The sequence below is a fragment of the Helianthus annuus genome, chromosome 1 (assembly GCF_002127325.2).
Source record: "Helianthus annuus cultivar XRQ/B chromosome 1, HanXRQr2.0-SUNRISE, whole genome shotgun sequence".
Classification (NCBI taxonomy): Eukaryota; Viridiplantae; Streptophyta; class Magnoliopsida; order Asterales; family Asteraceae; genus Helianthus; species Helianthus annuus.
In genome coordinates, this window is record NC_035433.2 from 34,193,338 (window position 1) to 34,265,426 (window position 72,089).

Here is a 72,089-nt window from a genome sequence, read left to right on the forward strand (position 1 = left end):
AGCTAGTGGTTAAGGACCAGGCCACCCAACATACCTTAGAAGAACATGCTACATTCCTTAAGAATAACCATTCTAATTTCTTAGACTTTCAAAGGCAAGTCGTGGACATTGCACGCCAATTGCAAGAATGACCTCCTGGATAATTTTCGGGAAACACAAAGCCCAACCCGTCTGGCACTTTAAAGGCAATTTCGACCCGTAGTGGTAGGACCTTAGGAGAGGTAGTGAGACCTGAGAGTATAGAGGTAGAGGATGACGAGACCGTAGATGAAGAGATTGAGATGGAGGCTCCCAGTAAAGTGCAACCTAGGTTAATTCCAGCAAGTACCGCACACATCGGGGGGCCTCAAGGTGAGAGTAGTATAGAGAAACGACCCAGAAAAATCGTTCCATCACCCACTATTGATCTTTCCCGTGCTCCATACCCGTCCCGTCTTAAAAAACCAAACTTACTCCAAAGTGTACGGGAAATTCATAGAGATCTTTAAGCAACTTAGGATCAACCTTCCGTTCATAGTAGCCCTTCAATCTATGCCTAAGTACGCAAAATTCTTAAAGGACCTTCTAAAACGTAAGGATAGGTTAGGAGAGGTCTCTAACATCCCCCTTAGTGGAGGGTGTTCCACCGTAGACTTGAACAAGGTCCCGGAAAAATTGATGGATCCGGGCCTTTTCACCATCCCATGCTTGTTTGGGAGTGAAACCGAGTGTAGGGCCTTAGCCAATTTAGGAGTAAGTATAAACCTCATGCCATATTCCATGTACGAGAGGTTAGACCTAGGAGAGTTATCCCCTACACGCATGTCTTTGTCCTTAGCCGATAGATCAGTGAAGTATCCACGTGGTATAATTGAAAACCTTCTAGTTAAAGTGGACAAATTCGTCTTTCCCGTAGACTTTGTCGTTCTTGATATGGAAGCTGATGAGAAAGTTCCTATCATTCTAGGATGCCCATTCTTATGTACCGCCAAGGCTATCATTAATGTCTTCGATGGAAAAATTACACTCCAAGTCGGTGAGGAGAGAGTCACTTTCGAGATAGTACGTTCCATGGAACATCCTAGCGGTTCCGACGATCTTAGTAGTCCTTGTCATTCGGTCTATTTCATAGAGTCTTTCCTATCATTTGTCGACCATTGCTTTGACTATATTAGTGGAGCCGATCTAGTGGAGGGTAAGGTAGAGGAGATAGTTGAGAAAGTAGAGGAAATGGTGAGTGAGAGCGAGGAAGGAGAAGAGACCGATTGGGTCCCCGAAGTGTTAGGGTTGAGTGAAGTGAAGAGTGAGATCGAGAGTACACCCGTAGAGAAACCCGCCCCATTAGAGCTTAAGGTCCTCCCATCCCATTTAGAGTATGCTTTCCTTGGTGAGGGATCCGATTTTCCCGTCATTATTTCGTCTAAGTTAGAAGAGGGGGAGAAGGGTAGGTTATTAGGGGTGTTGAGAGAGAATAGGGAGGCCATTGCATGGCGACTTTCGGATATCAAGGGCATAAGCCCCGCCTATGGTGCCCACCGGATACTCATGGAAGATGATTATAAGCCGGTGGTGCAACCTCAATGGCACCTTAATCTGAACATGCACGCGGTTGTTAAGAAGGAAGTGCTTAAGTTGTTAGATGCCGGGGTGATATACCCTATTTCCGACTCACCATGGGTTAGTCCGACCCAAGTTGTCCCAAAGAAGGGTGATATACCCTATGATCGACCAAACAGGTCGGGTTTGAAAGACTAAACGGTAGTTTAGACCGCTTGACTTACGACCCTAAACAAGCACTAAACTAAAAGTGACGAGTTAAACATGTTAAAACATGTTTAACTAAGTTAGAAAACTGATTTGATATCAAAACAAAGTGTTTTGATACCCGAAAATAGTTTCGTCGCAAAATGCACATAATCGTGCATTTTGACCGAAACTTTGACTCGTCACTTCAACTAGTCAATGTGGTAATCGGTAGGTATAGTCACAAGGGACTATAACCATCGTGATTACGCTCACGTTGCAAAGTTCAAACGAACTTTGTCTTGACCAATTTATGGTCAAAGCTGAAAGTCAAACATTGTTTGACTTTCTTGCTTGAAATAAATAACAAAGCATGAAAGAACACGTACAAGTGTCCTAATCTTGAAAAGATGACTAAGAAAACTCAGATTTGAAGCCTCCAACCAAGTGTGGTAGCCTCAATAGAGTTGAGATGGAAGAAAATGAAGATGAGCAAGTTGAAGTGTTGAAAGGCCATGCTATTTATAGGAATTCAAGCACCATTGGATCAATGCCAAGTGTTTTTTAGTTGATCAAAGCATGATCATGACCATACACTTGTTAGGCACTGATTGGGGGACTTGGAGAGCACACAAACCAGCCCACAAGATGCAAAAACTAGGATCAAAACAGGTTGTAACAGCTGGGTTTGGAAGAAACTGGATTCTGATGTGCTAGAGGGTCCTTACGGACCGTATGTGGTCCACCCATATGGACCGTATGGGTCTTGCAGGTCAGCAACTTTTGAAAAATGGCAGTTTTAGTCCCTGAGTTTGTTTCGACGCGTTTTGGCACTTCTAACACCCGTTAAGCCCATTTTTAAGCTCCATGATGAAGTTAAAGTATATTTAACTTGAACTATGCTAAAAAATGTCATGGATATCGGTTCGTTGGCTGTACGGTTGTGTTTTTCGGTTAATTATGACGAAATCGTAACGGATGCGAAAACGACCCAAATTGGTAAACGAAAGGTATTTTTGCATTCCAATCACTAAAATACAATATTTTAATGATTACAAAAATTTTTGGATGTCTGGATATGGTCAGAATGTAAGATATGCACGCATATGCATACTTTCGCAGTTTTGACGCTTTTAGTCCCTGTGATCAAATAAGCGTATTTTCGCATACCGGGCCTCTCAAAACTTATCTCTAAGCTAAGTAAAGGGTATTTAGGGTATGTTTAGCTTATGATCTTGTTCCGCAATGTACGTTGCTATACGAGTAGGCAGACTTTTGCAGTTTGTCGCAAATAGTCCCTGTGGTCGAATAAACTTGTTTTTGCCATACCAAACCCTTCAAAACTTATTTCTAAGTTATGTAAAGGTTATTTAAGGTATGTTGAGATTATGTTTCTGTTCTGGAGTGTATGTCGTGTTACACTGATTATGCTTACGTATCAGTTTGCGTATACTTTCCAGAAAACGTTTAAGAGTTTGAAATCAAACAAAAATCAAAATGTGCAAAATGTCAAACATAAATAAACAAATATTGTGATCAAAACACATTGTTTTATTGATAGTTGAATTGTTCAGAGTTATACAATGATTACACAAGCACATATGTCACAGCAAGTTTCTAAACGTACCTAACCAAAAATAATTTTCAAACAAGAACACCCAATCTTCAACAATGCAAGTTTCTAGATAAACCCAATCTAAATTGGGTACGTGACAAAATATTTAAACAAGAACACCCAATCTTCAACAATGCAAGTTAAATTACTTGGTAAAGAATTCAAATCTCTGTGAACCCCTTTGGATACTGTGATGTGATCTGGGTCTCTTCAATCATCGAATCTGCAGAAGTTTCACCCACCAAATTAGGTGGAGTCAAAGGCTTCTCATCATCTTGAGAGACATCAGGTTGGGCCAATTTCAAACCCCTATACTCTAATTTCTTAAAATTAGCAAGATTAGCCCTATAACTATTAAAAGGTGGGATTTTTTTCTTGTTTTGAATGAAAACAGGGAGACGCAATTGAGAAAGAGAGTAACTAAACAAACTCGGATTGGTATATCCTTTAAAGCCATTTCTTTTTATTGTTAGCAACCGAAGTCTCATTTTAATAGAGGTTGGTGGTGAAACTTGAGGTCGGTTTCAACGACATTATCGCCCACTATTTTGTGTATCACGCTATTTAAGATTTATGAAAATATAATGTATCCATATCTGGTACAATAACCCCAAGGCGGATCAAAAAGACAAAAGTGACTCGGCAACATCATAAGCCTTTGTCAATGGAATCACAACTTTCAATGTAACAGACCGAACCAACCTAGACCTACCTTTGAGGATCAACACCTATGAGTCAATCTTTGAAATTACATCAGCAAAAGTTGGTAAGTACAATTAATAGACACGTTTATAAAACATGTTTTAAACAATCATGAGATGAGTATCTTGATATACCAGGCAACACACATTTCTAAAACATGTTTAAAACAGTCTTAAGATGTAGTATCTCAACAACTTCATAGCATACACAACTGCACCCATTTCTAAATCACGGGTTATGTAATTCTTATTGTGCACCTTCAACTGAAATGATGCATATGCAATTACTTTTCCCTTTACTTTAATATGTGAATCATCATAATAAAAGGCAGAGTCTTCTATTCCATCAAATAGAGCAAAAATGGGAGGATTATTGAACTTTTGCTCCAGTTACTCAAAGGATTCACTCTGCTTATGTCACACCCCACCCCGTAGTGGATTAGGTAACCAAGGCATGATTGATTGTTCACAAATTATGATAAGATTGTTTTGGTAAAAAAATATGTAAAATAAATTCAGTAACCAAAATGTAAAAGTGAGGATTGGTGCTTGTGAAATTCTTATATTTTGTATTCAGGATCCAAAGTTTGTTGTTAGGATCCTCAGTTCTGAAAATAAATTTAAGTTGGGAAAACCTTGAATTTATCGAAAATAGTTATAAAACTGAAGAATAATAATCAACACAAATGATATGTTACAGGGGAAAAATCCCTCGATCCTCTTGGGGAAGATGATCTCCGGTACAAAAAAACCCCGGGAGTTGGAAACTACACAGCTTCACTAAGATTAATATGAAAATGAGTACAAAGGTTGTTACTTGATCGATCCGATCTAGGTGTTACAATTGATAATTTTGAATGTGTAAGTGTATTCGATGTTTGAAGCGACTGTGTGTGTTGTGTCTTAGCTGAGCTGATCAAGCTGTAACACCCTAGTTTCAATTTAACAGTTTTACATGTAAATACCAACAATTGGATGGGTAGTTAAGACTACACATACAATAAAAATATGGATTTATTAAAACTTTTCGCAAATCAAAAGTTATTCAACATAACGTGATCATATTCGTCGTTTAAAAATTTATGACGATGCAATGTGCGGAAGCATGTATCTTTATCATGTTCGGTTCTTCGTTGAGCTTGATCGTCTTCCGGCATCCAAGAAAGTACCTACATTTCATAAACATGAAATTCTTTAGTCGAACAGGGTTTAAAACATATCTAAATGAGTCAGGAAAACAAAATTAATTAAAATACATTTTTGTACAGGGTCCACCGTAAATTACGATGGATACCGTAATTTATGGTAGCCCCTGTTTTACTATGTTTCCACCGTAAATCAGTAGAGAACTGGCGTAACATTTTCAGGCTCCACCGTAACTTACAGTACCCACCGTAAGTTACGGTGGCCTCTGTGACAGATTCTTCCATTTTACCGTTTTTAACACGAAAACTTTCGTATCTTTCAAACCGCTTGTCCGTTTGACCTTCCGTTTCTTCCTACGTGTTTGTAATATGATCCTCCATCATATGGAGTTAAAATCCAACATCCTACATAATAAATTTTGAGACTTCTAAGCCTTCGACTCGCTACCTTTTACCAAATTTTAACCCGTTTATGCATTTTATCAAACAAACGTATTTGTTTGATTCCTATATCACATACGCTTCATCAAATTAATGTTATCTACCATTTTAGGTTCTAATCACAAGTTTATTACAAAATTTAAACCCATTTTCGCTCGTATGCTTATTTTGACCCGTTAAGGGTATTTAAGCACTTTCGAGCCTAAAATCACTTTCGATTGTTTCTAGCCTTCCAATCACCACATTTCTTATCCTATAATCTCCCACCACAACTGTATTTATGGTGGGTTTAATGTGGTGATCCATATATTCCAAATTTTACCCTTCAAATCATTATTTTACGGCAAAGACTCTTTATAGAGTCATTGAACCAATATTTTACATCTTTCGCTTTTCATACGTATTCAAAGTATTTATTTCATCCTATCACTTATTTCCAAACAACCTTTATGGTGCGTTTGCTCAATTTCGCTTACAAGGGCGTTTTAGTCAATTTTAGTCCTTCTTTTACGACGAAGGACTTTTAGTACATGTTTGACCCAAAAATCCGACTTTTTAACTATAGTCTTGTTTAGAAACCATTATGTTTCTAAAAAGTTATAATCATAACTAAATTTATTCGGTTAACCTAAAAGATAACCAAATATCTATGTTTTAACCTTGTCTAACTCTTATAGAACTCTAAATTCTACATGATGAGTTGTATCATTATGCATACCTGGCTCGGATCAATATATTGACCTGTTTCAATACCTTTCCTTAGTGACTGCTAAGTGATAGCGATGTAAGCATCCATGTGCTATTTATTTCCTAAAATCATACAACTTGACAACCCATTAGTCGGTATTGTCAAAGGGTGATAATTTCACCATTTGACCCGTTTGGTCTAAATGACCAATTACCATTGTCAAATTGTCAAATTACTATTTTGCCTTAATGGTTATTATAATTTAACTTGTATGATAACCATTAAAAGTACATATTTCATTCGTCATAATATGATCGAATTACCGATTTAACTCATTTTTAGCCATCACTATGTTTTCTTATCTTATTTGATTATCTTGTTCCGTACGACTACACGCCGGAACACTATATCTCAATTAGGTATTTGTCTTTTACGTAATTAATACGACAAAAGAATATTCTAAAATATATGACTAGTGTAAGATATACTTACCTTACATCCAAATTATGCTTTTCCGTCATTCTTGCTTCGTTTGACCCGCTTCGTTCCCAAGCTTTCACCTAGCTTGTTAATCGTCAAACTATCATTGTAAATTGTAAGATGGTTAGATTAGTCATAATTATTCACGACTATTCCATCTCACTTATTTCATATGTCGAAACTACTATTCGACTTCATGATTAGTTAACTTAGCTTATTAAAGTTAACTACATTAAATCACAAGGTTTACAACATTAAGTCTAAATCAACATAATAATTTGAACCCTTATCACTTCATATTACGCGTAATCGCCATATCATTCAAATACGCGTTTTCGCTCTAATTTCAACACTTTAGTTTTCATTTAGGCATTTTAACAAACACCTAGTGTGCATAATTTTACATATTTACTAACTAGTTCATAACTAGTTATCTTTACCAAGATTTACATCAACACATCCAAACCTCTAAGTCTAGTGTTCATGAACTACATCAAGAACTTATATCATAACCTCAATATTCATCACTCTTACATTCTAATCTGAGTGTTCATCATATTAACATAAAACCCACTTAGCACACAATAGGTAATTACCAAATCCCTAGTTTTGACAACAATTCATCAAATTTTCTACTAGGGTTTGTTTCTAAACCAAGATATAATCACAATAACACTCATAGATACAACATTCATTCCAGAATTTCGATTATGATTGTTCATCATAACCTCAAAGTATCACCAAATAGCAAAATTTAACATACCTTGTGATCCCCATGACTAGGTGATCGTTTTTATGTGTTCATGTGGTGATTTGAGTCTTGATTCGAGCTTCAATTTGGTCATTTAGTGTGAACTAGGGTTTTGCTCCTTGGAGCACCCTCCTAGTCGATCAGAACACGCACACAATGTGTGTGTGTGTATTTTTTTTTGTTTTAATAAAACAAGTTTCCCACTTGTCCATTTTAGTCCCTCATGTTTTATTTTGATCAAATGAAGCTATATCTCATCATTAGTTACTTAATCACATGCTACTAACTAGGTTAGTTACTCCTAGTTACTTTAACGGGTTCGGGAAGTTATAACCCGTTATGTTTTAAGTCCCGCTAAATTGGCCTTTTTATATACCTTGTTTTCTCAAAGTATTTACTCCCCTTTTTAAATAAATATTAGGTTTATTTATTTGAGTCCTAATATTTACCGGGTTAATTTTTACCACTAACAGTATTTTACCCGTCTTTTAGTATTGACGGGGTTTGATTACCAAACCCGTTTTCGGGGTGTTACACAAGCCCATTAATAATACAACAAAAAACAAATCCTAAGTATAACTCTGAGATTTCCGGGATCCTGAAAGAATTGGTCTTCGACTGTTGCTGGCTTCTAACGTTATTCTCTAGTGTCTTTTTCAGCTAACTTCGTGATAATTCAGGTTCAAGTTTCTTTGTGTCACACCCCGACTAGAAGCGGTAAAAAGGGATGCAATAGACATTTCTGGTTTGAGCTCATCGTTATAAAGATACTCTATTAAACACTATTGTACATTGTCATTTTACATATCACTATTAGACATCATTGTTACACACTTTAACTAGGTACAACATTAGTTTCCTATGAATAGTTTTATTTAGCTAGGTAGCATGCCTCTATCCACGTAGTATCATACATTATCTTCACAAGAAACTAACACAAAGGGGTCGTCACACAGTGTCCTGGTTACCTGAAAAGTTGTTTTTAAAAGAAAAGGTCAACATAAAGTTGGCGAGTTCCACAAATTTCTTTGTTTTCAAAATATATTTGAAAATGTTTTGTTGCACATGTGATGAAATTGCTCTGAGTTACAAGTTAAGCCGAGACCAGTATCCAATCACTGTGGCCAACACCAACCACAAGTAATAATAAGTACCCCAAGTAGCTATGCCTAACACTTCATAGCTAGTTATGAATATGTGCGACCGCGTGTTCGCGCAGTAGGCATACAACCATGTATTTAGTGTGGTCTAGGCTTGTCGGACCAAATAGTACTATCCACAGTATTCACCGGCATTATACAACTCGCTTATGGGGATTTAAGCATGTTAGGGGTCTACTCAGATAAATAGCATCAAATAGTTTGCATGTGCACACGTATATCAATCAATTGTACCCTATATGAAAACAGTAAAACATGTATTAAAAAGAGAGGGATAGTAGAACTCACAGTTGCACAACAATTAATCCTACAATAATAGGCTAATCCACACCTAATATCAATATTATACGATTAATGTCTGTAGACTAGGTTGGACTATGTTTAAATGTCTAAGAACAGACTAGGGTCATTAGAATATGGAGTTGGACATGGTCGGCGTTTTGAAATTAGGTTTGGACGTCGAACACCATTTACCTTGCCGGACAAAGTTGTTTGTTCGAGGTATTCGCGAAATTATATGTTTATACAAAGTGTACCATTTTATAGTATATGAAAAACCGATTAGTTTTATATTAAGGGAGTTCAGGTGCTTGGAAGGTTTAGATCGCCCAAATAAGCGTTTTCGTATTTACAGTCGGGTAATTACCAGATATGCGTGTAATATACCTGTTTTAACCAATTCAGTCTGGAAGGGTCAGAATCTATTCCTGACCTTCCAATTATTGCCAAATAATACCTGAGTGGTATAAAAACTTTGGTGGGTTCGTTACGCGTTTAAATTTGTCGGTTATTATTTAGAAATAATAATTAAAACGCAAAATTTTATAAACATAAACCCGTATTTTATAAAACTCCAATAATTTTTGTAGAAATTATTCTGATGTAAATTTTCTAGAAACACTACTTATAACAGATTAGATGGCCATGAGATTGGCCTTGTATGAATCAAAATGGAAATAGTTATGATATATTAAATTATAAAAGAAAAGAAAGAAAAAAAAAACTTACGAAACTTAATGTTCTTGAGCTTGTTGGTCCAAAGATCTTCCTTAAATGAGCTTAGGAGTGTTTTATAATGGTGGGTTATTGAGATATGCGGTTAATGGATATTAATTTAGTGAGATTATAATTTATTGAAATTATAATTATTTACTAGACTATTCATATGAAATATAAACTCTTAAGTAGAGTTTTTATATCAATTTATTAGTTTTTATTAGAGTTTATGTCTCTAATAAATCTCTAATTAAAGACTAGACTCTTCATATGTAACATAAACTCTTAAGTAGAGTTTTTATGTCAATTTATTAGTTTTTTATTAAAGTTTATGTCTCTAATAAATCTCTAATTATGTAAGACTTTTCTCTACCCCATGTCTTTTGTATTAAAAGTAGGCAATGTGCCTAACTTGATGTTTTTTTTATATACATAAAACTACGAGAGTAAGAATACAAGAAGTAGACATAAAGTTATGCATGAAGAGTTCTTGAAGTAGAAGTACTTGATGACCCATATGTTAGGAACATATAGAGATAAGTTTCTCTACATGATTCAACTACAATTCTATTCTTAATTTCTAAAAGGTCTAACACTATGTTTTTATCTGGTGTAACCTCGGGCGCGTTGTCACACCCTGCCTTTGCGGAAGCGTGGGTTTATTTGGTGTGACTTCTTAATACCATAGCTTAATCACAACAAAGCTATATGAAAATAAAACCATGATGATCATCCATTGATTCAAGTTTTAAAAATAAAATACGACATCATTGTTTTAAGGGTTGACACATGCAGCGAAATTACAACACAACATAATAAAAACATTGTTCATACGACACAACCATAAGACATGAAATAAACATAGTTTAAGACTTGTGACTCGTCCAGGCAAAAGTCACAATCCCTGAACTTGGATGACATCACTTCTCCTACGCAGCTTGATGACATAGCATACCTTGCCAGATCCCTAATTCCCTGAAATACATGTAATTTGAAAAATCAACAAAAAGTTGAGCGAGTTCATGTAAAAGTGAGTATGAGTAAACCTTTAAGTATGTGTAAAAAGTCCCTGGTATGTAGCAATAAGGAAAAAGAGATCACCAATGGGTTGCAAAGCCACTGGTATGTGTGAGAAAGTGCAGGGAAACTCAAACCTAGCAAATTTGTACCGAGCTTCCGGCTGTAAGACACAGTCACCTCTATGGGCCTCCCCGGCCTCACGGGTGTGGGCTCGCTACACCCAAATAGATCTATCACTCTTGTGTCCCTCGGTCCTAACAAAGAGGATTAATTGCCTCGAGCGTTGTACCCACCCCTCACATGATCTAGTAGTAATAACCCTCCCTACGCTAACCATACGATGTAATAAATGTTTGTAATAGTTGTCGCATGTATTTCACCCCCGAAGTATAAAACTGAAAACAGTAAAGAGAAAAGGGGGACATGAACTCACTGAAGTGCGTCTCGAAATAGTTGGTCCCAAATCAACCTGCTGCGTGACGACCTACACGTACTAACTTCTATTAGACGGACGGCTGTGCCTTGGCATAAGGTTTGACGTTTTTGGGAATAGTTAGACAACTATTTCGTATTTACACTTCTTAATTATTTTATAAATATATTCCTTCCCAAGGATGGGGGTATTAATACATGTGTGTTTTATAATTCCGAAAATATATTTTTAAGTCTCACTTGAAAAATATATTTTAATTACTTTGTTTAAAATGTTTTAATTTCCAAAATATATATATTTTTCCCAAAAATATTATATTTTATTTCATAAGTCTTTCCAAAATAATATTTCACCAAAATATCTTAATAAGAGTATTTTTCCGAAAAGTACATAAATTACATTTTTAAAGTTCGCGTTTTATTACGATACTTATATAACTTAAATATTTATTTTTGTGAGAGCGTTGATATTATTTTGGAAGTCGTATCTTCATGATATTTCATGTAATATTATTTTTAACCCTAAAAATAATATATATCTAGTTCACAAAATAATCACATAGTCACACAAGCGTCTTATTATAAAATATATATATTCTAAATATATATTTGACAAACTTTATTTACGAAAATCCACCTCCGGTACTTGGTTATTTTTGTAATAAAAATCATGGCGAAGTTTATATTTGAAAAACAAGTTAAAATTATATTTGTAACCATTTGTTACAAAAATATTTCTAAGTGTTATATTTTTAGAAAAATTTCGCCAGAGTTTCCTCTGTAAATGGAGGTGTCCATGCTTTTAGCATATCCTTTTCTTTTTGTAAAATCAGTCAACCAATTTACCAATCAACAATATACAATATTTATTCATCAAACTAGACAAAATATGAATAAATCATAAACTCATGAACTTGAAGGTTTTGTAAAAATATGTAGTAAATCACCAACACATTTAGTAGGTTTTGTTATTTCTAAAAATAAGTTTAGTTTCTTGTAAACTTCATTTTTAAAGAATTTGAAGTTTAACAACTTCTAGTCAAGGTTTACAAAAATATTTCTTTATGAAATTTTATTGTTACACAAGTGTTTACACACTTGTTTAGTTACTATAAAGGTGTTTCTTTCATAAAATATCCGGGTTTTAACAAAACTAGCATTTTCCGATTGGTTCTTCCGAAAAACCACTTGTAGATCTTTAGATCCATAAGTTTACAACTTCATTTTACAAGAAAAATTATGTTTATTCAAGTTTCAAGTTCATGGTGGATGGTTTCATCATCTTTTCACATCTTTAACACTAACATACTACTAGTTCATGTTCTTGAACATGATCTAGTATGTCTAGATGATGATCCATCCCACTTTTAGTAACAAACAACATCAAATATTCACAACTATACAAGATCTACAAGATTTACACACATAACTTCTCTTTATCCAATTTATTCATCTTATGTTCAAGACTTTAATGGAAGTTCTTTAGTGTTTCTTAATTTTTAACCATTAAATCAACTATTAACCACCATAAACAAGATCAAGATGATGATTAGAAGCACTTACTACTAGCACAAGGCTAGGGAAGAAACAAGGTGTAAATGTGGTGGATAAAAGAAATCTAGAACGGTTCTTGCACTTTCGAGATCACCGGGCTTGTTAGTGAAGCTCCTTGCACCTTCGGATGTATGAGAAATAAGTGAACAAGGTTTGGAAGTGGTGGTGGTGTGGTGGAGAGGGGGCGGCCGTGAATGGTGGTTATGGGGAGAGAAGATGTTGTTTGGTGTTGTGTTTGAATGAGAGAGATGGGTTCCCCACAAGTTAATTTATAAACCTTGATCCTTATTACCCTCCATGTATTATGTTACTAATTATCCAACACAAATTAATATAATAATCAAAAGAAAGGGGAGTGTGGGTCACCATATGGTGACCGTCGACTAGAGGGGGGGGTAAGGGTTGGGGTGTAATGTTATAGTTAAGTTCTAGTTGTAATCAAATGGTTCTAGTTAGGATATTAAGTGTGTTAATTAATATAAAGGGTGTTCGGGGACCCTAACTAGCTCGGATAAGTCAAAACAATGTCTTTGGCAATATTTTTATGTTCCGGGTAAAGTCCGGTTGTTCGGTTGGATATTGATCCGTTAAAGTGCTAAGTAATGCTAAAGTGTCATTTATATTATTTTTCGTGACACAATAAATTACCAACACTTTGGAAAGTGTCTAGAATTATTTTACCAAGTTTTTGCACTTTACTAGTTATGTTAAATGCTGAATTTTTGTATAAAGTGCAGAATTTTGTAATTAAAGTATGTTTTAGGCACTTCCGGTCACTATAACTATCACCTAGTGACCCAGTTTTATAATCCTAACCTCCCTACACTCCCTACTAGTGTAGTAACCTATTCCCGGTTCATACTGGCCTCAGAGACAATGTCTGTCTAGTGCTGGCAATGTCAGCATGTTTACTGGGTTATCCTCTCACTGTGCTAACTGTGCTTTTGTGCATCAAGTTTGTCACTAATGTTTTGTGTGTAATAAATGAAGTGACAGTAATAAAGTATGATGCATGAATATGTATGTATCAGAAAACAGAAAGCAGTTTATTCGTAATTGCAATCAAGCACAGTAATTAAGCACTAATTAAATATTAATTAATTTGTACGGATACCTGGATTTGTGAGGGTTGTCACACGCGTGGCCTTCTCCGGCAGTACAAACTGCTTCGGCTGTTGTACCGTGGGAGACAGACGCGTCGTCTTTAGTAGAGGCGCGAAATCTGTTTTAAGGGAAACGTGTTGAACACGTGCCTCAGCCACAACGGTCAACATTTGTTTGTTCTTTTTGTAGGAAATTATTGTACAAGAAGACGTGGTTCAAGACCTCGTTGAAGCCTACACAACGGACTGAAAAAACAACAAACCATACAAGTAGACACCGTTAAAGATCAAGTTAAAGACTTTATCTTTTGAAGATATTGGTTTGAATCGATTGTTTTATTAAATATGTTGTAGTTCATATTTATTTTCGTTTGAATTTGTATACGGTTCATGTACTACAATTTCCCAAAATTATGTAAAGAGAGTATCTTTACAATTTTTTATATTTATTTATATAATTTTTATTATAAAATTGTGACCCATGTCCTACAATTTTTTCCTCCTTTGGCTAGTCAAAGGCTTATAATTCAACATACTACATAAGTTTAGTTAGATATTTAGGCACGGGTTCATTATCGGGTCTTAAGCGCCCCTCAGGTGCGGTAAAAATTCACGAAACAGAACGTTTTTATAGGCATTTTTGCGTAGAAAAATAAAACGAACCCAACCTACACAAAAAGTCAAACGACTGGACGTTACTACTCAAAACACTTTATATTTGTATTGTATAAGTCTTTTCTTTTTGGGGTTTAACTGATGATACAACGCATGTTCGAATTGTACAGTGTGCGTTAAAATTAAAGGATTCCAAACGAACAACTTCGGTATCGGTATTGAAATTATCGGAGCTGGTATCGGTATTTGTTTTTATGATTTTTTTATCGATGTAAAAATGTGTCGATATCTTTGTGGGTATATAAAGACTTTCTTATTTGTTTTCTTTTTCGATCGCTATAAGAAATGTTGGTAACGTAACGAACAGAATCAATAACAATCGAATTCTCACCGCGGGAAAACTTCACTGGTTATTATTATAATAAAACATAGGTGTCATAGTGATCATCTTTGCTATAGATAACTAATCTTTTTATATTCTTTTATCATTACTTAGTTATATTATTAGTATTGTTTCTCAGAACATCTACCTATTTATAAAGAAAAGAAAGGCTCACCTACCATTAGTGTTAATCAAACTCTTTTAAAGATTCTATAGGGAGAAACTAAGGTTTTCAATGGCGACGTCGAAGCTGCAGGCTCTCTGGAATCACCCTGCTGGCCCCAAAACCAGTGAGTCTTTTCTTTTAAAACTTTTTTATTTCGATTTTAATCATGATAATTACGTGAAATTAGGTTCTTTAGCTTTTATTCGTTGATAATTTTTTTGGCATTTTATTCTGGACTGATTATCTGATTTATATATCCATCGATTGAACAAATATTAAGTTGATCTGTATCTATTGATTTTGTTATTGAGAATATGATTTTGTAATAGATGTGCCACAGTTTGACTTCTAAAGTCAAAGGTAATACTTGTCAATTGCGAAATAGATAGGGATTTTGGTACCATTTTCCCCCAATTAGTTAAACCCAATTTGTATTTTGATAATTTTGTTCTGGGTATTAATCCTTTTGTGGAAATATTCAGAGCCAACAAAGATTTTTTTAGAGTCGACTGGTACCATTTTGATTGTCAAAGTCAGGGGATAAATATTCAGAATAAGGTTTATATTGACCAGTGCAAAAAGCCATGGGGATCTTTGAGGATATAACTTTTGTGTATGCAGGTGAGGACTAGAATTAGTTATGCTAAAATTTTATTAAAAAATATTGAAGTTTGATGGTATGTATTCTTAGAGAAGGAAATGACATTTGCTGATATGTATTTACTTTTTCTACCAAAATAACATTCTTAAAGGTTGGTTATACGGCTAGAGAATTCAAGTTTAGGTTTTTGCAAGCGGTCGATTTCGTGAAGATATTGTTTGGATGTTGTAGTTGTTTACAAAGGTGCAATACTTATGTGAGTGATGCTGTTAGGATCATAGGTGTCAAAAGCAAAAGGCGCACGCCTAGGCGCTTTGGCGCAATGAGGAAAGCCTATAGCGCCTGGTGGTAGCTTAGGCGCAAATATGGGTTTTTTTTTTTGTAAAAACGGTGCTCAGGCGCGCGCCCGGAACAAGGCGCAACGAGTAAAAAACGCGGGCTTTTTCTATCAGGCACACTTTTCTGTTTTAATGTTATTTTTTAAAGTTTTTTTACAACTCTAAACCATTCCTTTTTAAAGTTAAAATGTTTTAGTAACCGCAAATGTTTGTATAAGTCCTAGTAACTTTTGGTATAACTTTTGGCATCACTACGTGTGTATAAGTCCTAAACTTTTGCTACTAACTATTAGCTACATGATCTAAATGGCATATATATTAGTTTTTTTTTTTTTTATATGTGGAATCTTATTTATTTTTAAAGCATAACATATTTTTTATATTTTTTTCTCTATGTGCGCTTTTCTTAAAAAAAACCCACGCTTTTTTTGCGCCTTGCGCCTAGGCTCCGGGCGAGGCCAATGCACCTCGCCTGCGCCTTGCGTCTTTGACAACATAGGTTAGGATAGATAATTATCCCCACTGGCCACCACAACAATAGATGCCAATGAATTCAGCTTCCGCTAGTTACTGCCTTTAACCCCTTGAAGGTTACCTGCCTGGCGCAAGATACGTGTGTTTACTCGGTCTCGTTGGTTAGCAGGGTATGGGTGGGGTCGTGAGTGTGCTAGTGATGGGTTCTCAAAGTTTTTTTTTTTTTTTTTTTTTTTTTTTTTGAACTGAAAAAAAAAAGTAGTTTCCGGAATGGAGAAAAATGAAATTATATTTGTGTGGTTCAACTTATGCGTACGTCCATGGTGTTGCTATGATATATTGATCATTATATTCCAGGAATTATTTTGATCTACGAACGCTTGAAAAAAATATTTCTTAAACTTTCACATCTTTGAAAATCTCTTATCTTAAATGTCTTTGTTTCTCTGATCATTCTATTCTATATATATTAATTGACTAATAATGTGTTGTTGTAGTTCATTTCTGGGCTCCAACTTTTAAGTGGGGAATCAGCATAGCTAACATTGCAGATTTTGCCAAGCCACCTGAGAAACTTTCATACCCTCAACAATTTGGTATTTTTTTTTTTTTACTTCTTGACATTGTTTTTAAATTAAAATTTCATATTTGACTTTCAAATGTAAAGCCAATCACTTTTTATTCTCATTTTTTACTAGAACTTTTTGAATTTGGTTATTTTAAATTATCAGGACATTAACATATTGAACATAATAAAAATGAAGATCTATGTGAATTTTGGGATTTGGAGAGAAATATATTTAAATTTTAGAAAAAAAAGTCATTAATCACACGGTTGATGTTTACCTCTTTATCATTTCTTTCCAGCTGTCACAGCCACCGGAATAATCTGGTCTCGTTACAGCATGGTGATTACCCCGGTAAGTCAAATTCGTGTACTCTATCGGTCTACCTCTACCAACAATTTCAAGTTTTTGATTTGGCACACAAGTTAATAGTTTTTTTCTTGATTTTGACTTGTTGGTCATCTTTGATACTTTTTATTACAGAAAAATTGGAACCTTTTTAGTGTAAATCTCGCGATGGCTGGAACAGGATTGTATCAACTCTCGCGCAAAATTCGGTAAGTCAAAACTATGGGATTGCTGTTGACTTTATTTGGTTTGAGAAAAGAAGAAAAAAAACTATGGGATTACCATTGACTTTTGTGAGAAAAATAAGAAAAAGATTATAGATTAATGAACATGTTTAAGAATCTTCATAAGGTTTGACCCAGCAAGCAAGGAAAATGTTGACTTTTCGTTGAATTACTACTTTGATACAGTTTATGGGAATCTTATGGACCAAAATTAACGGTTTCGATAAAATATCCTAATATTAGTTTCTTGCGAAATCCTAAGATCAAATTTGTTGCAATTCAAAGTTGACTTTGTACTAATAAGAGACATGTTTTTGACTTTTGTGGTCAAGTTCAAAATTGACATGGAACATGTGACAAATGTAAGTTGGTAGTTACTATGGATAACGATCGTGTTTGCATTGAATGGCAGGCACGACTATTTTAACGAAGAGGAAACAGCTGCTCTAAAGGAATGACGATAAAAACAATTTGGTCATTTTAAGTTTGTTTTCTGAAGAATGTTGGAACTTGATGCTTGTTTGAAAATAATGTCATATGTTGTTTTATTCTATGCATTTACTGTTTTCATTTCAATGAGCTTCTATATTGATAAACTCAAAAAGAAATTAAAAAATATATAAAATGAATAAATGACATGATTCACAAATGAAAATCTCAATACTTGTTTGACCTCAAAGTCAAAAGTATACCTTACAACTTACATCACCGGTACAAGGTACAAACTGAAACAATATTTCCCAATCTTTCATTTGGTACCAGAAACATTTCAATTAGCCGCCGTTTCGCACTTTCTTTCCCATCTAAAAAAGAAAAATTTAATTAAAAAAAGAGCATTTATCGTTCTTGATCTTCCGTTTCTTCTCCATCTTCATCTCCGTCACGAGCATTCAGATCCAATTTGCTTTCATTGAGATCTTGTCTTCCAGCGTTAGCGTCTTCAGAAATCTGAACACAGATCAAGTTGACCCGTATAAAAAAAAAAATCAATGATTTTGGCACCCGTGTGTGAGTCAATGCAGCGCTTTCTTGGCTGACGGCTCTTTTACAAACAACAAAAAGAAGAAACCATGCGAACCAAGTTACCTCATTCTCTTCCATGGGAACATCATTAATGTCTGGTGGGGATTCTTTCTTTTGTTCTTCGAGTAAGGCTATCTGATGTAATCCATTCACAATAAAGGAGCCAGTTTCAGTTAAGGCTATCTTCGAGCAAGCCCTTTTTGACATGTAGAGAGTAGCAACCACGTAACATGAAGCGTGGCTAAGGAAATCAAAGCCAACAACAACATAGAGTACTAATAGTAATAGACTAATAGTCATAGCTACCAATAACATACATTTGTCACTTGTCACAAAACTATAGCGGTAACAAATAAAGTAACACCAATGGTGGCACGATGATACTCCAATGGTCCGTCAGTGATCCAAATTTTCCGTTCAAAAAAAAAAAAAAAAAAAAAAAACCAAATAAAGTAACACCAAAAGTATCTATAGGCACCCCTAGAAGGCAAACTAAGGCAAACTAAAATGTACCAAAGAAGCTAAATGCAGGCTAAAAAAATGCACATATGAAGAAAATACACATGCAAATCATGATAACTAAATATTGACAAATGTCTTTATGCCGCCTCCTTGCAAAGTATGTATATTCGAATCTAAATCAGGCAGCTATGCATATTTTTTCTACCAAAAAAAATGTTATAAGTTCCAAGCTTCAGATTGGGTCAAAAACAACATAATCCCCTAAAACTTAAATCTACTAACAGTCTCTTCTCATATCAAATGCCCCAATATCTCATTCAAATTTTCAAACCACACAAACATTGTCATGTTATATTCCATCAATAACATTCCACCCTTGGTTTAAAAAAAAAGCACACCTAGGCGCAAGAATAATCACTTCAGCCTACATAAAATGCAGGTGAGGCGCGTTTTTTTGGCATAAAACAACCTTGAGGAGCGCGCCTCATGTACATGACACATTTTTCTAGCACAATAGGCTTTTTAGGTTGTACATGTAGAAATAAAACCCATTTGAGTTGAGAAAACTTAAGAAAACCTTATGTAACAAACTTTTTTTTCTAAAAAAATTAGGGAATGTAAGTTACATTTGAGTTAAGAAAACTTAAGAAAACCTTATGTAACAAACTTTTTTTTCTAAAAAACTTAGGGAATGTAAGTTATATTTGAGTTAAGAAAACCTTATGTAACAAACTTTTTTTTTCTAAAAAAATTAGGGAATGTAAGTTACATGTTATTGAACGTTTTAAGCCAAAAAAAAACCAAAAAGCGCCAAGTGAGTTTTTTTTTTATAAAAAAAACTTGAAAATTCAGTTTTTTAGCACATATATGTAAAAACACTGAATTTTCAAAAAAAAAATATAAAAAAAACCATTCGACGCTTTTTGGTTTTTTTTTTTTTTGGCTCAAAACGTTCCATAACATGTAACTTACGTTCCCTAGTTTTTTAAAAAAAATTGTTACATATGGTTTTCTTGAGACTCAAGTGGGTTTTCTCTGTATAAATTAGAACATATATAAAGCTGGGTAAATAATGCTGGAAACCTATGAAATATACAAAAAAAAAAGAGTAAATTGTCAAAATCGTCCCTAAAGTTTGAACATGTTTGCCAGTTTCATCCGAAACAATTTTTTTTGTACTATATTGCCCTTCACATTTGAGATTTTTTGTCATTTTCATCCAAAGGTCTAATTTGGGTTATTTTTTTTTATCAAATATTTGGATGGAAGTGGCAAAAAATCTCAAACCTCAGGGAGAATTTTGACAAAAAAGTTCGACGTTTGAATGAAAATGACAAAAATCCCAGAATTAAAGAGCAATATGGTACAAAAAATTTGTTTTGAATGAAAATGACAAACATGACCAAACCTCAGGGAAACGATTTTGGCAATTTACTCTAAAAAAATTATATTACAAGTTGAAAATTGTGCCTCGCGTGGAAAGAGCGATAGAATTAGTACTGGAATATACTTAATCTTACGGCGAGGCGGCTCATCATCTCCACCGTCATCCTTGTCGTCACCATTGCTATTGTTATCTCCGGCGCTTTGACTTTGAGTTTGACTAATCGGAGTCCACTTATGCAGCATAGCATGAGAGCCGTTATCACTACTACTACTAGCGTTACTATTAATACTAACTTGATTATGATGGTTATTATTGGGTGTGGGGGCGGTGTTTGGGGAGGTTACGTGGACCCACTTCTTCTTCCATTTCTTACTGGGCCTGTGAACACGGTGGCGGGTCCGTACCGAGTTGAGGATCGGCCGAGTCGACCACCGACTCCCTCCATGTGTTGTAAACTGAGTTGGATCGGTGCGGACTCGGGGGTGATCGGATCGGAGGAAGAAGGTCCGACAATTGGTGTTTTGTGTTGGGTTAAAGATTGGAGAGATTAGGGTGGAGGGTATAGTCAAGGGTGCTACTTTCTACACCCTCTCTATTTACTTTTTTCACCCTCCTCCTCTCACATACTTACAGGTGGGGCCTGCGTGGGACCGACAGTTTTCCTCTCACAAGGGGGGGTGTAATCAGGAAGGAGGGGGTGTGTATAGAATGAGCCATAGTCAATCACCCTAGGTGTTTGAATGAAATTCTACCCAATAATATTATGTCATGTCAACTCCCCATTCCACTCCCCATTTTGCACTCAATCAATCAGAGGGTATAGTCAATCACCCTAGGGTGTTTGAGTAGGTTAAAAAATAAAAAATTATGATTGGTTAAAAGGGGTTGGGACCCACCATTTTCTCAATCACTCTCTCTCTCTCCCCATTTTCGGTAAACACTCACCGAAATACCCAACCTCTCTCCTCCTCACCGAATACCCACAAACACCCGGTATAGTCACCGCTCGGTGATATCCCTTCCCCGCACATGTCCCCGAGTCCTATACCCTCCACCCTTAGGTATATGTGCATGTATGCTGTTTTGGTGGAGTCGTCGACACTGGGCCCCACTAAGCTATAGTAAAAACCATATTATATAGATTATTTTGTTTTTAAAAGTAATAAAATCAATAAATACAGGTATAGTGCTAGACCGGTATCGAACCGAAAGTAACGATTCTGAAAACGCTAAAAGGTGGGTACCAAATTGGTACCGAAAACGATTTGATATAGTAAATTTGGTACCAATACGATACCGGTTTGATTACAGGATTTGATATGAGTTGCTCATCAGTATTCTAAATATCCAAGTTAATTTTACATGCTACAATTCATTCATTACAGAAAAGACAAAAAAGAAAGCAAAATAAGTTGTTGTGTATATAAAATTTCATTCAAATGAAATACAATTTACTTATTGTGTGTATGAAAAGTAATCTAAACGGTGCAATTACTTGCATTGCTGCGTTGCTACAGGATTTGATGAGCTCGGTACCAACCGGTACCGAAAATACCGTTACCGAAATCCCCAAAAGTGGGTACCGGTACTGAATATACCTGGTACGGTACGGTTCGGTACCGGTCGGTACTGGTGCGCCACCGGTATTTGAAGATAAAAACCGGTGAATACCGGTGCTGAACCGGTACAAAAATACACCGGTTTGGTAAATTTGGTACCAGTACCGATACCCGATACCATATGCTAATCTCTTAGTGATATTACTATTCATTCCATTCTAATTTTAATATATAGGTAATAATAATAATAATTTTTACGTTATCATGGTTTATATACACATTTACTAAAGGTTAAACTACACTTTTAATTATTTACATTTATATCGAACTGTAATGGAAGTTCTTTAACTTCAATAATTATAGTCACAATCAATTCTTTGTTAAAACTATTATACCCTATGTCCTTTAGCACTAAATCGGTTAAAATTCTAAGTTAAGTCTATTCATATAAGGGCAGTTTAGTCTTTTTACAATCTAATTAAAATATTTTATAAATAAAACTTATAAAATATATACATAATCATAAATCTCATCTCTTTCTCTCCCTCTCCCTCTCCCTATCAAAACTTAGTCCCTCTCCCTCTTTACAATTTGGTGTCATTGATGCCTTTACACTGCCACCCCTAACCACCGCCACCTATCACTCCACCCTTTCGCCACAACACAAATATTTCTTGTTGGATTCAGATTTGAACGACGACAGATCTGGATTGGTTCGGCAGATCTGAAACATGCAACACCATCGCCTCTAGGGTTCATGGCGGAACCCTAGCTTCCGTCGATCCAGCTTCCATCGTCTTCGTCTGAACCGCCGCAAGATATCAATCTGATCCACTCGGTGTTCTAAACTCATCAGCACCTCAACTTGCTTCCTCTTTGTTGATTTTTTAGCAACGTCGGTAACCATTAGATTACCCATTTTCACAAATGTTTATTCATACCCAACATTCTCTATAATTAAAGAATAATACACCAAAGGAACAAGTGAGTTAAGCTTAGCTTTTATCACATACTACAAAACTCCACTGCCCTTCACCACATAATTCTTTGAGTATTAGTTTGTACTAGTCAATAATCACACAATCACCTTGTAATCTTTTCAAAGTGATATAAACTTGAAAAATTTTGTATTTTTATTTCTTGAAAGTTTGATTTCTAATTCAGCACATTATTTTTATACTTGTTGAAATAACTTGCCAAGTTTAGTTAAAGCACCAACAATTGGTATCAGAGCAGATTGGATAGCTTATTTCAAAACGATCAACTGCTCAAATATATTTATCTGATACTCTGTTCTTTAATTGTTTTTTAACTAAAAATGGCAAACCTTCAAACATGGAACAATGCATTCAACATCAGGTCTATGTCAAAGCCTCCGACATTAGTCAAAGAGGAGTACCCCTAATGGAAATCGGGATGATTAATTTCCTTAATGGACATGATCGAGCTCTGTTTCAATCCATTGAGATAGGCCCACATATTCCTCGTGTTGAAACTGTAGTTGTACCAGAAACTTATCAAACTCCAGCAATGCATGCCTCATGGGCTCCAAAACAAGAAAATCTTTGGAGCATCGAGGACAAGATATTGGTGGAAGTTAATGAAAGGGCTAAATCACTCCTAATAATGGCATTTCCGAATGACATATTTTCTCAAGTAAATGCATGTGCATCTGCAAAAGAAATATAGGAGGACCTATAGCTCTTATTTCCAATAAACAAAGAGTTAAAACATCAGATCCTCAGTCCTCATTCACCAAAACATTAGAACTAGAGAATTCTGATACTTCATTAGATTTCTCTGCATCGTTTGAAGCTATAGCATTGCTCACAAAAACCTTTGAGCAAAGGCTAAGAGGAGGAAGCTCTAAACATCAGAAGAATGACAAAGGAATGATGGAAGGAAGATCAAAAGAGAAAAGAAAATCAGAAGTAATGTGTTATAAATACAAACAAAAAGGACACTACGCATCAGAGTACAAAAACAAGAAACTGAAGGATGTTTCATACTATGAAAAGAAAATTGAAGAAGCCAAGAAACAACAACAAGTAAGTCTGATTGCTGGAAACCCATAAAAACGAGTTCTCTGGAAGATGAGATCCCAGAGGGTAAACCTGTGATAACACAAATGTACCTAGAAACCACTATTGCTACTTCCTCACAACGTGTGGAAAGATCTCAACCCTAAAACCAAACTCCTCATGATTCCTCATTAGAGGAACATGTTGTAATCACAGGGACATCACAATATGATGCCATACCTTCATTTGAAAGTATGCTTAAAAGCCATTCTCCCGGGGCAATGTCTCTTTCCACACCAATCCCTTCATCTCCTATTCCACCAACCTTTGTATCACTGTTTCAAGCTATTGACATTCAGACTCATAGCAGTCCCTCTCACCAACACATTACTGAGAGTTTAACTTCAACAATGGTTGTGTCTGAACCTGTTCAAATAGCTATCCCACAAACAGTTGAGGATGCTACACCTCTTGAATTTCACGAAATTCTTGATTGTATTTCAAGTGGAGCAGCTACTACAAATGTTGAATCAACTGATTTACATTTGGACAGTAGTTTCATCTCTAAGACTCCCTTGAAGGCAACCACTGCTGTGGATACTAAGGTAACCACTGCTGCAGAGGGAAGTCCCTAGAACCAAGAAAAAAGGGCATCTGCTTCTGATGATTTGGAGTCTACTCCTATCACCAAGGCAGATACAACCACCTCTGGTGGAAATTCAGATGATCCTATTAAGTTAGGTGATGAATTAAGATACAGAGAATTGACGGCTAGAATGTCTTCCTTTGAAAACACTGTTTGGGAAATGAAAGAAATGATGAAACAAGTGTTGGAGGCTTCTAAAAGTCAGCCTAGCCATCAGCAAATCTCCCAAGAGTTAGGGAATTCAGTGCAACCAATACTTGCACCTCAAAGGGAATTAGCTGAACTTCAACACAACTCACACATGGAACTTATCAGAGTTATGGTTGATGCTAGGTACAAAGATACTCAGGCAGACATAAGGGGTATCAAAGAATCCCTTGCTAAACTTATTGGCACTTCCCCTGCACCTGTTTTTAAAAAGGACGATCAAGATGATGCCAAAAAGGGGAGAAAGATTCAATGAGAAAGCTGGATGTTGATCCTAAAGAAAATCCAAAAGGTCAGCCAAAACAAAAGCCAGAGTCTGCCAAAGATACTTCTGCAAAATCCTCTGAAAAATCCAATGTTGGAAAGAAAAAGGGAGTTGATGAGACCCTTAAACATCCAAACAGATGAAGAGATTATAGCAAAGAAGAAGAGAAAAGATACAGAAGAGCAAAACAGATGTTTGGAAGAAGGAACAGAAGGATAAGATGAAAAGAGAAAACCAAACATAAAATATTGGCACTTCTAATAGAAGAAAATCTTTCAGAAGCAACAGACCTCCAATTGCCACATTCCCCAAAACCACTGCTGTTTTTAAAAAGCCTCAAACCACTGCTTCAACCAAAACTAAACCATCACCTCAAAAACCACCTCAAAAGAAACAGAAAACAGCTTCAAAACCACCATCTTCACCCCACAAACAACAGAATGTTGATGAGACCTATAGAAGGCTAGAAGAGCTCGGAAAGAAAGACCCAAATGTTCCTCAGAAGCCAGTATATATGAAACCACTACCGGTAGGCCTCAACAGACCCACGCCCCTAAAAAGCTGTTCTCATCATCTGCTTTATCCATTAGTGCATTAAATCAATTAAAAAGTCAAAAGCAGATGGATGAGGAAGATGAAAAGAGGTATGCTGAACATAGAAAAGAGGCCATCAGAAACAAACTTCAATTTGGAGTGGATGATGCTGCTAACCAACTTGCTGCTAAAATTGCTGAAACAATCAAGCTGTCACACCCTGGCTTTTGCGGAAGCATGGGTTTATTTGGTGTGACTTCTTAATACCATAGCATAATCACAACAATGCTATATGAAAGAAAAACCATGATAGTCATCCATTCATCAAGTTTTAAAAGTTACTACAACAACATTGTTTTTAAAAGTCGACACATAAAAAGAAATACAACCATGACATAATGAAAACATATTCATACGACATAACAAAAGACTTGACTAAAAATTACGGTTTAAGACTTGTAACACGTCCAGGCAAGGGTCACACTTCCTAAACCTGGATGACCTCAGTATTCCCTACGCAGCTTGACGTGACTGCATACCTTGCCAGATCCACTAATTTCCTGAAATACATGTAGTTTGAAAAATCAACAAAAAGTTGAGCAAGTTCATGTAAAAGTGAGTATGTATAAACCTTTAAAGTATGTATAAAAGTCCCTGGTATGTAGCAATAAGGAAAAAGAGATCACCAATGGGTTGCAAAGCCACTGCTATGTGTGACAAAGTGCAGGGAAACTCAAACCTAGCAAATTTGTTACCGGGCTTCGGCTGGAAGACACAGTCACCTCTATGGGCCGCCTCGGCCTCACGGGTGTGGGCTCGCTACACCCAAATAGATCTATCACTCTTGTGTCCCTCGGTCCTAACAACGAGGATTAATGGCCTCAAGTGTTGTACCCACCCCTCACATGATCTAGTAGTATAAACCCTCCCTACGCTAACCATACCATGTAAATAAATGTTTGTAATAATTGTCGCATGTATTTCACACCCGAAGTATAAAACTGAAAACAGTAAAGAGAAAAGGGGGACATGAACTCACAGAAGTGCGTATCCTGAAACGTCAATCTCAAACTCGACCCGCTGCGTGACGACCTACACGTACTAATGCCTATTAGACGGATGGCCGTGCCTTGGCTTAGGGTTTAACGTTCTTGGAAAAATAGTTAGGCAACTATTTCGTATTCACACTTCTTAATTATTTAATAAGTGTATTTCCTTCCCAAGGATGGGGGTATTTATACATGTACGCTTTATAATTCCGAAAAATATATTTTTAAGTCCCACTTAGAAAATATATTTTAATCACTTGTCTAAAACATTTTAATTCCAAATTATATATATTTTTCCCAAAAATATTATATTTTACCTCATACATTTTCCAAAATAATACTTTATCAAAATATACGTATGGGAGTATTTTCCGAAGTATACATAAGTTACGTTTTAGCATGTCGTAAAGCAACAATACTTGTGTAACTTAAATATTTATTTTGTGAGAGCGTTGGTATTATTTTGGAGTCGTAATTTCCTGGTATTTTCAAGTTATATTATTTTTACCTTAAAAATAATATATCTAGTGCACAGAATAACAAACAATCACACAAGCGTTTTATTATAAAATATATATTCTAAATATACATTTATCACATTTTATTTACGAAAATCCACCTCCGGTACTTGGTAATTTTTGAAATAAAAATGATGGCGAAGTTTATTTTGAAAACCAAGTTAAAAATATATTTGTAAACACTTGTTGGAAAAATATTTCTAAGTGCTAAAATTCTAGAAAAATTTCGCCAGAGTTTCCTTTGTAAATGGAGGCGTCCATGCTTACTAGCATATCATTTTCTTTTGTAAAATCATTCAATCAATCATCATCCAACAACATACAATTTCTAATCATCAACCTTGACAAAATAAGCATAAATCATAAACTTATGAACTTGATATATTTATAAAAGCAAGTAGTAACTTACTAGCATGATTAGTGAGTCTTGTTACCTTTAAAAATGTGATTAGTTTCTTAAAAACTTTGTTTTTAAAGGATTTGAACATTTACAACTTCTAGTCATGATTTTCAAAAATACTTTTTTTTGGGTAAAGGGTGACCCCAGGTGAATTTTATAAATAACCAAATAAGCACAAAGGAATGCCAGAAAGGGCAAACCAACTAGACTTGACATACCAAGCCTAGGTCCACATGAACCACAACCAAACAAAACAGCTCAAAACCAAACAAAAACAGCCAAAACAAACACAACCCGACAAAAAACAGAACAAAAACAATTAACTATCGACTAGCCCGGGTCTTTGTCTTCATCACTTGGAAGCAGCTTCCACTTCTTTAGAAGGCTCTTTGTGAAATTCTCTTGTTACACAAGTGTTTATACACTTGTTTACTTTCTAAAAATGTGTTTAGTTTATACAAGATCCAAGTTTTAACAAAACTCATATTTTCACTTGGTTCTTTCGAAAAACCACTCATAGATCTTTAGATCTACAAGTTTACAACCCACTTTGATCTTCATTCTTCAAGAAAACATGTATGTAATCAAGTTCATAGCTTATGTGTGGATGATTTCATCATCCACAACATTTTTAACCTTCACATCTTGCTAGTTCATGTCTTTAAACATGATCTAGCAAGTCTATGTGATGAACCATATCATTCTATCTAACAAATAACATTCAACAAGCATAACAACATAAGATCAACATGATTTCATCACTACTTTAACCATTTTTCATCTCTAGTTAGTTTATACTTCAAGACTTTGATAATGTTCTTTAGGGTTCTTAACATTTCATCATCCTTTTCACTATTAACCACCAAAAATATGTACAAGATGAAGATCTAAGGCACTTACAACTAGCACAAGGCTATGGGAGTTTCAAAGCGTAAAAGTGTTGGATAAAAGAAAACGAGAGCGGTCCTTGAGCTTCCGAACACACCAGGCTTAGTTGTAGGGCCTCTTGCACCTTTGGGTATGTATGGATTGCTTGATGGAAGCTTGAAGGTGGTGGTATGGTGGTGTGGTGGTGGCGGCCGAACTCAAAGGAAGAAGAAGAGAGAGTGTTTTGCTAATGTTGTTGATTTGTGAATGAGAAACCATAACCTTTGTGCCTTTTTATAATCCATCCTATCTCTTTAACCATTGTATTTTATGTCTCATTAACCACTAACATATAAATAATATATTGAAAAGAAAACAAAGGGTGGGTCACCCTATGGTGACCGTCGCCCAAGGGGGGGGGGTATTGGGTTGGTTTCTAATGTTATGGTTACAATCTAGTTAGATTTAAATTGTTAAGTTAGTGCATGAAGGTGTGTTATATAACATAAGGTGTGTTAGGGTGTTCGGGGACCCTAACTAGCTCAGAAAAGTAAAAACAGTGTGTTTAGCAATAATTTTATGTTCCGGGTAAAGTCCGGTTGTTCGGTTGGGTGTTGTCCGTTAAAGTGCTAACTTAATCCTTAAAGTGTCTTTTATATTACTTTTAGTTACACATTTAATTCCCAACACTTTGGAAAGTATCTAGGACTATTTTGCCAAGTTTTTACACTTTACTAGCATTGTTAAATGCTGAATTTTGGTTATTTAGTGCAGAATTCTGCATTTAAAGTGTGTTTTAAGCACTTCTCGGCACTATAACTATCATCTAGTGACGCAGTTTTATGGTCCTCACTTCCCTACACTCCCTACTAGTGTAGTATTCTATCTCTGGCTCATACTGGCCTCAAAAACATTGTCTGTCTAGGTGCTGGCATTGTCAGCATGTTTCTGGGTTATCCGTTTAGTGTGCTAACTGTGCTTCGTGCATCAAGTTTGTTACTAATGTTTGTGTAAAATAAATGAAGTGACAGTATAAAGTATGATGCATATGTATGTATGTAACAGAAATCAGAAAGCAGTTTAATCGCAGTTGTAATCAAGCACAGTCCTTAAGCACAAAGTAAATATTAATTAATTGTACGGATACCTGGAATTGTGAGGGTTGTCACATTCTCCCCCCGTTAAGAAAATTTCGTCCCGAAATTTTAGGTTCTGCTTCTAGTTGCAGGGGTCTTGGGAAATAAATGGGGGTATTTCTCCTTCATACCATCCTCACGTTCCCACGTGAATTCTGGGCCGTGTCGTGCATGCCATCGAACTTTGACGAGCTTGACACTACTCCTGCGTGTCTTGTTAATCTTCCAATCAGTAACCTCAACTGGCTCTTCAACAAAGTGGAGTGTGTCGTCGATATGAACTTCGTCGGCAGGAATGACAACTGTCTCTTGAGTTTGATTCTTTTTCAAGTTTGATACATGGAATGTATCATGAACGCCATTAAGTTCAGCAGGTAGGTCCAATTTGTATGCTACAAGCCCAAAACTTTGCAGGATTCTGAATGGGCCAATATAACGCAGATTCAGCTTTCCACGCTTTCCAAAGCGTGCCACACCCTTCCAGGGTGAAACCTTCAATAATACCATATCTCCCACCTCGAATTCCAGAGGTTTCCTTCTTCGGTCCGCATAACATTTTTGACGATCGCGAGCCGCCTTGATGCGATCTCGGATCTGTGCAATCTTATCTGTTGTTTCCTGGACCAATTTCGGACCAACTAGCTGTCTATCACCTGCGTCAGCCCAACAAATCGGTGATCGACATTTGCGTCCATAAAGAGCTTCGAACGGTGCGGCTTGAATGCTTGCATGATAACTGTTATTGTATGAAAATTCGACCAATGGTAGGTGAGTGTCCCAACTTCCACCTAAATCCATTACGCAAGCTCGCATCATGTCTTCTAATGTCTGAATTGTTCATCCACTCTGTCCATCAGTTTGCAGGTGAAATACTGTACTTAGATTCAGCTGAGAACCAAATGCTTCTTAAAAGGACTGCCAAATCCTTGACACAAATCTTCCATCTCTATCAGAGATGATTGAGAGAGGCACTCCATGACGTGCAACAATCTCTCTCATGTATATCTCAGCTAGTTTACTCGTGTTGTCTTTTTCTCTGATTGGCAGGAAATGCGCAGATTTCGTTAGACGGTCTACTATTACCCAAATAGTATCGTGGCCTTTGGGCGTTCTCGGCAATTTCGTTATGAAATCCATTGAAATCTGTTCCCACTTCCATTTGGGTATTTCAGGTTGCTGCAGAAGACCTGAAGGCTTTTGATATTCGACTTTTACCTTGGCGCATGTTAAACGCTTGCTAACATAAACTGCAACATCGCCTTTCATCCTAGGCCACCAGTAGAAATCCTTAAGATCTTGGTACATCTTATCCGCTCCTGGATGAATTGAGTACCGTGACTTGTGAGCTTCGTCGAAAATGACCTTTCTCAATCCACCAAGCAGAGGAACCCAAATTCGTTTCATGAAGCATAAAGTTCCTTCCTCGTTTGGTACCAACTGCTTCTCCATCCCACAGAGATATTCATCCTTGATATTCCTTTCCTTGAGAGCTTCTCTCTGCTCGGCACGAATGCGCAGTGAGAGATCCGTCTGGACAATCATCTCTAGAGCCCTAACCCTTATGGGCTTGATCCTTTCCTTTCGACTTAGGGCATCGGCGACCACATTAGCCTTCCCTGGATGGTACTTGATTTCACAGTCGTAGTCGTTCAACAGTTCGACCCAGCGTCTTTGTCTCATGTTAAGCTCCTTTTGGTCAAATATGTGCTGCAGACTCTTATGATCCGTGAAGATTGTACATCGCGTACCATACAAATAATGTCGCCAGATCTTCAACGCAAATACCACTGCGCCTAACTCCAAGTCGTGCGTGGTATAATTCTTCTCATGAACCTTCAACTGGCGTGACGCGTACGCTATAACTTTTGTCGCTGCATCAACACGCAACCCAAACCTTGACGCGTGGCGTCATAATATACCACGTAGTCATCCGTTCCTTCGGGTAGCGATAAGACTGGTGCATTACAAAGCTTGTCCTTCAACAACTGAAACGCTTCATCTTGTTTGTCTCCCCAATCGAACTTCTTATCCTTCTGGGTAAGGGAAGTCAAAGGTTGAGCGATTTTTGAGAAATCCTCAATGAACCTTCGATAATAACCAGCCAAACCTAAGAACTGTCGGATCTCGGTTGACGTCTTTGGAGTTTCCCAGTTCTTTATCGCTTCGATCTTTGTTGGATCCACATGGATTCCACCTCCATTAACCACATGCCCAAGAAATTGGATTTCGCGTAACCAAAACTCGCACTTCGAGAACTTGGCATACAACTTCTCCTTTTTAAGTAGCTCCAAAATAGCCCTTAATTGTTGTTCGTGCTCATCCTTCATCTTCAAGTAGATCAAAATATCATCGATGAACACAATCACAAACTTGTCGAGGTACGGCTTACAAACTCTGTTCATCAAATCCATGAAAACGGCTGACGCGTTTGTCAACCCAAACGGCATTACCAAAAACTCGTAATGTCCATAACGAGTTCTAAAAGCAGTCTTTGGAATACTTTCCTCTTGAATTCTCAACTGATAGTAACCTGATCACAAATCGATCTTTGAGTAGAAACTTGAACCTTGCAGCTGATCAAATAGGTCATCAATTCTCGGCAGAGGATATCTATTCTTGATTGTCAACTTGTTCAGTTCCCGGTAGTCAATACACATGCGGAAACTACCATCCTTCTTCTTGACAAACAAAACTGGAGCTCCCCAAGGTGAGAAGCTTGGCCTGATGAATCCCTTGTCTAACAACTCTTGAAGTTGCGTCGACAACTCCTGCATCTCCGAAGGCGCAAGTCGGTAGGGTGCCTTAGCCACAGGCGCGGCGCCTGGAACTAAGTCAATGTGGAACTCGACTTGTCTTTGGGGCGGTAATCCTGGCAAGTCTTCTGGGAAAACTTCAGGATATTCCTTCACGACTGGAATGTCTTCGATCTTCGGCTCAGCGGCTTCTTTATCCACGATGTGTGCCAAGAAGGCAACACATCCCTTCTGCAAACTCTTTCTAGCTTTCAGACAGCTAATGATTCTCAGAGGCGTATCGCGCTTTTCTCCATGGACCACATCCCGGTCCTCGACCATTATGTTGGTTTATCCGTCTTCGACTTCATCTTGTATCGAGTCTTGTATAGATATAGGTAGATTAGGGCTCGGGAATCAAGAAAATGGTCTTTGTAAGTGATTCCGCTTGAAATGATTTTATAACATTTCAAGCGAAATCTCAATATTCCCTGATTCCGCTCGAGTGTGCTTGGTACATGATTTCGCTTGAGTTAACTTTGTGATTCCGCTTGAATTGAACATACATGTTCAAGCAGAATAGGATCACCTATAAATAAGTGTCTTTGGAGCGAAATCAGTAGTTATTGTCTTCCGGTTTGCCACGAAGTGCTGCCGAAGTGTTGTCGTGCTTGTAAAAGGATTGTATATCAATAAAATCAATAGTTTAAAGTCAATACGGCTGAAATAACACCTAAACACTTGTTTCCGCCTCTTGTTTTGGTGAATTTCTTCTGATCGACTCGTTCGGGTCTGAAAACGATCCTACAAGTGGTATCAGAGCTCAGGAGGAAGAGTTCTTGCCATTTCAGCTGTATTTTCTGTTTTTCTACACCTTCTTCTTCTAAATTAAAAATTTTTCACGGTAAAATTGGCTAAATTTTTCTCATAACACGCGCAATCATGTTTTGATAAATCCTTGAAAGTTTCAGAAGTAAAATCGATCTAAAACTTGAGATTTTTGCTATTTCGCTTGAAATCATGTTCGAAATGATGACGTCACTGTGATTTCGCTTGAAATCAGCACTTGTTCCCGCTTGAAACCAAGATTCCGCTTGAGATTTTGGAAGTTTCCGCTTGAAATCACTGATTCCGCTTGAACTCAGTGATTCCGTTTGAGAGAACTTAGTGATTCCGCTCCAAAGATTGATTCCGCTTGAAACTTATCCTGTGATTCCGCTTCAAGTGCCTATTCCGCTTGAAAAGTGTGGTTGTTGATTCCGCTTTAAACAGAGATCTCGCTTGTAAGTGTACTCTTGCTATTTCGCTTGAACTTGACAGTTTGTGAACTTTCATAAATTGAATCATGGAGAACGAGTTTTATAATGCCTTTGCTGGTCCAATGAACATTACTCAGAGTGCGTTTCTTGAAAATGAAATGGGGACTTCACAAAAACCGCCTAAGCTTTTGGATATTGATGATTATAACGGTTGGTCCGAACAGTTTGGTAACTGGGTTGAAGCTTATCATTTGGATGCTTGGGAATACTGAAATACCATATGAAAGGCCAACAAAGAATGGTAATCAATTAACGCCAATCAGAGAAATGAGTGCTGATGAGAAAAAGAAGTATAGAGATGAGAAATTGATGGTGAGTCTGTTACAGCAAGCGATTAAAGAGGACATTTTGATTCTGCTTCAACATGATGGAAGTGCTTATTCGATCTGGAATGAATTGGAAGCAAAATTTCTGGGAAGTGATGATATGCTCAAGAACAAGATGTCACTCATGAAGAAAGAATTTGATCTATTCCGTGGTTTGAAATCAGAAAACACCAAACAAATTATTGAAAGATATTGTAACTTGATGAGAAATAGGACGAAATTAGGCATCAAAAAGGATACAGATGAGATGTTTGAGAAACTAGCTGATGCGTTACCACATGATATTTGGGGAACGTATCTGATGATGTTGAGAAACAACAGAAAAGAATATAAAAAGTTAACACTGGGAGAGTTTATTAAACATCTTGAAGCTCAAGAAATGGAGCAAAGGAAGATTGCTAGGATGAAGAACTATGATGGAGAACAAGACATTGGCTTGTATTTCAAAAGTGGTGTTAGTGAAAAGACAAACTTTTCTCCAAAGGTTGAAACTGCTTTTAATGCGAAAGGTTCTTCTGAAAGTTCATCTCAAGGATCAAGCAGCACAACAGGATTTTCTTCATTTCCAACATATGATCCACAATTTTCTACAACAAAGAGTGGCAAAGTTCTTCAATGCAACATTGCTTTAAAACTTGAAAATGATCAGAATTATACTGAGGAAGTTGCTAAAAGTCACATGTCTTTGTTGGTAACAGTGCTTGAATCCTATGGAGGTTTAGTTGCAGGAAGGATCCGGAATCCAATGCTCACGAAGGAGGATTACGATCAAATTGATGCTGAGGAGATGGAACTGATGGATATAAAATGGTGCATGGCCAGTGTGTTGAGACGAGCTGAAAAGTTTAAATAAATTACAGGCAGAGATGATTTTCGCGAGGCACATGTTTCAACTTTAGGTTTTGATAAGTCTAAAGTTACTTGTTTTCGTTGCAGGGAAAATGGGCATTTCAAAAGGGAGTGCACAAATCGCGAAGCGAGTGGAGCTCAAAATCCTTTCGGAAACAATGATTATTACAAAAAGGTGATTTATCATCAAGTTACACATCAGCCACATCAACAACAACAGGCACAAACTGCACATGGTAGAAAAGAAATTGAAGACTCAAAGAGAGCATGTCTGGTTAATCAGGGAAAGGATAGTGATTTCAGTTAGGATAAATACATTCCAAAAGATAGCAAAGTATGCTTGGCAGATCAAGAAGATGAAAAAATTGCCAGAAGGTTTCAGTTGGGACAACTATTGCCCAGACAAAGAATTCATGGAAAAAGAAATGATAAACGCTAAAGCTTTTATTGCTAATGCTTCTAATGTATATTGGGCAGAAAAATACAGAAGAATTAGGGAAACTGAAGAGGAGAAATGGAGAAGAATTGAAGAAGAAGAAGAAGAAGAAGAAGAAGAAAGGAAACAAGCTGAAGCTGAGAAAAAGAAAAAGACTAGAACAGAAGTAATTCAAGTGAGAACAGTCAAAGAAGTTCCAGAGTTTGAAATCAAAGCTGATACTGAAGCAGTCAAAGTTTCTGAGAAGTACATGAATTGTGATTCTTTGATCAAGCAAAACAATGAGCTGCTACACAACGTAAAAAGGTTGAAAGAATCATATGATACCTTGAACAGAGAAATGAACAAGTACAACGAGTCAAGTAGTGAACAAGCTGTAGCAATGAATACACTCAAAGGAGCATACATGAGACAGCTTGACAATGTTGACTACTACACTGAGAAGTGTGCTGAGCTTGAATTGAAGCTAGAAACACAAAGAATTGAAACTGAAAGAGGTAACAATTTATTGAAAAGTTACTCATGTTCCACTTTTGTTGTTGACAGGATTTATCCAATTGTGGAAAGATTGAAGACATTTGAGGAAGAAAAGACTTCAGAAGAGAAGAAGTCCGATACAAAAGAAGAGGATGAAGTGGAAATTTCTAGTAAGAAACCAAGTGTTGTCTACAATAGGTGTCCGCCCCCGGTCGAAAATGGATATTCTCCTCGAAATCCAAATTCTGAAAGAGTCAAAAAGGCAACAAACTTACAGTGGGAGTCTGGGTCGTCAGATAATTTGCCAGAAAATATTGATGTTATGTACATCGTCCGACACTGATCATAAGTCCAAGTTGATAAAAAGTGTGGTCGATCAGGTGTTGGATAAAGATGACATAGAGGAGTCAAAAATGGAGTCCAAATCCGAGTCAAAGTCTGAGTCCGACATATCAAAGTCAACAATCAAAAAGGACAAATGGGTTTATGATAAGGAATTTTTGTTATCAAAATCTAATTTGAATGATGAACCGGTCAAAGTAGCATATACTTTGAAAGATTCTGACAAATTATATTCTGATAAGATTTTTCCAATAAGGAGTGTTAAAATTGAAATGATTCAAAAGGTTTTCAAAATCACAGAAATTAATATTTCTGAAATAAAAGATTTAAATCTTACTGGAAAACCTAAACAATATACTTCAAGAGATCAACAAAGAATTAACAAGAAAATGGGTTACAATTGTGGTTATAGTTTCCAAAAGAAACCAAACCATAATGGTAATTTCAAAAAGAAAGGTCTTGGATTTAATCAACCGAAAAATTATAAAAATGAAAAAGTTTATAAACCAAAAACTGTGTTTGTTTCAGGAAAATCTTCAGAAGCTGAGAAAGAGCAAGCATTCAAAGAGCAGACAAATCAAGAATTCCTTGCTAAGAAGCAAGAAGAAGTGAAGAAGAGTGTTGCTCAGAAAAAGATAGAAACAAGAACTTGTTTTCAGTGCAAAATTGCTGGTCATATTGCTAGGAACTGTCCGAAAACATTCAAATCAAAACAGGAAGTTTCTGAGAAACTGAAAGAAAAAATTGTTGAGAAAATCGAACCACCAACAAACAAACTTAAAGTTTTTGAAAATTCAATTTATGAAGTTGGTGAGTGTTCGAAAAATGTTTTCAAAAAGAAGGAGAAACTTAACAATCAAAAATGGGTTATTAAGCAATCAAAAGAAAGTTCTGGTGATGAATCTGATTCCATAAAATCAGAGGAGCCGCATGTGGTTGTCAAAGAAGTGAAGAAAGTTCCGCCAGTGGATGATGTGAATTTTCTACCACTGAATGCTAAAAATTTGAAATCTAAAATCGGAAAAGTTGAAATTTCAAACCAACTTTTCTCTAAAAAGAAAGAATTGGATGTTGAAAAAGCCTTTAACCCTGCAGTGAAAAACATTTTTGGAAAAATGATTGAGGAGAAGGCTAAAGGAGTTAAAGATTTTTATTAATCAAAAAGGAAATATGCAACCCCGAATGAGACTGGAAAAGTTACACCCAAGGCTGGTCAGGCTTGGGTGGATATATTCTTCGTTGAATAGAAACCTGACTTGCCGGAGCTCCCAAGTTGGTAATCGCGGACATGAATCGGCATCATTCTTGAAATGTTTTTGAAAATTTAAAATTGAGAAGTGTGAATTGCCGGAACTCCCAGGTTGGTAAGTGTGGAGTAGGAATCGACATCTTGAGAATTCAACCAACATGTGGTAATTGGTTGAGAAGCATGTTTACAGGTGTTTGATTTTTGATCTTTCAAGAGGTTAATCAAGGTCATTAATTTGAACTTGAGTTAACTTTCATTCAAAAGATTGGTAAACAATGTATGAATTGATCCCCATTTACTACAAGTGGTAAAATCAACAAAACTAATTTTCCGGAAAAACCATTTTGATTAACATAAACTTAAGTGTTTTGAAATCATTATGGGAAAATAGTTTGTTGTGAGGGGGAGTTCAGATTGTTTATGCCAAGTGGATGGAAAATTGAGGCAATTCGACATCAGTTATCATGTTCTTGTACAGTTTATTTTTTAAATTTTCTTTATATGTGTTTGAATTTTAGGGGGAGTAAATTTTTTTCAGAAAATCCAAAAACATTAGAAAATTTGAAAAAGCCAAAAACATGATAAAATGAAAAATGAGTTTTTGTTGTATAAAAGAGGAAATGATAGTACATCAGTGGACTATCACAACATGCTAAAGAATTGTAAAGTCAAAAATGTGATAAACAATCTCACTGAGGATGTGCCAGTAGATTTTTGCACATTTAGTAGATTCTGACGAGATATAAACTTAAATTTCAAACTGGGGAACATTTCTTGGATATATGGGTAACCCCCGAAATCTTGTTTGAAAGGTCCCTCTTTTTGAGATACTAGGTCTTTATACTCAGTGATATCTGGGGTATTATTCCGGGACTTCTGCTGAATGGAAATTCTGACCTAGTCCCCGTATAATACTTTCTGCAAATGCTTGAAACATAGCACAGCCCTCAGCAAAAATGATGAAACAATAAAATTGATAATCATTGCTGTTGAAGAAAAGATCCTCTAAAGGGGACACACCTAAAGTCGAGCCGGCATCTCTCTGCTGAACGGAAGTTCTGACCTGAGCTCTCACGGTTTCGCATCTAACCCCTTTACAGATATCATCTGTGGTATACTCACCTGTAAGACTGAATATTAGGATCTGGATACGGGAGTATATTCAAGTAATGGGACACGCGAATAAGTTTAAGTCCTTAAGACATTAATATCGTATCTCGGAACAGTTGAACTTTGTGTGAAAATTTAAGTGGATCAGTATACTGACAATCTAGGTGAATTGTTTAGAACTTAAAATGAAATCAAGCTTAACGGTGTTAGTGATTTGTCTCAAAAACTGATATGATCCTCTTGCACGAACTCACAAAAATATTGTTTGTAAATATTTTTTTATTATTCAAAAATCCAAAAAGATTTTAGTGTGTTTTAGTATAAATTTTTGAAAAATCCAAAAAGATTTTCGACAACTGATGTTGAAAAGCTGATTTTTGAAATTTCAAGTGCTAAACTTGATAAACAGGTTTGGATAAAGAGTGTGTGAAAGTGATTGTATTTTTCAAGAGATTTTCAGAGAATAAATCATTTTTGAATGTTTCTTGCAAATGGTTTCTAAAATTTTAAAGATTTAAACTTTGAAGAAACTTATGTGTTAGGTAGAGATTTGTGTAGGATAAGAGCTAGGCAACGATCTTGAACCTATGAGTTCCAGACTACGATCCCAGCAGATTGAAAGGGGGAGTCTGAAGATATCAAGATAGAGATTGAGTAAGGATGCTTACAATGGAGAATACTTCGGAAAGAAGCACGAAGACTGATAAAGACTAAAGGTTTGACAACCGAAGACTCGACAATGAAGACTCCGTCAACATCCGAGGGGGAGTTTGTTGGTGCATCCGTTTGTCGACTTCATCTTGTATCGAGTCTTGTATAGATATAGGTAGATTAGGGCTCAGGAATCAAGAAAATGGTCTTTGTAAGTGATTCCGCTTAAAATGATTTTATAACATTTCAAGCAAAATCTCAATATTCCCTGATTCCTCTCGAGTGTGCTTGGTACATGATTTCGCTTGAGTTAACTTTGTGATTCCGCTTGAATTGAACATACATGTTCAAGCAGAATAGGATCACCTATAAATAGGTGTCTTTGGAGCGAAATCAGTTGTTATTGTCTTCCGGTTTGCCACGAAGTGCTGCCGAAGTGTTGTCGTGCTTGTAAAAGGATTGTATATCAATAAAATCAACAGTTTAAAGTGAATACGACTGAAATAACACCTAAACACTTGTTTCCGCCTCTTGTTTTGGTGAATTACTCTTCTGATCGACTCGTTCGGGTCTGAAGACTGATAAAGACTGAAGGTTTGACAACCGAAGACTCGACACTGAAGACTCCGTCAACATCCGAGGGGGAGTTTGTTGGTGCATCCGTCTGTCGACTTCATCTTGTATCGAGTCTTGTATAGATATAGGTAGATTAGGGCTCGGGAATCAAGAAAATGGTCTTTGTAAGTGATTCCGCTTGAAATGATTTTATAACATTTCAAGCGAAATCTCAATATTCCCTGATTCCGCTCGAGTGTGCTTGGTACATGATTTCGCTTGAGTTAACTTTGTGATTCCGCTTGAATTGAACATACATGTTCAAGCGGAATAGGATCACCTATAAATAGGTGTCTTTGGAGCGAAATCAGTAGTTATTGTCTTCCGGTTTGCCACGAAGTGCTGCCGAAGTGTTGTCGTGCTTGTAAAAGGATTGTATATCAATAAAATCAACAGTTTAAAGTGAATACGGCTGAAATAACACCTAAACACTTGTTTCCGCCTCTTGTTTTGGTGAATTACTCTTCTGATCGACTCGTTCGGGTCTGAAAACGATCCTACACATTACATTTCTATTTCCAGCTTGAGTGTTGTTTTGGTTTCGATTTCCATTCCCAGCTTGATTCGCAACATTTCCATGGTTTCCATTTCCGCCATTTCCTCCTTGTTGGCGGTTTCCATTACCATTCCCATAACCTCGATTACCACCATGCCCAACACCAGTTCCGGCCCAACACGTATCCTTCGTGTGACCGTTCCTTCCACATGACTCGCACTTTCTCAGTCTGCACTGACCAGAATGGCGCTGGCACGTATCACACTTGGGCAGCATACCCATGTAACCCTTTCCTTTGTTTCCAACACCGGTTGCAGCCTTGGCCGGTGTGCTTGATTCACCCTTCTTGTTCACATTACTGGTACCTTGCTTGAAGTTGGAAAATTTCCTTTTGTTTTCACCAGACGACTCCACATGAGTTTCTTTCTTCTTCTGCTCAGTAACTGAAAACTTGTTCAACGGAATAGCTTCCTCAGTAAGAGCCACACTGAGATCTATGGCTTCTGTGATGGTTGCAGGCTTGGACGTAGTAACCATACTCATGATCTGAGGGGCCAATCCCCAGATAAAGCGCTCAACACGTTTGAACTCGGGTGTGACCATGTACGGCACTACATGGGGCAAATCATGAAACCTCTGAACATACTCTGCAATCTTGGGACCTTCCATTTTTAGGTGCCAGAACTCAGTCTCTAACTTCTGTATTTCAGCACGTGAGCAGTACTTCCTTCTCATGAGCTCCTTCAGCTCATTCCAGGTTAACGCATAAGCAGCAGCTTCACCTAAAGTTTGCACTTGCAAATTCCACCACGATAGGGCTCCATCCAGAAACAGCCCTGAGATGTAGGTCACTTGTTGCTCGGGAGCGCATTTGCTCATCCTTAGGACAGGGTTTGTCTTTTCAGCCCACCTAACAAATGCAACAGCACCTCCAGTGCCGTCGAAGTACACGGGCTTACAGTCGAGGAATTGCTTGTAGGTTCACCCTGCACATACGTTTGAATTTACAAATGGTATTAGCGAACGTGCTATAAATATCCAAATGTGTCATAGTATATCTCAAACGACTTAACATTACCATTGGGTGGATTGTTATTGTCGTGGTTGTTTGAGACATTTCCACTTGTCTCTGCATGAGAGGCAGCGTATTGTGCGATAGCTGCGGCAATGATCCCTTGGAGTTCCGCCTCATTAGTGGGCATGCGCGGGTCACGTCTTGGAGGCATCTTCTAAAAGGTGATCATGTCGGTCAGGTCATAGTAAGTAAATAGTATGCGTACGTAATAACATTCACCAATCACATAACATCACATCATATAAAATTAAAACAATTATTCCAACAACACATATAATGAGAATACTGCGATTGTGCTATCATAAAATCAAGACCACAATACAATGTTTACAAGTTTTATATCTGTATCGTACATCAAAAGTGACTAAGGGTCACATCGCCCCTGTTTGAACTATCTAGTCATCTACAACAACCAAAAACTAAATATCAAAGGTCATGACATCAAAATGCGGCCTTCAAGATGCTGTATAGTCGGCACAATTGCGGTCCTCTCACCAAAAGTCTACCTGCATCAAACCAGAATGCCTATGCTGATGGCGGAGGAGGAGGAGGAAAATGAGAGAAAAGCAAACGACGTATATGTAACCAGTCCTCCTCTAAGGCACGACAGACGCGTAGCAAATATGCAATCTGCTGCTCAGATGTCAAGAAACGAACGTCTGAATCAGGGGAAAGTGGACGTGGAGTGTGCGGTGCTGCAAAGGGGGCCTGACAATGGCAAGGTGGACTGGAGCTCTCTCCAAATCCTGAATACGACGTGTCAATGCATCCTGCTGCATCATCAAGGATGTAAGTATGTCCTCCGTAGTGTACCCAACATGGTACGGGTGATACGGATCAGACAATGGCATAATAGGGGGCGTAGTCCATAAAAATGGCTCGCTCGATGGTATGAAAGATGGTGCAGTAGGTGGTGCAACATGGGGAAACTGAGATGTGAACGGTAAAGATGATGACAGTACGGGTGGAACAGAAACAAGCGGCTGCCTCGATGACCCCTCTCCAGGACGAGGTGGCGGTATGTCCTGGAGGAACGTAATGGGAAGATCAGTATGATGAACATCCGTGGTGTGTGGGGGAAACAATGGAATATCAGTGGGTGCAGAAACATGTGCTACTCGAGTTCCGTACCCCGGTAGGTTAATTCGTCAAAAGACCAATGAGCAGTTCGCAAAATTCGAAAGTCTGTTAAAACAATTGCATGTCAATATTCCTTTTATCGAAGTCCTAACCCAAATGCCCAAATATTCTAAATTTATGAGGGACTTCCTTACACATAAAAAGAAAATTGAAAATTTGCAATTAGTTAATTTAGGCGAAGAATGCTCTGCCCTCGTACTCAATAAACTACCCCAAAAGAAAATCGATCCCGGAAGTTTCACGATTCCATGCTCAATAGGGGAATCACCCGTTCGCAATGCCTTGGCCGACTTAGGGGCTAGCATTAACCTCATGCCCTCATCGATGTTTAAAAGGCTTGGCTTGGGAACCACGAGCCCTACAAAAATAAGCATACAACTCGCTGATCGATCAGTCAAGTTCCCACAAGGTGTCATCGAGAATGTCTTGGTAAGGGTAAGCAGATTCGTTTATCCAGTTGACTTTGTCATACTCGACATGGAGGAAGACACCGAGGTCCCCCTTATCCTAGGGAGACCCTTCCTTGCCACAGCACAAGCAGTGGTAGAAATGAATGACGGGACACTGACTTTGAGGTATGGGGACGATGAGGTGAAGTTCGGAGTTGGGAAGAAAATAGAGGACGATGACCCAGTCAATTACATGAAGGTTATTGATTCAAGCTTGGATGCCGCTCTCCGACGGTGTAACTTGGGAAGCAAGGCACCCCACTCAGAAGATATATAACCGGGAATCGGGTCTAGCCAAGGACCCTTATAAACGTGGCGCACCACGGAGGCATTCCGCGGATCTATCCTTAGTTTAGTTTAGTTTAATCTTTTAGTTTTTGCAGAATAAAACACACTCATGGTGGTAATGGATGAAAAAGGGAACGAGAAAAATGGAACCATGCACGAAGAACAGAGCAACCCGACAAAAATCTCCATCACAGAAGGCTCAACACGGGCCGTGCCCAACCAACACGGCCCCGTGTTGAGCCCCCTGCAGAAAATCACCCAGTTCAGGTAACTGGACACGGGCCGTGTTCAGCGGACACGCCCCCGTGTCCAGGCTTCTGTTTCAATTCTGTAATTTTTGTTACTGGCACTTGACCACGGGGCCGTGCCCGGTCAACACGGGGCCGTGTCCAGGATGCCAGTAACATAAATCTTTGCTTTTTAACCCACTTTTATACATTCTAATCAACCAAAAACATTATTTTTGGACACATTGAGGACAATGTGTAATTTAAGTGTGGGGGGGATGCTAAAACCCTTGAAATTTTGCAAAATCCTAAACACAAGCCTTACACAAAACTCTATTGAAACCGCTAAACACCCCAAATTTTTTCAAAAACTTTTTCATTTTTTTTTATTTACTCGTCTTAGTTTAAGTTGGGAATAACAAGTTCTAAAAAGGTTATATTTTTACAAGTTTACAACCGATAGCGTCGTGAAAAAAAAAAGAACCAACATAAGAAAATTATGAAACGGTATAACAAGTCTAGTTAAAAATTCGATTATATATGCTTGGTCACATTAAAAACCCATTCCCACAAAAGTGAGCTTTGAGCCTTTATTGAGCATAAAAATACACATACTTAGATTAAATGCTCATTTTTCGTTTCTTGTTTGAATAGCCGCTCGGTCCTTACAAATCTAGAACTTGCCACGACGATACACTCCCGGTCCTTACCAACTTAAACCCAAGTAAGTAAATGATGGAGGCATTAGGACTAACCAATTTTTCTTTCAAAACCATTATTTTTCATTTTTTTTACCTACCCAAAATCCCCCTAGATAGCCCCTTTGAGCCTAAACCTTTCATTTCATTACCCCAAAACCCTTTTTACCCACCAAAAACCTTTTTATTTATTTTTTTTAGTAACAAGTTCGCTTTTTCGTAAACTCACCTTTTTATGTGACGATCAAAAAAAAAAAAAAATGATGATGATGAAGTCAAAAACAAACAAAAGCTATAAAAGCTTGTTTGGAGAAATACTTCAAAATAAAAAGTCACTAAAAACAAGGTACTTCACGAAAACCGACGCTTGTTACGATTTTCGCCCTTTTTACTAACCACTAACCAACCACCCACCTTTAAACCCAAGCCTTCACCCAAAAAGTCCTCTTGATATTTACAAAGGTAAAAAGTTAAAAAGGAGGAGGATTGATTGCTTGGCAAGCCTATGGAAGACGTGAGTTCCGTGCCGCTCTCGAGTGATTCACTAAAATATACACCTTCGGCCGAGTGTTGAGTGATCTCCCGTGAGGTATGTGAACTTGTATATAAATGGAATTTTAATAAGGCATGCTATGCCCAAATAAGTAATTCATCTTATGAAACGTTCAAAATAAATCATAACGAATAGGATTGTAAATAAATAAAAATAAAACCTATAAAAACCTTGGATTCCCGACACTCTAGGACAAGCTAAAAAAACTTCTCTTCTACCTATTCCATTTGGGAGTGTAAGCCACATTTAAAGAGTTTTGCTTGAGGACAAGCAAAAGTTCAAGTGTGGGGGTATTTGATGTGTGTAAAATGCAACATATAAATCACATCAATTAAGGCATAAAACTAACCCTTTTTTAGTACTAATGTTGGAAAAAGAGTGTTTTTGTCTTCCTTTTGTATTTTCAGGATGAAATGAGCTCAAAATCACAAAAGAAGCAAAAAGACAACTAATTCTACCATAAATACAAGAAAAAGGAACAAAAGTGGATTGCCCGGTCCCTCAACGGCACCTCCCAAGGCAAAGGAGAAGAAACAGAGTCTGAACACGCCCCGTGTCCAGCGAACACGGGGGCGTGCCCAGGAAGCAGCAGAAAAGACAAACCAGTAGAAGCTTCCATTGCCCACCACGGGGCCGTGTCCAGCGAGCACGGGGGCGTGGTGAAAGTACAGCAGGCGCATTAATTGTAATTCGCAATTACAATTAATGAAGTGAGAGAATGTCAGACGGGCACGGGGCCGTGTCCAGCGGACACGGGGCCGTGTCCAGCCTTCTGTTCAGCCTATAAATAGAGGAGCTTGGCTTCATTCTCTCTCATCCCTTGGCACACCACCTCTCTCACACCTCATCCACCACCCACCACCACCATAACACCATCATCCACCACCATCATCCATTGTCCATCGTAGAGTGTGTAAGTCGTCTCGGGATCCAAGATTGATCGTAAGAGTTCTTGACAATCAAGGCCATGTTTGCCTAAGTCTCTTACATCACTTGGTGAAGACAAGTGTTTAGTATAATACTTTTTATTTTTAATCTTTTGCACTTTTTATTTGGTTTTGTATTAATGACTTTAATAACTAGTTACTTATGTTGAAGGTGATCTTTCCTTATCGTTTGTCCGTGGTGTCTTGGCATTATTTTACTGTCTATATAAAATAAAAGATTTTCACCATTCATATCTCCACGGTCTATATGGAGGTATGTTGGCTACCTGGTCGGGGGTTAAGGGAACGGTTTGGTAAGGGTCTTGCCCTTGTTCAGCGTTTAGAGGTCCTGCTTGGGACCTGGGTCAAATTTAGTAGGATCTCCTTCAATGCCCATAGGTATTGGATGGCGGGGATCCAAACTCTTTGACCCCCTCATAAGTTAACTACTATTAATACTATAACCCGGCTATTTAGGACTGTATCCCTGCTGACTCAGACTACTTAGCCGAGGGTAACGTCACCGCCAAAAGCGGGGCCTACCATAATTTGCATTAATAACTTAATTCATTATCTTTCAATAATCCGACCCTTTAGGATTGTATCCTTGCTGACTCAAACTACTGGGTTGAGGGTAACGTCGCCTTCAAAAGAGGGGCCTACTACAATAACTAAGATAATCTCTTAAACAAGTGCAAAAGTGCGAAAATAATCAAAGGTTATACTAATACACGTGTCGGATCCAAGTGATTCATCTTGTCTATCTGTTTTTATTTTATTTTTATTTTCAGCATTTAGTTAGTTTTTATTTTCTTAGTTTAAAACATTTTTCTAACCTTTTTGATTTGATTAGACGTTGAGGATAAACCGGTATTAAAAGCTCTTGTGTCCTTGGACGACCTCGGTATCTTACCAACACTATACTACGTCCACGATGGGTGCACTTGCCCATATGTGTGTTTAGTGTTAGTGAATATCGTGTTTTATAAATTTAAAACTTGGCTAAAAGTGTAAAAAGGGCTTAAATATACATCAAAAATATAACACACTTCACGCACATCAAGTTTTTGGCGCCGCTGCCGGGGACACAAGGATTTTAAGAAAGTTAGGAATCAGCGGCCTAATCATATTTTTATTTTTTTTTATTTTTTTAGGATTTTTTTTTAGATTTTCAGCTTCTGCAGAGCTCAGCACGGGGCCGTGCCTGGTCGGACACGGGCCGTGCTCAGCAACGTTACTGGCAGTTTTTGTTTTTCAAGTTACAGAAGGCTGACCACGGGGCCGTGCCGGTGCAACACGGGGCCGTGTCCAACTTCCAGTAACTGGGATCTGAAAAACAATCACTGTAATTCCGACCACGGGGTCGTGTTCACTCAACACGGGGCCGTGGTGAACCTTCTGACCAACATTCTTTTCTGTTTTTATTGCAGGACTTGGAACCCGACGCCATCCTCACGTAGTGTATGAGCTCCAGTTCCAATAAAGACATAAAGGAACCGCTAGAAGAACCCGAACGCTTTCTCAGAAAAAGGTTAAAAGCCAAAAACCAAGAGAAGGTTTCGGGTGATCCACCCCCAATGGCGGACCAACGTACCCTTATGGATTATCTACGGCCCACCGTAGGTAATCTAGGCGCCGCTATCAATGCCCCGAATGTCGAAGCCAATAACTTCGAACTTCGACCACATTTGATACAAATGCTCCAAAACTCTGCAACCTTCCACGGGCTTGCGGACGAGGATCCTCATCTACATATAACTAATTTCTTAGAAATATGTGATACCTTTCGGATCAATGGAGCATCAAACGACGCCATCCGCCTCCGTATGTTTCCATTCTCACTAAAAGGCCGAGCGAAAGCTTGGCTCAACACCCTCCCAGCTGGATCGGTAAACACCTGGGATGAACTAGCCCAAAAATTTCTTTATAAGTATTTCCCTCCTTCTAAAACTGCTAAATTAATGGCTGAAATTAATACATACTCACAAGAGGACGGGGAATCCTTATATGAAACTTGGGAAAGGTTCAAGGAGCTATTACGCAAGTGTCCCCATCACGGCCTCGCAATATGGCAACAAGTATCCACTTTCTACAATGGATTGTTGCCACACACTAGGCAGACACTTGATTCTAGCTCCGGGGGACTTTTAGGTAATCGACGCCCACACGAAATATATAATCAAATTGAGGAAATTGCTCAAACCAATTTTCAATGGCACACTCCCCGGGGAAATAAGTCTATTGCCCCGGGCGCCCATAAGGTCGACGAAAGCACCTCTTTACAAGCCCAAATCGAGGCCCTTTCTTCAAAAATAAAAAAATTAGAAATGACAAAAACAGTCTCGGTTATGGCTTGTGAAGGGTGTGGTGGGTCACATGAAAATTGGAGTTGCATGAAAGAAACGGACGATCAACAAGAAATGGTAAACTACATTGATAATAGACCTAGGCCGTCGGGTCCTCCAACGGGAACTTACAACCAAGGATGGCGAAACCACCCAAACCTTGGTTGGAGGGAAACCGGCAATAGTAGTAACCAACAAACCTAACGAACAAACTTTCAGCAATCAAGAAATGAGTCACAAAATTTCACTCAACAACAAGGTGGACGAGAAAGGCTCGAAGATACTATATCTCGCCTCGTCTCTGACACTGATAAGAAAAACTCGGAAAGATTTCTACAATTAGAATCTAATTTTAGGAATCAACAAGCTAGCATTCAAAACATAGAAAAACAAATAAATCAACTAGCACAAAATTTTTCCGAGAGACCGCAAGGCGCATTACCTAGCAATACCGAAACAAACCCAAAGGCGCAAGTTGACCTCATCACACTACGAAACCGCACAGTAGGACCTGCAGAAGTACCTCCACCAACGGAAGAAACAATGCCAACACATCTGCAGGAAAAGAACTCTCCCCCATCACCAGAGCCTACCAAGGCTCCTCGAGTTCCGTACCCCGGTAGGTTAATTCGTCAAAAGACCAATGAGCAGTTCGCAAAATTCGAAAGTCTGTTAAAACAATTGCATGTCAATATTCCTTTTATCGAAGTCCTAACCCAAATGCCCAAATATTCTAAATTTATGAGGGACTTCCTTACACATAAAAAGAAAATTGAAAATTTGCAATTAGTTAATTTAGGCGAAGAATGCTCTGCCCTCGTACTCAATAAACTACCCCAAAAGAAAATCGATCCCGGAAGTTTCACGATTCCATGCTCAATAGGGGAATCACCCGTTCGCAATGCCTTGGCCGACTTAGGGGCTAGCATTAACCTCATGCCCTCATCGATGTTTAAAAGGCTTGGCTTGGGAACCACGAGCCCTACAAAAATAAGCATACAACTCGCTGATCGATCAGTCAAGTTCCCACAAGGTGTCATCGAGAATGTCTTGGTAAGGGTAAGCAGATTCGTTTATCCAGTTGACTTTGTCATACTCGACATGGAGGAAGACACCGAGGTCCCCCTTATCCTAGGGAGACCCTTCCTTGCCACAGCACAAGCAGTGGTAGAAATGAATGACGGGACACTGACTTTGAGGTATGGGGACGATGAGGTGAAGTTCGGAGTTGGGAAGAAAATAGAGGACGACGAACCAGTCAATTACATGAAGGTTATTGATTCAAGCTTGGATGCCGCTCTCCGACGGTGTAACTTGGGAAGCAAGGCACCCCACTCAGAAGATATATAACCGGGAATCGGGTCTAGCCAAGGACCCTTATAAACGTGGCGCACCACGGAGGCATTCCGCGGATCTATCCTTAGTTTAGTTTAGTTTAATCTTTTAGTTTTTGCAGAATAAAACACACTCATGGTGGTAATGGATGAAAAAGGGAACGAGAAAAATGGAACCATGCACGAAGAACAGAGCAACCCGACAAAAATCTCCATCACAGAAGGCTCAACACGGGCCGTGCCCAACCAGCACGGCCCCGTGTTGAGCCCCCTGCAGAAAATCACCCAGTTCAGGTAACTGGACACGGGCCGTGTTCAGCGGACACGCCCCCGTGTCCAGGCTTCTGTTTCAATTCTGTAATTTTTGTTACTGGCACTTGACCACGGGGCCGTGCCCGGTCAACACGGGGCCGTGTCCAGGATGCCAGTAACATAAATCTTTGCTTTTTAACCCACTTTTATACATTCTAATCAACCAAAAACATTATTTTTGGACACATTGAGGACAATGTGTAATTTAAGTGTGGGGGGGATGCTAAAACCCTTGAAATTTTGCAAAATCCTAAACACAAGCCTTACACAAAACTCTATTGGAACCGCTAAACACCCCAAATTTTTTCAAAAACTTTTTCATTTTTTTTTATTTACTCGTCTTAGTTTAAGTTGGGAATAACAAGTTCTAAAAAGGTTATATTTTTACAAGTTTACAACCGATAGCGTCGTGAAAAAAAAAAGAACCAACATAAGAAAATTATGAAACGGTATAACAAGTCTAGTTAAAAATTCGATTATATATGCTTGGTCACATTAAAAACCCATTCCCACAAAAGTGAGCTTTGAGCCTTTATTGAGCATAAAAATACACATACTTAGATTAAATGCTCATTTTTCGTTTCTTGTGTGAATAGCCGCTCGGTCCTTACAAATCTAGAACTTGCCACGACGATACACTCCCGGTCCTTACCAACTTAAACCCAAGTAAGTAAATGATGGAGGCATTAGGACTAACCAATTTTTCTTTCAAAACCATTATTTTTCATTTTTTTTACCTACCCAAAATCCCCCTAGATAGCCCCTTTGAGCCTAAACCTTTCATTTCATTACCCCAAAACCCTTTTTACCCACCAAAAACCTTTTAATTTATTTTTTTTAGTAACAAGTTCGCTTTTTCGTAAACTCACCTTTTTATGTGACGATCAAAAAAAAAAAATGATGATGATGAAGTCAAAAACAAACAAAAGCTATAAAAGCTTGTTTGGAGAAATACTTCAAAATAAAAAGTCACTAAAAACAAGGTACTTCACGAAAACCAACGCTTGTTACGATTTTCGCCCTTTTTACTAACCACTAACCAACCACCCACCTTTAAACCCAAGCCTTCACCCAAAAAGTCCTCTTGATATTTACAAAGGTAAAAAGTTAAAAAGGAGGAGGATTGATTGCTTGGCAAGCCTATGGAAGACGTGAGTTCCGTGCCGCTCTCGAGTGATTCACTAAAATATACACCTTCGGCCGAGTGTTGAGTGATCTCCCGTGAGGTATGTGAACTTGTATATAAATGGAATTTTAATAAGGCATGCTATGCCCAAATAAGTAATTCATCTTATGAAACGTTCAAAATAAATCATAACGAATAGGATTGTAAATAAATAAAAATAAAACCTATAAAAACCTTGGATTCCCGACACTCTAGGACAAGCTAAAAAACTTCTCTTCTACCTATTCCATTTGGGAGTGTAAGCCACATTTAAAGAGTTTTGCTTGAGGACAAGCAAAAGTTCAAGTGTGGGGGTATTTGATGTGTGTAAAATGCAACATATAAATCACATCAATTAAGGCATAAAACTAACCCTTTTTTAGTACTAATGTTGGAAAAAGAGTGTTTTTGTCTTCCTTTTGTATTTTCAGGATGAAATGAGCTCAAAATCACAAAAGAAGCAAAAAGACAACTAATTCTACCATAAATACAAGAAAAAGGAACAAAAGTGGATTGCCCGGTCCCTCAACGGCACCTCCCAAGGCAAAGGAGAAGAAACAGAGTCTGAACACGCCCCGTGTCCAGCGAACACGGGGGCGTGCCCAGGAAGCAGCAGAAAAGACAAACCAGTAGAAGCTTCCATTGCCCACCACGGGGCCGTGTCCAGCGAGCACGGGGGCGTGGTGAAAGTACAGCAGGCGCATTAATTGTAATTCGCAATTACAATTAATGAAGTGAGAGAATGTCAGACGGGCACGGGGCCGTGTCCAGCCTTCTGTTCAGCCTATAAATAGAGGAGCTTGGCTTCATTCTCTCTCATCCCTTGGCACACCACCTCTCTCACACCTCATCCACCACCCACCACCACCATAACACCATCATCCACCACCATCATCCATTGTCCATCGTAGAGTGTGTGAGTCGTCTCGGGATCCAAGATTGATCGTAAGAGTTCTTGACAATCAAGGCCATGTTTGCCTAAGTCTCTTACATCACTTGGTGAAGACAAGTGTTTAGGATAATACTTTTTATTTTTAATCTTTTGCACTTTTTATTTGGTTTTGTATTAATGACTTTAATAACTAGTTACTTATGTTGAAGGTGATCTTTCCTTATCGTTTGTCCGTGGTGTCTTGGCATTATTTTACTGTCTATATAAAATAAAAGATTTTCACCATTCATATCTCCACGGTCTATATGGAGGTATGTTGGCTACCTGGTCGGGGGTTATGGGAACGGTTTGGTAAGGGTCTTGCCCTTGTTCAGCGTTTAGAGGTCCTGCTTGGGACCTGGGTCAAATTTAGTAGGATCTCCTTCAATGCCCATAGGTATTGGATGGCGGGGATCCAAACTCTTTGACCCCCTCATAAGTTAACTACTATTAATACTATAACCCGGCTATTTAGGACTGTATCCCTGCTGACTCAGACTACTTAGCCGAGGGTAACGTCACCGCCAAAAGCGGGGCCTACCATAATTTGCATTAATAACTTAATTCATTATCTTTCAATAATCCGACCCTTTAGGATTGTATCCTTGCTGACTCAAACTACTGGGTTGAGGGTAACGTCGCCTTCAAAAGAGGGGCCTACTACAATAACTAAGATAATCTCTTAAACAAGTGCAAAAGTGCGAAAATAATCAAAGGTTATACTAATACACGTGTCGGATCCAAGTGATTCATCTTGTCTATCTGTTTTTATTTTATTTTTATTTTCAGCATTTAGTTAGTTTTTATTTTCTTAGTTTAAAACATTTTTCTAACCTTTTTGATTTGATTAGACGTTGAGGATAAACCGGTATTAAAAGCTCTTGTGTCCTTGGACGACCTCGGTATCTTACCAACACTATACTACGTCCACGATGGGTGCACTTGCCCATATGTGTGTTTAGTGTTAGTGAATATCGTGTTTTATAAATTTAAAACTTGGCTAAAAGTGTAAAAAGGGCTTAAATATACATCAAAAATATAACACACTTCACGCACATCAATCACCATTTTACCCTTTTTATTCGTTTAAACCTACTTAGAAAGTAGCCATACAAAAACTCATTTTTATTTATGTCATCCCATGACCAAATTACCATTTCACCCATTTTTACCATTAAACATGTTCCGACCCGTATCTTTTCGTGTCAAAATCATATTTTGAATATAACCTTGTCGTATTTATAATCTATAAATAAATACATATCTTACGATAAAGGTGTAAGCCTTACTTACCTTGCATCCTTGCGAGCCTCATACTTGAACTTGTATCCATTTGACCCGTTCATTTCCAAGCTCCTACCTAGCTTGTCAGGGTCAAACTACCATATCATATCCACAAGATGATTAGATTAGTCAACCATTAACATGACCATCACATCTTATGGATTCACACACTTATTCATCAAAGTATGCTATTTATTCAACAACTATTTGTTTTTCCATAATTCTTTCCATTCACTAACCGTTTGACCCGTTAGTCAAGTTACTTATACAAACTAGTTAGTAAGTGATTTTGAACACTTTAAGCATGTCATATAAAGTGTTATTTGTTCCTAACAATAAATACTTCATGACTAAATAAGTATACGCAATCATATGTCTTTTTCGGATTAATAATAACATTATTAATGTGCAACGATTTTCTATTCAGCTGTTGTAATCGACCATTATGACCCATTTAAAGTCCGAACTAGATTAACATGTTCAAAAATGGATCGTAGAAAACTTCAATACCTTCGCAAGCATATAAGGTACACCTTCTAACGAATTTTCTATGATTTTATATGATTTTTATAAAATCAGCACAGCAACTATATTTTCATTTTTCAATCAGCTTTTAAGTTTTCTGAACAGCAATTTTAATCACATTTTTGACCCCTTTAACAACCACATTTTTTCCTTATGATTGAAAACAGTAAAAATTTACTTCATAAGCTTTTCGAAAAGGTACAGAACACCCAAATCGGATAAACGGTTGATTTTATATGATTTTTTTTAAGATTAGTCAAAATCCATATAAAAAGCTACGGAAATCATGTTTAGGTTCCTTTCAAATTCGACCCAAACCATCAAATGCAACCCATTTCCATGGCTATAACCCTTATTAAACTCTTGGTAATGGTTAGAAACCTATAACACAGTGATTGTAGGCTAAGAGATGTCAAAAACATCATCTATTTCAGCACTTTAGTTTTCATTTAGGCATTTTAACAAACACCTAGTGTGCATAATTTTACATACTTACTAACTAGTTCATAACTAGTTATTTTTACCAAAGTTAACATCAATTTGGTAATTTCACATCAATTTTAACATCAACAAACCTAAAATTGCTTTAGAGAATTCAAATTACACTAGTACAACTATCATAATCCTAGTGTCTTCATACTTCTACATCACCCACTTAACACCTTCAATGGTGATTATCAATTTCATAGTTTTTCATCATTAATTCATCAAATCCTCACTAGGGTTTGTTCCTAGTCATGGATTTATCCTAATTTCACTCTTACATCAAACATGCAAGCAATAATTTCGTTTATGATAATTCACCATGAATTCAAAAAATCACCAAAAGATGGAATTCGACATACCTTGTGATCCTCTAGCCCGAGTGATCACTAATCCTAGCTTGGTTTTCGATTTAGACTTGATTTGCCCTCTTGATTTGGTTGATTTTGTGTATTTTAGGGTTCATTAGGGAAACCCCTTTTTCTCCTGTTAGAACTCACGACCAGAACACACACTTGGGGTGTGTTTTGGGGATTTATTTTTATTAAATAAAACCTCTTTCACTTTATTTTTATTAAATAAAACCTCTTTCACTTTAGCCAACTTTAACCCCTTAACTAACAAAGTGTTGTAAAAGTGTTATTAACCAAATTTCTTTGACATCTTATAACACTTAACTAACTAGGTTGTTATTCCAAGTTACTTAGTGGGTTCGGGAAGTTATACCCTGTTTTATTTTAAGTCCCTTAACTCGGGCCTTCTATATACCTTGTTTTCTCAAAGTATTTATTCTCCTTTTTAATTAACATAAAGTTTATTTATTTCGATCTCACTATTTACCGTGTTAATTTTTACCACTAACGTTACTCTTACCCGTCTTTACTATTAACGTGGTTTGATTACCAAACCCGTTTTCGAGGTGTTACATCATGTGATGGACCAGGTGCAGCTGACATCGCCAAGTCGGGGTCGGCGTCAGAAGAGTGATGCTGCACACTCTGGTCGTGCAAAGACGCAGATGCCACAGACTCCAATGAATCTGGGACAGGTGAACCAACAGGAAGCTCCTCTACAGGGGCCTCAGCAATGGGAAGAATAACGTCAGCATCGATCGGGGCCCCGCCCTCATAGTCGTCCTCAGACGGACCCTCCTCGAACAGATCAATGTCGTCATCAGATACGACATCGAGTGGCGCATCCACCACGGGGAAAGCAGCAAGCGGAATGGGAGCAGGGATCACCGCAAGAGGTAAATCCCCAGCAGGAATGCCATCAGCAGGCTCAACTCCGATGTCTGGCAGCGCGAAGGGCTGAAAATCGTCGTCATCTGTACTCGTGGTGTCTAAGGTGTATACGTCTCCCTCTGATGGTATCTCGTCATCTGACACAACTGCGATGGGGTCTACTGTGTCTGATACTCCTGTGTCTGAAGATGAAACCATGGTGTCTGTAACCTTCTGGGGTAGCCCAGTTGGCCAGCCTCACCCACCCTCTCCCTAGAGGTCCCGGGTTCGAATCTTGGTGTTCGCATCCCACGGCCAAGCTCTTCGCTCTCGGTTGGGTAGTCACCCCCAGGCAGCTATGGGGCTAAGCTAGCTTGTGGAGTGTGATCACTCCAGCGGTTGGGAGGACCGTGGAATATCCCCCCCCCCCAACGTGATGTCAATTAAACATGTAAGTCACAATAAAGCAAACAAGTAATTCTCCAAGTCTCCTAGACTACCCTCCCAGCTTCTCAAACTGAACTCCCTAGCCTCTAAGACCAACCTCCCAGTCTCTAAGACTAAACCTCCCCAATCTCTAAGATTGAACCCCTTAGTCTCTAAGACTGAAGCTCCCTCAGCCTCTAAGACTGAACCTCCCCAGCCTCTAAGGCTGAACTCCCTCAGTCTCTAAGACTGAAATATAATTTTGAAAAAGAGTATTTATGCCTTTTATTTGTAAAAATGTTTTGTACTCTGGATCTGGACGTTTAGTGTATGCAATGTAAAAATGTTTTCGTGAGAGCCCTAGTGATCATAGTCTAGACTCGAGAAAGAATCCTAGTTCGCTATGATCAATGCTCTGATACCAAGCTGTCACACCCTGACTTTTGCGGAAGCGTGGGTTTATTTGGTGTGACTTCTTAATACCATAGCATAATCACAACAATGTTATATGAAAGAAAAACCATGATAGTCATCCATTCATCAAATTTTAAAAGTTACTACAACAACATTGTTTTTAAAAGTCGACACATAAAAAGAAATACAACCATGACATAATGAAAACATGTTCATACGACATAACAAAAGACTTGACTAAAAATTACGATTTAAGACTTGTAACCCGTCCAGGCAAGGGTCACACTTCCTAAACCTGGATGACCTCATTATTCCCTACGCAGCTTGACGTGATTGCATACCTTGCTAGATCCACTAATTTCCTGAAATACATGTAGTTTGAAAAATCAACAAAAAGTTGAGCGAGTTCATGTAAAAGTGAGTATGTATAAACCTTTAAAGTATGTATAAAAGTCCCTGGTATGTAGCAATAAGGAAAAAGAGATCACCAATGGGTTGCAAAGCCACTGGTATGTGTGAGAAAGTGCAGGGAAACTCAAACCTAGAAAATTTGTTACCGGGCTTCGGCTGGAAGACACACTCACCTCTATGGGCCGCCCGGGCCTCACGGGTGTGGGCTCGCTACACCCAAATAGATCTATCACTCTTGTGTCCCTTGGTCCTAACAATGAGGATTAATGGCCTCAAGTGTTGTACCCACCCCTCACATGATCTAGTAGTATAAACCCTCCCTACGTTAACCACACCATGTAAATAAATGTTTGTAATAATTGTCGCATGTATTTCACACCCGAAGTATAAAACTGAAAACAGTAAAGAGAAAAGGGGGACATGAACTCATAGAAGTGCGTATCCTGAAACGTCAATCTCAAACTCGATCCGCTGCGTGACGACCTACACGTACTAATGCCTATTAGACGGATGGCCGTGCCTTGGCTTAGGGTTTAACGTTCATGGAAAAATAGTTAGGCAACTATTTCGTATTCACACTTCTTAATTATTTAATAAGTGTATTTCCTTCCCAAGGATGGGGGTATTTATACATGTATGCTTTATAATTCCGAAAAATATATTTTAAGTCCCACTTAGAAAATATATTTTAATCACTTGTCTAAAACATTTTAATTCCAAAATATATATATATTTTTTCCCAAAAATATTATATTTTACCTCATACATTTTCCAAAATAATAATTTATCAAAATATACGTATGGGAGTATTTTCCGAAGTATACATAAGTTACGTTTTAGCATGTCGTAAAGCAACGATACTTGTGTAACTTAAATATTTATTTTGTGAGAGCGTTGGTATTATTTTGGAGTCGTAATTTCCTGGTATTTTCAAGTTATATTATTTTTACCCTAAGAATAATATATCTAGTGCACAGAATAACAAACAATCACACAAGCGTTTTATCATAAAATATATATTTATCATATTTTATTTACGAAAATCCACCTCCGGTACTTGGTAATTTTTGAAATAAAAATGATGGCGAAGTTTATTTTGAAAACCAAGTTAAAAATATATTTGTAAACACTTGTTGGAAAAATATTTCTAAGTGTTGAAATTCTAGAAAAATTTCGCCAGAGTTTCCTTTGTAAATGGAGGCGTCCATGCTTACTAGCATATCATTTTCTTTTGTAAAATCATTCAATCAATCATCATCCAACAACATACAATTTCTAATCATCAATCTTGACAAAAATAAGCATACATCATAAACTTATGAACTTGATATATTTATAAAAGCAAGTAGTAACTTGCTAGCATGATTAGTGAGTCTTGTTACCTTTAAAAATGTGATTAGTTTCTTAAAAACTTTGTTTTTAAAGGATTTGAACATTTACAACTTCTAGTCATGATTTTCAAAAATACTTCTTTGTGAAATTTTCTTGTTACACAAGTGTTTATACACTTGTTTACTTTCTAAAAATGTGTTTAGTTCATATAAGATCCAAGTTTTAACAAAACTCATATTTTCACTTGGTTCTTTCGAAAAACCACTCATAGATCTTTAGATCTACAAGTTTACAGCCCACTTTGATCTTCATTTTTCAAGAAAACATGTATGTAATCAAGTTCATAGCTTATGTGTGGACGATTTCATCATCCACAACATTTTTAACCTTCACATCTTGCTAGTTCATGTCTTTAAACATGATCTAACAAGTCTATGTGATGAACCATATCATTCTATCTAACAAACAACATTCAACAAGCATAACAACATAAGACCAACATGATTTCATCACTACTTTAACCATTTTTCATCTCTAGTTAGTTTATACTTCAAGACTTTGATTATGTTCTTTAGGGTTCTTAACATTTCATCATCCTTTTCACTATTAACCACCAAAAATATGTACAAGATGAAGATCTAAGGCACTTACTACTAGCACAAGGCTAGGAGAGTTTCAAAGCGTAAAAGTGATGGATAAAAGAAAACGAGAGCGGTCCTTGAGCTTCCGAACACACCAAGCTTAGTTGTAGGGCCTCTTGCACCTTTGGGTATGTATGGATTGCTTGATGGAAGCTTGAAGGTGGTGGTATGGTGGTGGCGGCCGAACTCAAAGGAAGAAGAAGAGAGAGTGTTTTGCTAATGTTGTTGATTTGTGAATGAGAAACCATAACCTTTGTGCCTTTTTACAATCCATCCTATCTCTTTAACCATTGTATTTGTCTCATTAACCACTAACATATAAATAAAATATTGAAAAGAAAACAAAGGGTAGGTCACCCTATGGTGACCGTCGCCAGGGGGGGTATTGGGTTGGTTTCTAATGTTATGGTTACAATCTAGTTAGATTTAAATTGTTAAGTTAGGTGGTGTTTGTTTTTTCTGTGGGAAAAGGTCTACAGTCTGCGGACCACATCTGCAGGCATCTGCAGGAGAAGAGGTGGACCAAATGTCTGCAATCTGCAAGGAGAAGAGGGTTTGGTTTTTTTATATTTAAAAACCTCTTCTCATATTTTATAAACACAAACAACACACAGACAACCCAGCACCATAACCTCTCTCTCTCATCTCTCTCTCCCTGCCTCCCTCTACCACCACAACCACCGTCCACCTCCACCACCACAATCAACCACCACCACTTCAGCCACCACCCACCGGAGAAGAAGGGGAGCCGGAGAAGAAGGGGAGCCGGCAAAGAAGGGGAGCCGGAGGTGGAGGTCGACGACGAGGTAGAGCCGGTGGGGGAGGTGGTGGCGGATGAGGTTGGAGATCGAGCAGGAGGAGGGGGTGCGGCTGAGGTGTATGTCGACGAGGAGGAGGAGCCGGTGGGGGAGGTGGTGGCGCCGGAGGTGAAGGTGGTGGGGGAGGTGGTGGCGCCGGAGGTGAGGTGAAGGGTTGAGGTTCTGTGTTTTTGAGGAGGAGATGTTTTGAGAAGGAGATAAGTCTTCAGAAGAGGTTTGAAGACCTCAAGACAAGTCTGCCCCAAACAGAGGTGGGGAAGAGGTTTGAAGACCTAACCTCTTCTAAAAAACAAACAAGCTGCAGACCCTTATGTCTGCGCGTGGTCTGCACGGCGCAGACATAAGAGGTTCTGAAGTACTTCTAGCAAAAAATAAACAAAACCTTAGTGTATGAAGGTGTGTTATATAACATAAGCTGTGTTAGGGCGTTCGGGGACCCTAACTAGCTCAGAAAAGTAAAAATAGTGTGTTTGGCAATAATTTTATGTTCCGGGTAAAGTCCGGTTGTTCGGTTGGGTGTTGTCTGTTAAAGTGCTAAATTAATCCTTAAAGTGTCTTTTATATTACTTTTAGTGACACATTTAATTCCCAATACTTTGGAAAGTATCTAGGACTATTTTGCCAAGTTTTTACACTTTACTAGCATTGTTAAATGCTGAATTTTGGTTATTTAGTGCAGAATTCTGCATTTAAAGTGTGTTTTAGGCACTTCCCGGCACTATAACTATCATCTAGTGACGCAATTTTATGGTCCTCACTTCCCTACACTCCCTACTAGTGTAGTATTCTATCTCTGGCTCATACTGGCCTCAAAAACATTGTCTGTCTAGGTGCTGACATTGTCAACATGTTTCTGGGTTATCCGTTTAGTGTGCTAACTGTGTTTCGTGCATCAAGTTTGTCACTAATGTTTGTGTAAAATAAATGAAGTGACAGTATAAAGTATGATGCATATGTATGTATGTAACAGAAATCAGAAAGCAGTTTAATCGCAGTTGTAATCAAGCACAGTCACTAAGCACAGAGTAAATATTAATTAATTGTACGGATACCTAGAATTGTGAGGGTTGTCACACAAGCAGACCTCAATTCCCAAACTCATCTCAAATAAATCTTGTCCCTAGAAAGCCATCTGATCTAAAAATACTAAAGTGGAAGTCTGACAAAGACACCTATGTATTGACTCTACTCAGATCAGATGGTAATGTTGAAATTATATCAAGGAATGATGCATATGGTCTGAATGCAGGTGACCTTCATGATCTATTGAACCTTCAGCTGAGTAGGGATGAAGAAGACACAGATTCCTTGGATTTTGGACTTCAATTCAAAGGGCAAATCAGGGAACTGTTGATGAGGAAATAAAGATCAGAGAATAATGAAGGGTTTTGGCATCATCTGTTCCAGGGGGAGATTGTTGGCTCATGTGATCCTTCAATGAAAAACATATGATACAAAGCCAAAACTACTCTGCATAAAAGCACTTTAGTAATAAGTGGTTGAGCCCATCAGATAATAGCATCAACAACACTTTAGTAATCAGTGTTCAATTATATCCGTGTTTTGTATTAAGCAGTGTTTAGAGTTGTTTAATGTTGTTAGATGTCACTTTAATCTTACATTTCTTAAAACAAACAATTAAACTCGGATCCTAACACCGCAGCATATTGTTCATCTTATTATCATCTTTCATCTTTAAAACAAACACAAACAATTAAACTCATATCCTAATATATACGAACAAACTCTATGATCTCAAGTTGAGGGGGAGTTGTAATTCATGTTTACGTGAATCGTTTGTGTATTCAATCATTCAACAAAAAGTCTTTATGTATTCAATTGTTTGTAATTTATGCTTACGTGAAAGCATATCTTTCAGTGTTTGGTACAATATCTATATACCTATCTATACTTTTTATTAAAATGTATTATGAATGGTTTTCTAAAAACCACCCGTATTTGCACACGGATTTTACTACTAGTAATAATAATAAAATAAACATATGAATTTCCTAACTATTTTATTTGTAGCATCACTTATTTTTATATATCTTAAAGTACAATGACGGTGGATGTTCCACTATCATCCCTTAACTTTGGGTGATTTTCCACTATCACCCTTTAATTTTGAAAATTTTCATTTTTAACATATACTTTTATAATTTACATTTTTGACATATAGAATTTTTCTTTTGACCTTCTACTTTTGTAACTTACATTTATGGTCCATACTTTGGTAATTAATTCTTTAGCTCATATGCTTTATACCGACCCTTCAACTTTTAAACTTTGCATTTTTAAATGTTTCGGCGTAAATTTGGTATACGCTTTCGTGCTTTATTTTGCATGTTTCCTACATACGAATCGGTTAGCATATAATACGTTTTGACTTGACAGTATAAATTCGGGTTAGTCAGGTTGTATATAATACGTTATGATTGTACGGTATAAACTCGATTTACTTTACGTTTTAATCAAATCGTAATGCAACTATAGGTTACATTGAGTTCAATCGGATACGCCGAAACGTGTGTTTTCATATGATTAACACTTCGTATAACGCTTGGACTAATCCGTTCGACGTTTGCGATGTACCGCGCCAAAACGTTCGCAATAATTATTAGTAGTGTAATGTTATTATGTAACATACTTTTACTCTTTTAGAATAAACTCATAGAAAACAAAAAACAATTATATACCGACGGGGCACCCTGACGTTGAATTCCCCCAAAAGACCTGTCGCCGTTATCATTCCCCATTCCGATCGAATTCGTTGCACTCAGATTCCGAATAACCACCCATTTAATGCTGTTACAGGTCGCTTTAATTCGCCTTTTGCATCTATTTTCATCCCAATGATCTAGGGTTCTTATTCTCTTCCATATCGTTGATTTATGGTTTTTTCTTGTCATTTTCGCTCTTTAATTTTTTTATATTAACTGTTATTAATTGATTGTATGATTCGATCTGATAGGAGTTCTGAAAATACGTTATGATGTTAAATTTACGCAGTAATTGTTAGATTTGATTGTTTGTTTGAATCGTTACAATAATAACGAATTTTTGGTTCTCATAGCAGGTTTTATCATTGTTCATGAGAAATATAATTTATGTTGATTGACTTCAAGTAGTTCATGATTGATTGATTTCTAGGGTTTGAATGCTGGAATATTAAGTACTTTGTTTATCTTATAAGAATAATAATCATTTATGTTGATTCACTTCCAATAGTTCATGATTGATTGATTTTTAGGGCTTTTATTCTTTTCTATATTGTTAATTTAGGTTTTTTTTGCTATATTTATTTTGATATGGTTCATGATAGGAGTTCGTGGAGACGCAGGATTAAGGTTAAGGACTTGTAGGTGAGGGTATAGACATGTCCTACCTTGCCTTGCGAGGGGGGGGGGGGGTTAGATTTCTTTTACACTTTTGGTAGACCAACATATGATGATTCTCTTGTATATATGAATATATGTTGCTTGCTAATGCTTTATCTGACTACTGCTACACTATTTACTTACCCATTTTTCATCTATCTGTCTGTTGGTTGTTTTGGAGCCGGGGGTCTCTCAGGAAGCAGCCTCTCTATTCTTGGATAGAGGAAAGGTTTGCCTACATCCCACCTCCCCCAGACCCTACAAATAGTTCTGCTATTTGTGGGATTTACTGGGTATGGTTGTTGTTGTTGTTGTTGTTGTTGTATTTTGATTTTATTAATTGATTGATTAATTCCTATCATTCGATTTGATGGAATTTTGAAAATACGATATGATGAATTACGCAAAAATGGCTAGATTTGAGTATTTTTGTTTGAATTCTGACAAAATTAGCGAATTTTGAACTAATAGATTACGAATGTTTTGTTCTGATAGCAGGAATCATCATTTTTGTTGATTGACTCCAAGTAGTTTTTGAATTATGATTGATTGATTTCTATGAATGCTGGAATGTTAAATAGTTTGTTTATCTTCAGGTGGTTTTAATAGAGAAAGGAACATTTTAATAGTGATGATATAGTTTCAACATATTGCCTGGTGAGAACGTATACGTATAGATTTATATGGCTGATGGTATACCAAGCTTTTGGGGGCCGGTCACATCCTCCCATGAATGGTGTGAGAAGAATTATGCGGTTTCTTCATATGTTGCTGAGTTTTATAATACCATCTCGAATATCCCATGCATTGTTTTGGCACTTGTTGGCCTTTTAAGCTCGTTGATACAACGTTTCGAGAAGAGATTTAGTGTTCTACACTTGTCAAACATGGCACTTGCGATCGGAAGCGTGATGTATCATGCTACACTACAACATGTGTAAGTACATAATCCAAACTCTTTACGTTACCTTTTTTTCTACCGGTGAGAGATAACTCACGGGGCCCACCAATATCCTGTTAACTAGTGGGACCAGGTGTCCTTGAAGGACTTAAAGGCAAGAAACTAGTGCAAGTAGATAATTTAATAAATAATGCGACGATCGACCTTGACTATTAGAATGCTATGCATTGTTTTCTTGAAGTTTTATACCAAAATTTGTCTTTTTAATGGTAATTCACTTTTCCGGCAAGTTTATGATATAGTTACTAGTAATACTTTTCATATCAAAAAGATGATATATGGTTTTAGTTTTAATATCAATTAAAATATTGTTCATGAGGAACTAAGTTTGGTCATGAAGATAAAATTTCATCTACGTAAAATTGACAATGAGCATGGTATTATTAAACAATCTTTTCAAATGATATCAAAAGCTGATATTAAAACGAAAAAAATATATGTTGTAGTATTCGGTTGAACAACCATAGCTTTAGTATAGCTTTGTTACCACTGGAACTGGGTAGTTTCGATGTTGTCGTAGGAATGGATTGGCTATCCAAGAATTGTGCGGAGATCGTTTGTTCGGAAACGCTAGTGTGAATACCCCGCCCTGGATCATTAGAAGCTAAAGTTAAAAAGATTATATATTGGATTTTATCAGTTAAAGAGATTGTTCAATAAAAACATGAGGAACTAAGTTTGACTATGAAGATAAATTTTCTTTTTTTAAAGTTGACCATGAGAAAAATGTTATTTGCAGGCAACAACAAAGTGACGAAACACCAATGGTATGGGAAATGCTCCTCTACATCTACATCCTATATTCACCCGATTGGCACTACCGTAGCACCATGCCCACATTCCTCTTTCTATACGGCATTTCCTTCGCTGTTCTCCACTCCATTATCCGTTTCGATATAGGATTCAAACTTCATTACGTGATGCTATGCGTATTGTGCATTCCTCGGGTTTACAAATACTACATCTACACACAAGATATACGCGCCAAACGCCTTGCAAAGTTGTATGTGGCTACCCTTTTGTTGGGTAGTTTATGCTGGTTAGGTGACCGCTTCTGCTGCAACCAGATATCCAGCTGGCCAGTCAACCCGCAAGGCCACGCGATGTGGCATGTCTTCATGGGCTTCAATTCCTACTTTGCGAACACGTTCTTGATGTTTTGCCGGGCCCAACAACGTGAATGGAGCCCAGAAGTTGTTCATTTCATGGGAATTCTTCCTTATGTGAGGATCAAAAAACCGAAGACGCATTAAGATCATGGAACAGAGGTAGATATGGGATTCGGGGACCCGCAGGTAATGTCTTATTATATTATTCTGGAGACCGTTTTAATATGGTTTTTGAAGTTGTAGTTTGTTAAAGTAGGATGTTTGCATTGATTGGTTTCATTTAGTAATTTAATGATATAATTCAAGGATTGTAGTTTTTTTCTTTATAAATTTTGTAGGTTTCCATTAATATTATTTGTGATCCATGATGGGGTTTCAGAGTTATGCTTGGATCAGTTGATATAGATTTATTGTTTATTGTTTATAGAGTCCCTGTGGTTTATGGAAAGTAACAAGATTAGGTATCAATAGTTTAAAATCACACTTTGAGGTTCTAACGTTTCATTTTGTAATGAGTTTGGGTATCAACACTAACTTCTGTCAAGTTTTCTGCTAACTTTTGCTAAAATGACCAAAACGCCCTTAATACGAAAGGGGCTATTTTTGTAATATATTCTACTTGATTACATGGACCATTTTTGTAAATTATTAAAATCAATATAAAAATATAACAACGATCATTTTCCCCTCCGTTGAAAGCAGACAATCGGTAACCATCACCATAACCGGTTACCAACCGTCTCCGGTGACCACCACCACCTCCGACAAAAAGCCACCTTATGGAAAGTAAGTAGCCTTCACCAATATGTTGTTCTTGTGTATTAAATCAAATATCATAGGCCTTTATCTCCTTAACTTTTAAAAATGAGCTCCTTAACTTTTAAAAATGAGATGAATATTCTAAAGCAGAGGAACGAGTCTTCAGATTTATTTCTTTAAAAAGTCTCAATTTTGTTAGTTTTTGGTACATGTTTGAAATTTGTTCTAATGTAGGGAGATGATTGATCAAGGAAACAATAATGTGTGTGGAAATTAAAATGAAATTTGTATACGCAATGAATCATATGGAGATAAGAGTGCTTCCGATGTATGTTCCGTCTGGATTGATGGATACAGTCTCACCGGCCGATAGCGTTCTCACTCGCCTCCCGATTAGAAGGAAACAAGAGATTTGTATTCATTCAATCGGTCGGGCTTATTGTTTCCGAACGATCACTTTGTAAATCAGACTAGACAGAACAACCGGGAAGGAATCTTTACGTTTTTTGGCCATGAATTGGATCAGTTCACTTCTCAACATGCATCAATAAAGTAATTAATTGCTTGTTTTGGTCAAAAATCACAGAAGGATAATGTAACTGTTGATGCAACAAATACAAGACCAAGGCCTGTAGCGATATCTCTGGGTAAAAGGGTTCAGGGGTTCGATTAGCCTAACGCAGGTCGTGGGGTCCCTCCACGTTTGCAAAACGTAGAGAGAGGTTCACTAGTAATGTTATTGTTCTTCGCTAATTCTAAGCTGAAAAGGTTCCAGCCCAGAATGTGATCGCGGAAGTTGTATTTTGCATGGTTGCAAAAATCGTGACTAGTCGGCGATTAATCGCTGACTAGTCGCTAGTCGCCCATCAACTGAGTAATTTTCAGCTAATCAGTAAAAAAATCGCTAGTCGGCCTAGTCGGCCCTAGTCGGGCCTAATCGCGACTAGTCGGTCGGGAAAAATCGGGAAAAAACAAAAAAAAATCGGAAAAAATCAGAAAAAATCGGAAAAAATCAGAAAAAATCGGAAAAATTCAGAAAAAAACACATATTCCAGCCAAAACCTCCCAGATTCCGGTCAAAACTTGTCAACTTAAAAAAATTACGTATAAAAATATATGTATATATGTATAAAAACTTAAAATTATATGTAAAAAGTCCGATCCGATTAATCCCGATTAATCCCGAGTAATCCCGAGTAGTCGCTAGTCCCTACCTCACCGACCCGCTAGCGACTAGCGAGTTCTCCAACCTTGGTATTTTGTGAGCGAAGAAGAGAACTTGTAATGAACAAGTTCTTGAGGGAGAAAAGAGAGATTAGAAGTTCATGTGAGATTACAACTGATCTGGAGTGTGTTGAATGCTGGACATGACTTATGTTTTATAGGGAAAGGCATCTCCCAAAGGAGAAGCTCTGGACTAGTGAACCATGCTTGCAGTGGAGGACTTACCCATTTAGGGGTTGAAGGGTTTGAACCTGCGGGTAAAAGAGTGTGCTCTGTGCACACGTTCTCTTTTACAGCTGTGAGAAGGCTGGGCAAGCAACCAGTGAAGTGATGGTTTACTGTTCACGTCCTTTTTGCTGCTTACCCAAGTTCGCGCGTATTGAACCTCTCAACCTTTTAACCTTTTAAGCTGTTATGTATATTAGCCATTTTATTGAGATTTGGGCTACCCCCGTCATCAGCCCCCCAAGTAAGAGGTGTTTGGGATGTAAGCTCAAATGCTTCTGACTTTTACACATTATTTTTATTGCTTAAAGGCTTCAAGGCTTTAAGGCGTTTGAGTTTTGAGATTTGAATTTCGGAATGATAGTAGATGTGATAGGCTTCAAGGTTTTAAGGCTTAAAGGCTTCAACTTGTCTAACTCAAGAGGAAGTTGAGGCTTTTTGTAAAGAATGGGGGATCGATCTAAAGTTTAATCCGGTGGCTCTGGGTTTTGGCAAATCGATCGATTAATGTCCCGTTGGTTCGATTGCTCTTTATTGTTGAGTTTTCCAACTTGCGTCATCCGTTTTCGGTCTTTGTTCTGAATGTTTTAGAGTATTATCGTGTGTCGTTTGGTCAGTTACACCCTTAAGGTCTTGCTAGGGTTTTACACTTTGAGGTCTTGTGATATGGTATGACCCATCGTTGTTGTTTCGATGTTTCTTACGGTTGACCAAGAACGGCGATTGTTTTACCTTTGAAACATCTCAGGTTGATGTGTGTTTAATTTCGTCTATGGTTACTGCCGTTTGTTCTTGGAAGGACCGACTTTTCTGGATTTCTGAGTCCATTGTTCCTTTCAGGTTTGTTTGGAGGCACCCTGATGCTGTGTTAAGCAAGCTTGAGCCATTTGAGTCTGAACTAGATAGTTAGTTTTTAGAAGGCATTAGGAAATGTCCTTCGAGGCTTCGTTCCTTTCCTAAACACTTTTTAATTTTGATGGGTGTGAGCACTTAGTGGGACAAGCCGGATCGTGGCCCTGTGCTCGTGAGGGATGATCAGTGTATGATTTTTTGCCTTATGCATTATCAAGAGTGGTGATACCTCTGATGTTGTGTTTGGGGATGTTGAGGCTACCTCCGGCGAAGATGTTGTTGCCAGAGGTGTTGAACATAGGTTCGAGGGTTCAGGTTATGTGAACGTTCCCAATGTCAAAGGCTTTACTAAGGTCGGTGCTTCCAAAGCTTCTATTCGTTGTTTAACCTGACGTATGTTAAAGAGAGTTGAACTACCATCGGCCTTTGAGCCAGTGGAACCGAGTGATGACATAGAGGATTCGGACGACTCGGAAGTTAGGGTTGAGGGAAAAAAAATAAAAAGATACAAGGAGTTGCCCTTGGTGATTGTTAAGGAGAGTAAGCAGTGGGTAAGAAGGTTGTGAGCTTGAAGGGTTTCGGGAAGGGTGGTAAAGGTTCCACCAATGTTAATCCAGAAGAGGTTTATGTGCTGGATTGTTGGTGACAGCTTCAAGTCTTCATCCATTTGTGTGGATGTTCTTACCCATTTTGCTCCTCCTACTGTTTGATGTTCTTGCTCATCTATGGACGATGAACTGATGATTTCGAAAATATTGATGGGTGCTTGCAACCTTGCTGCTTGAGGGTGTATCCTGATTTCGCCAAAGGATGCAAGAATATGAAGTATTTTTCGGTGAGGAGGGGTGAGATGAAAGCTTTAGTGGTTGCTTTGAAAGAAGCTGAGGGCTACGCTGAGGAGGAGAAAGCATTGCTGTTTGAAGATTTGAGGAGTTTTCATAAGACTGATATGGTTGAGTTGGATAAACGCTTGGAGGCTGACAACGTTTAAGTCAGGGTCTTTAAGGCTGCCTTGTATGTTCAGAAGAAGCCTTCTTGGAGGAGAAGGAAGGGTTAAAGGCTTCCCTTTCCCAGGCTACTGGTGATAATAAACTGCTCATTGAGCATGGATTCCAGCAAGTGGTTACCTATCTTCTCTATTCGTCGGATTTCAACAAAGTCTTGGGTGATGTGTACACCAAGCTTCTTGCTCATGGGAGACACCAAGGTTTGTTTGCTGGTTACAAAGCTTTGTGAGCCTGGGGAGCCTCGGGAAAAGTCTTCTCTTTTTCAAGCCAAAGCCTTCGAAGTCTTCAAGGAAATTGTTTTGAAGGTAGGGCATATTATTTACCCTTATGTGGGTGAAGTCTCCAAGAGTTTTGGTAAACTTTTGCCTGTCTTGCAAGAGCTAAAACTCAAGGGCTTTAATGAGGCTGTTTGTAACGAATTGTTGAAGTCCCTTTTGAAGAAACGTTCTTGCTCCGGAGATAGCGAAGAAACATGTTCTGAAGGTGGTAAGGGCTTAAAGGGTTCAAGCGTTGAAGCCTCCGAGACAATGGGTGTCATAGGGAGGAAAAAGAGGAAGGCTAAAAACTCCCAAGATGATGGGGTTTCGAATAAAGATGATGCAGCAAAGTCTATCATTTCTGATGCTGCCATACGAAGAAGAAACCTTTATTTATAGCTTTCTTAGCATGTCAAACAATGTTATGGGTTGTTTGCTTGAACATCTTTTTATTTTAAAGGAACCGTCTAGATCCCTTGGTGGTTAAAGCCTTAAAGGCTTGTGGACAATGTTTTATGTTTGATGGCCAGTATGGCACTTGCTATCTTTAACTTATCTTGCTATGTTGTTCTATTTATTCCCTTGCGTTTTCGTTGGTTTTGCATGTTGTCTTTGTTTTGGGTGGTGCATCTTATGTTATTTATACCTTAAAGGGTTCAGTGCTGCAGTCACTTAGCCTTAGGATATTTTTAACAAGAAGATACAACCTCTATCCTATGTATGACATTCACTTGGAGTCTTTTTGGTTCGTAAGCCAATGTTGGGGCTTAAGGAACATTTGGTGTAGGCTGTTCAAACCCGTCTATGAGACATGATTTTTAAGATTTCTCTGAGTCTCATGGAGTTGTATTGATTTAGGAACTCACCCCTTATATAGGTCCATTCAACCCTTGAACCTATTGAGCGATGTGGCCTGAGAGCTCATCCCCTTACATGGCCCTTGCCATGGAGTTTCTTGCTAGGTTCTCAGCCTGATTATAGGATAGAAAGACAAATTTTGATTCATCGTTCATTCATTTCAAAGTATTTTGATTACTAGGGGAATAGAACAACTTTTGGGAACTATTTGTGATACGTTTTGGTTAAACATGGAACCTTTTAAGGTTTTTGCCATTCCAATGGCGGGGAAGCTTTTTGGCTTGCGGACCTGCCAGCTTGTATGATCCCCCTTTGTGGGCTTTAAGGATAATGTATGGCCCTTCCTACTTAGGACCATGCTTTCCTTGGCTTTCTTTCTTGCTGGCCTCATTGTTTCGAAGCACAAGGTCCTCAGGCTTGAAGCGTTCATGCTTCACCCGTGTATTGTATATGATTCTATGTTTTGCTTGTACCTTGCTTTTTGTATGGCTGCTTAATCACGAGCCTATTCGAGTTGTTCCAAATTCAACATCGTCTCTTTCTTATTTGGCTCGAGGTCGATGTTAAATGTTCTTTGTGTTGTTACTCCGATTTCAGCTAGGATTACAGCCTCTGATCCAAACACTAGGCTGTAGGGTGTTTTCTTGTGGCTCATTTTCTTGGTTGTTCGAATTTCCAATAGCACATTGGGAAGCTATTCGAGCCAGTTGTTGTCGTATCTTCCTAATCGAGATTTAATCCTTTCAACAATGTTGTTGTTTGTCCTATTAACTTGGCCATTGGATTGTGGGTAAGCTACCGAGCTGAATACTTGAGTTATTCTGAACTCCTTGCACTAGGAGCTAGAAGGTTTCTCGGCAAACTATTTCCAGTTATCCATGACTAGTACCCCTGGGAGCCCAAAATGATAGATTATGCTTTCGAAATCAATGACATGTTTCCCTGAGATTTTTGCCAATGGTTTTACTTCTGGTCACTTGGTGAAGTAATTCACGGTTACCAATAAGAGCTTGACTCCTCATTTGGCTAGTGGGGATGGACCAACAATGTCTATACCCCACTTGTGAAATGGCCAAGCCAAGGAGATGGGAACGGGGTCATGTTTGGGGCTTTTGGGTACCGGAGCATGTAACTGACAAGTTTCACATTTTCGCAGTTGTTCGGAGGTATCTCGATGCATGGAAGGCCGAAAGTGTTCGAGGTTCATCAACTCTGACACTACCGATTTTGGGCCACAATGAGCTCCACATATCCCTTCGTGAACCTCTTTGATCAGATATTGGCTTTGTTTTGGGCCAACGCATCGAAGTAGTGGTGCAAGGTATCCTTTTTTCTAAAGGATATATCCTTGTAACACATACTGCCTTGACTTGATACGAACCCTTTCAGCCCTAGTCTGGTCATTAGGTAATTCATCGTTTTTTGGGAACTTTTCAATGGGAGTAATCCAATTTGGCCCTTATTCGGTGATCACATCTTGAAACTCGTGTTTTTTTGGATGGATGGTATTTTTAATAAGAGCCATACTAGAAGCTCCAGTTAAGAGTCTTTTATTTTGTTCTTTGATGTCTACAACTTATTCTCCTCGAATGTGGGCTTCAGCCCTTTCAAGTGTTTCTTCAAGGGTTTTGGGCAGACATTTATTGAAGTATCTTGTGAAATATTTGGAATTTAGCATTCATGAACCTTGCAACCCTAATCTTTTCATTGGCGTAAGTTAAATCTTTCTTCTTGTAACTTTCGATGAAGTCTCTGAGACGTTCATCATCACGTTGTTTGGTCTGGAAGATTATCGTGGCGTCATTGACATGCCTCTGTTGTTATAGGGAACTTTTGCTAAGATCGTCAAACGTCTGAACGCTTCGTCCAGGAAGGTCATTGAACTATATGCGTGAAAACCCTTCAAGGGTTTGCATGAACATGAGACAACATTCGGAGTTGGGTCATTTTTCAATTCTGGCAATCCCGGCGAAGATTTGGAGGTAGTCTTTAGTACCGTGATGGCATCTTTATCTGGGTTTGAAACTTGTAATCAACGATTTGTTGGGAAAAGCAAGACAAGTTGTTGGGCTTGTAAGGTTTTGAGAGGTATTTTACTACCCTTGAAGCTGGGTAACCGCTTGAGGTACCCTGGTGAGTGGTTGGCACTTGGTTGATGAAATTAAGGTCAAAGCCTTGAAGGCTTTCTGTGTCATCGTCCACTTTTCACGTGCTGCAAAGGAAATTTTTTCCATCATCCGTGTCATCAGCTAGGGTATA

The 72,089-nt window shown here is 37.9% G+C and overlaps 2 protein-coding genes, 1 long non-coding RNA gene and 1 other non-coding gene across 5 annotated transcripts; 2 read left to right on the top strand and 2 right to left on the bottom strand.

Moving 5' to 3' along the window:
• The first annotated feature begins 14,940 nt into the window (after window positions 1-14,940).
• LOC110865205 (mitochondrial pyruvate carrier 4) lies at window positions 14,941-18,098 on the top strand. Its single transcript, XM_022114432.2, has 5 exons — window positions 14,941-15,095; window positions 16,882-16,980; window positions 17,252-17,304; window positions 17,434-17,507; window positions 17,935-18,098. The coding sequence occupies exons 1-5, from the start codon at window positions 15,041-15,043 to the stop codon at window positions 17,978-17,980; spliced, it is 327 nt and encodes a 108-aa protein (XP_021970124.1). The 5' UTR covers window positions 14,941-15,040; the 3' UTR covers window positions 17,981-18,098.
• An 8,044-nt stretch (window positions 18,099-26,142) lies between these two features.
• On the bottom strand, window positions 26,143-54,452 carry LOC110936011. The gene is made up of 3 exons (XR_002589641.2): window positions 54,296-54,452; window positions 52,935-53,020; window positions 26,143-26,186 (listed from the first exon to the last, which is right to left on the bottom strand). It is a non-coding gene; the product is annotated as an uncharacterized LOC110936011 (long non-coding RNA).
• LOC118483056 lies at window positions 47,510-47,616 on the bottom strand. The gene has a single exon (XR_004869524.1). It is a non-coding gene; the product is annotated as a small nucleolar RNA R71 (small nucleolar RNA).
• A 7,416-nt stretch (window positions 54,453-61,868) lies between the features above and the next one.
• On the top strand, window positions 61,869-65,032 carry LOC110865216 (alkaline ceramidase). 2 transcript variants are annotated; one of them, XM_022114443.2, is made up of 3 exons: window positions 61,869-62,015; window positions 63,175-63,515; window positions 64,279-65,032. In XM_022114443.2, exons 2-3 carry the CDS (start codon window positions 63,262-63,264, stop codon window positions 64,790-64,792), a joined length of 768 nt encoding a protein of 255 aa, XP_021970135.1. In that variant the 5' UTR covers window positions 61,869-62,015; window positions 63,175-63,261; the 3' UTR covers window positions 64,793-65,032. The 2 variants fall into 2 exon arrangements, with proteins under 2 accessions (XP_021970135.1, XP_021970143.1); XM_022114451.2 differs by having other exon boundaries at window positions 61,887-62,063.
• Window positions 65,033-72,089: the final 7,057 nt, after the last annotated feature.

Coding starts and splice junctions, on each gene's coding strand:
- LOC110865216 (XM_022114443.2), top strand. CDS start 63,262: ATGGCTGATGGTATACCAAGCTTTTGGGGGCCGGTCACATCCTCCCAT. Junction 63,516..64,278: donor CATGCTACACTACAACATGT/GTAAGTACATAA, acceptor TGTTATTTGCAG/GCAACAACAAAGTGACGAAA.
- LOC110865205 (XM_022114432.2), top strand. CDS start 15,041: ATGGCGACGTCGAAGCTGCAGGCTCTCTGGAATCACCCTGCTGGCCCC. Junction 15,096..16,881: donor CCCTGCTGGCCCCAAAACCA/GTGAGTCTTTTC, acceptor GTGTTGTTGTAG/TTCATTTCTGGGCTCCAACT. Junction 17,508..17,934: donor CAACTCTCGCGCAAAATTCG/GTAAGTCAAAAC, acceptor ATTGAATGGCAG/GCACGACTATTTTAACGAAG.